We start from the raw sequence: 72,089 nt of genomic DNA, 5'->3' as shown, positions 1-72,089 counted from the left end.
CGGCAGGAATGCCACGTGGATGGGGAAAAGATCACAGGATGCTTGTATTCACATCGCCTGATGATAAAAGCATTGTTGGACCCGACCTAAATGAGTACCATACATCTATCAGGGTCATTGCACGCAACGGAGCTCGACTTCCTCTAAATTACCCCACATTTGCTGAAATACCGGAGACGAAGAGACAGGGTGCATGGATGGAGGTTCAGGTGATGCAATGTTCATATAAAATGAAATTTCTTTAATTTCAATATAGTTGTATACGTGGTCCTACTATCTTGTTTGTACCGGGCGATAACCATGTCAAATGTCTTTGCAGAGTAACAGCACTCAGCAGAGAAAGTGGTCATGGCTGACCTAAGGGAAGTTTGGAGGCATTGGAAATACAGCATCAAATCAACCTACTTTAATCCGATCGAGGACGATGAGGAAGCATTGAAGAAGGTTCCCTCAAGCAGGATCGTGCCCGATCAGTGGCCAAAGTTGGTTGAGTACTGGCGCGACGAAAAGGTGAAGGTATGCAATAGGGACCAACCAAATTAATATACATTATATCTGCACAGGCCTATGGTGAGAACTAAATAATTTGATTCCTACGTAGCTTCAATCCAAGAAAAATGCGTCAAATGTACAGAAAACAAGCTTTCCGCATCGTACTGGGCGAAAGTCCTTCACAACTCTCGCCGAGGAGGTACCTTTCATTATGTTTAAGTAATTAGTCATGCTATGCTCCATCCCTACATTCTTCAAAACATAGTTGCTTGTGTTTTGCAATAACATAAGGCCTTGTGTTGCTGCAGATCAAAGCGAAGGGGAAGGACCCCCGACAATTTGGAGATTTGGATATCCAGTCGGACATAAGGCAAGGGGAAGGACGACCAAGAAACCGAGGAGATTTTAGTATAATAAATTTATTGTACCAATTAAGTGACAATTCAGACATTATGTACCTCTCTGACAATAAAAGCAAGTTCGGCCTCACTTAAATCTTTTCTCGTGGACATATTTACAGAATGAGCTAAACAAGATTCCCCTTGAAGGGCGGACTCCTCTATTCGGGAGACTCTGTACCGACGGGCCCTTGGGGGGAAGATTAAGAAGCGGTCAAAGGTCGATAGTGCGGAAAGTTCAGCCCATCCCCGCAGCGAAGCAACTAGTTTAACAGATAGTGTAGCATTCGAGCAAGGGTGGGAACAAATACAGAATGGACTTGCAGAGTTGAAGGCAATGATGGTTGAGTTCAAAACTATCAAGTCTGATGTGTATGCATTCATGCACAGAAACTCCGGAGCAGTTACTGGCCATGAAGTAAGTATTCATAATATCTGTACATTTCGTATGAGTATCCCATGAGATTAGGGCTGGCAAAAATTAACCCGACCTGATAACCCGACCCGAACCTGACCTGAAATAGTTGGGTTTGGGTTGAGATTTTCGACCCAATTAATAATTGGGTCAAACCCGTTTAACCCATTTAATTAAATGGGTCAGGTTAAGGTCTACATTTTCGACCTGAAAATAACCCGTCTAACCTGTTTAATAATATTATTTTAAATTTAAATATATTTTTTAAATTTTATCAGTACAATTCAATATTTATGGCCAATTTTATAAAAAAAAAAACAATAAAAAATAAAGGATTATGTTGTGTACTATTATGTAGTGTTTGTTAATTCAATCCTTGAATATCGGTTTCATGATATGAATAAATAATTTTTTACTTTAATATGTATATATATTATCCATTTAAAAATTTTGTTAGTATAGACTTTATGTTTAAATTAAAATTTAAAATTTTTAGATTAAACGGGTTATACGAGTTAGATTCAGGTTGACCCGATTAATAAAAGGTCAGGTTAAGGTTGCAAATATCAACCCATTCAATTAAATGGGTCAGGTTCAGATCAAAGGTTTTGTAACCCGTTTAAGCTGACCCGAACCCGAACCCGACCCGACCTGATCTGTTTGCCAGCCCTACATGAGATTGGGATGGCTAATATGGGAATTTACCATGATATGCGCATAAATGACAGGGCACATCTCGTATTGATTTAGTCTCTGAGCTTCCCAGGCCTGTGTCCGAGCCAGGTATAACGGTATGATTCCGTCAAACCTTGAAGTTTCTTAGTAATCAGTGCAGTGCCTAATTTAGGCTACTCTTGATAGTCTACTACGTTTCCAACTCATCTGTAATGTTTTGTTGTAGGTCGGCACGCGTGTGCTTCTATTATCCTGCACCGGTGAGAAAAAAGTTGTTGCGAAGGGACTTCTGCTCTGCCCCCCTGCGCCAGGTTTGTGCCATTGTCTTTAAGGTTTTTTTTGGAACTTTTATTATGCCTCGGCGAGGGATCGTAGGTTTTTGTGACCGTTCGGGCCTCATATTGCTAATGATCATGGTTTTCTTGAGCCTAGACATATACAATGTTACGATATGTGGATTTGCTTGTGTTATGTACACTGTTTTTATAAGGGCAGTAAACTCAGTGGTATTATGCCGACTCCTATGCTGTTCTGGTTTTTTTTATCTTTTACATCACATTGTTTATGGCTACGCTGCTATTACACTATTTGGGTACACTATGACTTTCCCCAAAGATGTTGAAATTTGACTTTATTATTGAAATCCTATGTAGTCCCTTGCTGCCAAGGTGTATCTCTTGTTAAAATTTGATATATCAGTGGTCGGTACTCTAAACTTGGAACTGCATCTGCGGATGTCTGCTCGTATTTAGTGTATAAATGGTAGTTAATCTCATTGAGACATAGTACTACGAAACATACATGGAGCCCTCCCATTTGGGGGTTGCCATATGGATATAGAACTTTGAAATACTAATTTTTATTTGGATATTATACATGATATTGCTGGTTTACATTTTTTTATTGAAGAATGATTGGTTTATAGATCGAGCTGCAATCACATAGGAAATTAGGATATAATGTACTTTGGTACCTAATTCATGGATATAATACTATGTATTGTACGACATGTCTGAATATACATACTCGTACTGTTCTAGTTGCAAAGCTTTACACTTCTAATGTCTGTGTTGTGGCATGTTATACATACAGTTTGAACGTCTGTTGATATCTATGGCTCAATATACTCAAAAATTGCACTTGTGCATGCTGTAGGTGACACACTTTCCCTGGTCAAGGTCTTCGTGACATCCGCCTCAGTCCCGGATACACCCCTTATTTTGCCGATCATTGCTGAGGCGACTACCCTTCGCGATGTCGTGGGTGAAGATCCTATTGAGTGGAACTACACGGACGTACGGATCTACTTTCATACCTTTCTTGTATTTCCTTCCAAAATTTATAAGAGATACGACTTAAACTAATCTTTGTGTTGGCCATTGCAGCTCATGCGCCGCCCCTGAAGCGTATCTACCGATTCACCGTGTTAGTTGCCCCGTTTGTCTTATGGAATGTATGTCGTACCTGTTTTTCGCTGGATTGTGTGAACGATATGTGGAATGGATGCATAGACCATTGGAGTTTTAATTTCTGTGGTGAGCGATGTGGTTATCGATTGATGGATATCCGTACTTGCTTATTGTTAGGTTTGGTGTTTGAACTGTTAAGCCCGTTTTGCGGAACAGGATGTTGCTGTGTAGTGCTTGCTAGGCTTGTTTTATGGGTTGCTTTACTTCGTTGTTAGGTATGGAGATTGTTGAGTAAAAACTGTGGTTTCCATGTCCCTTAATGTCGGGATTCTTATGCATACTATGAATTAATGTTTGCAAGTATTGCCAATGATGATGTTTATAGCATTATGTGTATACGGAATTTCTTTCGGTATTGGGGAGATCACAGCAGGTCTTTTTGGTACGCACAATTTCAATTGCAGTGTAACACCTATTTTTCGTAGCATGATATTTCTGCGTAACAAAATGATGAAATACCGTGACAAAAAGTGGTCATTGAATGTTTGTTGTTTCAGGTTGTTCCGTGACTAATGAAAAGTATATTTTTTATTACGGGTTCAATGTCGTTACGAATATTCGTAACAAAAACCAAATATGACAAGCGATCACTGGAACGTTTTTGTAACGCGCCGACCTTTCGTAACAAATATCGTAACTAAAAGCTCTGACACACGTGCGGAATGATCGACATTTGGTTACGAGAGGAAATTCATAACAAACAGCGTAACAAAAACCCTGCATTAGGGAGCGTTGACCAACAGTAATAGTTACGAGAAACTACGTGGCAAAAAATATTTATTACGCGACTACACATTACGGAAAAAAGTCGTAACAAAGGCGTAGCAAATACGCAAATTGCACGAAAAATGGCCTGTTGTTACGATTTTTCGACCTAGTAGAAAACAGTTTTTTTAGTAGTGATGTCATATGTTATCCTCTATTATACTCTGATGAAAAGTTCAACAAATGTTGAAACACTTGCAATGTCATTATGGTTGACATTGTAAAGCTATTTATACATGTGTCCAATTTTATGGTTTGATATTTAGCTATTAGATATGGAAAATGTTAGACGCTAATGAATATAAAATTACAATCTTAGTAGCTATATATGTAAGATTAATAATAATTATAAAAAAAACAATATACAATACATTTTTATGAATAATATTATTATTATTATTTTAAATTTTGTTGAATGGGATTGAAATAAAAAACAAAAAAGGGTTTGACTGGAATCAATTTTAAATAATAAATTATATTTAATTGGACGATAATTAGTAATAAATAAAAATAATAACAACTTATTAAATTTTATTGTGATTTTTTAATAATACAAAAAATAAAAATATTAAAAATACAATTATATTACGTATATTTTAAAATAAATATATCATAGATGTATGAAACAAACAATTTAAAAGTATAGATACAATAATTATTACATATGACCCATAATTGGAATGCCCAATCATATGTTGCACCTAATCAAAATAGGAAAAAAAAAATATATAAAATTACTTAAAATTCTTGCTTTACATTTACATGAGACCCACAATGAGCTCTTATAATAAGATAAGATAAGATATCAACTAATTAATTAATTAATTACATAAATCAATTTTTTTTTAAACTACGTGCGAAAAAAAACTTGACAAATTTTGTTGGATGGAATGAGTATATATAATTAGAGTGTGCTTGAATTATTATTACTCATTTAGACTATTACTCTATTTCTTAAAAGGCATCAAACCTTTTATTTCCAATTCTCTATATTCCTACTAATAAAATAGTGACAATGGGAACAGAGAATATAAATAAAATTTAGATTTATATATTTTATTTTTTTTAAATATATTTCTATTACTTGTCAATTTATTTTTTAAAATAAATAAAAATAAAAATTATATCTAAACTTATGTTTTATTATATTACTTTAAAATTAAAAAATATTGAATTTTTTTATTTATATTGCAAACATAAAAATACAATTCGGTTTGCACAATACTAGTCGGATAAAAATATTTTTTATATGAAATATTATATTTAAATATTTATTCAATTAAAATTAAATTAATGTGATATTTTATAAAATGATAATATATTTTAATAAAATTTTAAAAAATAAAATAAAAAATTGAAGCAAAAAATATTCTTAATCAAAAATTAAATTCAGATATATATTTTGTTTGAAAATATCACTCTAAAAAATAAATTAAAATAGATAATCCAAAACATGTTATTGAAATATTAAAGACTATTTAAAATTAACTTTTTATATACTAATATTTAAGAATTTATTTATATATAGGTATTTAATACTTATGTGTGATATTTTATAAACAAAATAATATCTTATTAAAAATTACTTATAAAATAGCATAATAAAAAATTAAAATTTAATTTAGATATGAATATTAATTAAATAATAAAAATATAGTTAACTTTTACTCTCTTCAAATCATATATCTTAACTTTTATTTTCTTCAAAAAAAATTTTTAACAAATATGTAGTAGTTTCATTATTATATATTCTTTCTAATTTTTACTAATCAATTTTAATATTTATGCCGTGATGCAGAAAAAAAATATAAAATAATATTGCAAAAATAAAAAAGTAAAGAAAGAATATCATGTATGTATTTTTCAAAAATATATATTATAATTTTGAGTATTATATTAAATGTTTTTTGTAATTTGTATATTATATTCATATATTAAATATTTTTATTTGAAAAATATCAAGAGAAATTTATACAACAAAAATAAAAAAGTGCTTTAATATAAAAGATAATTTATTTTGAAATTTTAAACTTCTATTATGTAGAAAGAAAGAAAGTGAAGGAAAAAAAGAATGATAAAAATAAATAAATTATGTGGAGCTATCAGCTATGATGTTTTTTATTGTTTGTTTAATTAATGATAATAAATTTTATTTATTTATTTTTTTAATTATCTTATGTTAATTTTATTTTTTACTAATCATGTTTTTATTCTTATTGTATATATATATATACATTAGTACTCGTGTGAGCGCGGCTAAGCCGCGCAAGTTTTTGTTATGGTAGAATATTTTTTGTAATTTTTTTTATATAAATATGTTGTCTGAGTTCATTAGCGGTGCATATTTTACATTTTTAATTTCTTGAAAGAAAAGATAATATAAATATATTTTAGGAAAAAAAAAGAAAAAAAAATTGACCAATTTAGTTTTATGAAAGAGGAAGAGAATGAGAGAAAATGAGAAAAAAATAATATAAATATTGTTACGTACAAAAAATAATAATAATAATAATAATGATAATGGTAGCAGGTTCTTAGCGGATGTCAGATAAGATAAGGTCTGACGAAGAAAGATGAGATGGCAGATGCGGAGGTCGGACAAGATAAAGTCGGGCAAAAAAAAGGTCTGTTGGTTGGTCGCTTAATTAAGCGACATGTTAATCGTCTGATCGATTGGCCTGTCACTTGGTCAAAACAGTAGTTCAGTCGCTTGAAAGGGCGGTCAGTTGGTCGCTTGATGGGACGACCAATGAATCGTCTGAACGATTGGTTGTTCGGCCGTTTGAAGGGACCGGATGGTGGTCGCTTGATTGTCTCATCCTTCTTCGTCCGACCTTATCTTGTCCGACCTCCTTTAAGACTCTGCTACCATTATCATTATTATTATTATTATTATTATTTGTACGTAACAATTCTTAATTTGAGTGTTCAGCAGACCAAACATTCTTAAATAATGATGGTCAAAGAGTTAGGTGCAGAGTTTAGAAAATCTTGAAGAGTCGGACGCAGTATTGAAAATATGAAAATTTGGTGTAATTTTGTGAAATTTTATATAGTTTTGCTATATATATATCAAGTCGCATTTATACGTTTGCATAGTTTATCGTCCATTGTTAACCACATTTCAATTGGCTGCACAAATATAAAAATATATATTTATATAATTTATTATATTTCTTTCTCTCATCTTTCTATCCCAACCGACTACATACTGGACGGGTGGTTAGTCGGTTGTCCTTAGAGAGACCCAACCTCTGGACTGTCGGCTGCTGGTTAGTCGGTTGGCCATAGAGAACGCCGACCGCTGGATTTTTGGTCTCTGGTTAGTCGGTTGGCCTTAGAGAGACCCGACCGCTGGACTGTCGGCTGCTGTTAGTCAGTTGGCCATAGAGAGAGTCGGCCGCTGAATTATTAAAAAAATAATTATCTATAAAATGATATATATATATTAATGTGTTTTAAATTTTTAATTAAATTTTTAAAATTTAATTATATAAATATGAATATATAAATTTAAATAAATAAAGAATATTGTTGATGTATTTTTTCAATATAACAAAGTAAAATCCGAAAATAGAAAATATATTCGAATTTGATAAAATGAATGCATCATATTAGGAATCTCTAAACACTGTAGGGTACATAAGAAAACTAAGGAAAATAAAACTACAGACTGAAAAAGTAAAGTGGTGAACTCTGTATCAGCCGACCTCTGTATCAGCCGACCTCCGTATTAGCCGACCTCTGTATCAGTCGACCTCCGTATCAGCCGACCTCCCTTTCAGCCGACCTCTGTATCAGCCGACCTCCCTTTCAGCCGACCTCTGGATCAGCCGACCTCCCTTTCAGCCGACCTCCCTTTCAGCCGACCTTTGGATCAGCCGACCTCCGTATCAGCAGACTTCCGTATCAGCCGACCTCTGTATCAGCCGACCTCCGTATCAGCCGAACTCGGTATCAAGCTACCTCCCTTTCAACCGATCTCGGTATCAGCCGACCTCTGTATCAGTCTACCTCTGTATCAGCCGACCTCTGGATCAGCCGACCTCTGGATCAGCCGACCTCCCTTTCTGCCGACCTCGGTATCAGCCGACCTCCCTTTCAGCCGACCTCCGTATCAGCCGCCCTCTGTATCAGCCGACCTCTGGATCAGCCGACGTCTGTATCAGCCGACTTCCGTATCAGCCGACCTCTGTATCAGCCGACCTCCGGACCAGCCGACATCCATAAAAAATATATATATTTTTCTTTGGATAATTTTTTTCTATTATATTAATAAATTATTTTCTACAAAATGATATATATACTGAATTGGTCGGATGACAAAGAGAAGGAGAACCGTCCAGTAATTAGTCGGTTGGGATAGAAAGAGGAGGAGAACCGTCCAGTAAGTAGTCGGTTGGGATAGAAAGAGGAGAGAAAGAAATATAATAAATTATATAAATATATATTTTTTATATTCTCTATAAGAGCAGCCGTCTAGTCGGACCAAAATTTTTTTTGTTTTGCATGCCCAAAGAATTCAAAAACCCCTGCATTAGTTTCAAATGCATTTCTTTATATATCATACCATTAAAATATTGTAACTACGTTATTGTATTAAAGAAAACGTTGCGATCTACAAAATGATATCTATATCAATATTGTTATGCACAAAAAAAAAATAATAATAATAATAAAATAAGGATAGCAGAATCTTAAAAGAAGTTAGACACGAAGTCGGATGGAAAAGGAGAAAAATTTGCGCTCAGGTCGGTTGGTTTAGTCGGTTGGTCCTCGGTCGGATCGGCAGGTCGGAAGGTCTGCGGTCGGATAGGCAGGTCGGTTGGTCCTCGGTCGGTTGGTCCGGTTGGTTGGTTCGCAGGTCGGAAGGTCCGCATGTCAGAAGGTTCACATGTCGGAAGGTCCGTAGGTCGGATAGTCTGCGAGTCGGACGGTACGCAGGTCGGAAGGTCCGCAGATCGGAAGGTCCGCAGGTCGGATAGTCTGCGAGTCGGACGGTCTACAGATCGGACGGTCCGCAGGTCGGAAGGTCCGCAGGTCGGATAGTCAGCAAGTCGGATCAATAAGTCGGTTGGTTTGCAGTCGGATGGTCTGTAGTCGGTTGGTCCGTGGTCGGACCAATTAAAGCCGAGCGAAGTAAGTTCTGGTAATTGATTGCCCACTTAAGTGAACAATAGTTTGGTCGCTTGGTGGGGGCGGCCAAGGAATCTTTTGGTCTAGCGACCAGTTAGTCGCTGGATTAGTCGGTTGGGTTATGCAGTTGGCGAGACGGTTGCTGTAACTGACCAGACGACGTTTCAAAACGTTTCTTTTGAGCGGTTGACGGCGGTTGTTGTAACCAACCAGGCGACGGTTCCAAGCGTTTTCATCAAGGAATATTTAAGGATTTGGATTTTTCTGGAGAAATCTTCAATCAACTTCAACAAAAGCAAAGTCAGATTCGGGGATCACCACTTTAAAATTCCAGAGTTAATTTTCTTATGTACCATACAGTGTTTAGAGATTCCTAATCTCAGGCACTAATTAATCAAATTTGAGGATATTTCCATATCTTTGAATTTTACTTTTTGTTTGTTGAAAAAATACATCAACAAATTGGCGACTACAGTGGGAGAAAGCAAGATTGCTGATCCTACATTATCAGAAAATGTCATACAACTGAGGTCTGGCCGAATCATTAGAAAGATCACTATGGCAGGCTCACAACCTCAATCATCATTAGTACCGGTGGGAGAAAATATTTCACCACCTGGCATGTCAAATCCAGGGGAGATTCCCCAACCACCTACCGATTGGTTGTCTTATGTTCAACAATTGAACAATCAGCAAACTTTGGCTACGCAGAATATGTTGCGCGAGCAACAGAACATGTTGCGTGAACAACAAAATCTAATGCAGAACATGTTGGATCAGGCGTTCTCCAGATTCACCCTGTATCCAAACATGCTTCCAGCCGTGTCACCTTCTCGTTTTCAGACGAATTTTCCATTATCAACGTTTGCAGGGTCAATGTACGTTGATAGTACATTTCCAAGTGTCACAACTTCAACCAAACAGATATGGGTAAGACTCCTCTAATTTTCCCAGATAATGCTCCTTTGGGACCAAGATTGATAATACTCAGCCGAATATCGTAAGGGAAGAGAGTTTGGGAGGACAGGCTCATAATCCCATCCCAGACGAGCCAACCGTCCCCAGAGAAGAAAGATTGGGAGATCAGATTCATAATCCCATCCCAGCCGAGCCAGGCTTCTCTAGGGAAGTTTCTATTCCACCTAGGATAGATCCAGAGGATATCGCTCAAGTTTTGTGGGTGCATTTTGGAATAAACCCACAAACGGTGAACCGACCAGTGTATCAAAGGCCATTTCCAGAAAGAATCATCAATGAGTATCCTCTCCCGAGGAATTATCGACCGCCAGACCTTCATGTTTTCTCAGGAGAAGACGGATCCTCCACAATAGAGCATGTTGGTTGGTTCACAGCACAGTTACGAGAGATCGGTAACAACCCTTTTTATAAACTGCAACGATTTGGTTTGTCTCTTACCAGAACAGCTTTTTCGTGGTTTGTCGATCTACCACCTGGAAAAATACAAACCTGGGAAGGTTTGGAAGCGGCCTTTCATGCAAGGTTCTTTATTCCTCTTCCAACAGTCTCACTCACAGAACTTTGTGAGATCGAGCAGATGCCGGAGGAGACCGCCTCCCAGTTCATAGAACGGATGCGATTAATGAAGGGACGTTGCCCAACAATCATTGAAGAAAGCGACATGACCACTTTGGTGGTCAGGAAAATGCACACCAACCTTCTGGAGGCTTTGACAGCCCACGATGTTCGAAATCTGGCTAGTTTAGCATCCAAGGCAGGAAGGTTAGAATCATTTTTTAAAGAAAATGATCGCGGCTTCGGTCAGGGGGAGGTGTTGAAGAAATGGTAGTGCAAGGTCGACCAACGCGCAAGCTACCGCCAGTCTACGATAAATGGAGGTCGGGTCCAACGTAGCCTCGAGAGAAGGAGGTCGGATTTGAGGCTGATGTGGCCTCGGATGACGGCCTGCAAACTCCTAAAACATCACTGAAAGTGACGCTTAGGAGTCTTGAGGAGGAGGCTTATTGTTACGCACAAAAAATAATAATCATAATAAAATAAGGATAGCAGGATCTTAAAGGAAGTTAGACACGAAGTCGGGTGGAAAAGGAGAAAAATTTTCGCTTCGGTCGGTTGGTCCTCAGTCGGATCGGCAGGTTGGAAGGTCTGCGGTCGGATAGGCAGGTCGGTTGGTCCGGTCGGTTGGTTCACAGGTCGGAAGGTCCGCAGGTCGGAAGGTCCGCAGGTCGGATAGTCTGCGAGTCGGACGGTACGCAGGTCGGAAGGTCCGCAGGTCGAAAGGTCCACAGGTCAGATAGTCTGCGAGTCGGACGGTCTACAGGTCGGACGGTCCGCAGGTTGGAAGGTTTGCAGGTCGGATAGTCAGCAAGTCGGATCAATAAGTCGGTTGGTTTGCAGTCGGATGGTCTGTAGTCGGTTGGTCCATGGTCGGACCAATTAAAGTTGGGCGAAGTAAGGTCTGGTAATTGATTGCCCACTTAAGTGAACAGTAGTTTGGTCGCTTGGTGGAGGCAGCCAATGAGTCTTTTGGTCTAGCAACCAGTTAGTCGCTGGATTAGTCGGTTGGGTTATGCAGTTGGCGAGACGGTTGCTGTAACTGACTAGGCGACGTTTCAAAACGTTTCTTTAGAGCGGTTGACGGCGGTTGTTGTAACCAACCAGGTGACGGTTCCAAGCGTTTTCTTCAAGGAATATTTAAGGATTTGGATTTTTCTGGAGAAGACATCTTCAATCAACTTCAACAAAAGCAAAGTCAGATTCGGAGATCACCACTTTAAAATTCCAGTATTTTAATTTCCAGTTAATTTTCTTATGTACCGTACAGTGTTTAGAGATTCATAATCTCAAGCACTAATTAATCAAATTTGAGAATATTTCCGTATCTTTGAATTTTACTTTTTGTTTGTTGAAAAAATACATCAACAAATATATTTTGTACAAGTAAATCACTACAAAATAGCAAATGGAATTGGAAATACACAACGCTCAAGAACATCCAATATTTTCAGTATAACTGACAACGTGGGGTTTATTGACAAATTTAGTCCTACTTGCCCACAATATTACCCGTACGTACTACTGATGTAAAGATACATTGTTTCAGTATTAAGGATAATTTAGTAAAAATAGGTAGTCATCCAATTCCATTTGTTTGAATTTGGTGGGCACGCAAAACAAAAAAAAATTGGTGGGCACGATTGCTTTTGTTTGAATTTGGTGGGCACGCAAAACAAAAAAATTGCGGCCGACTGGACGGCTGTTGAATACATATATTTATATTATATTATATTATTTATTTATTGAAATTTTTATTTGAGTCCGACTGGACGGTTCACTTCCTTCTCATGCGACCAAATCAGCCGTCTACTCTTTGTCATCGGACCAATTCAGTATATATATCATTTTGTAGATAATTTTTTTTAATAAAATAGAAAAAAATTATCCAAAGAAAAAAATATAATCAATTATATAAATATATTTATATATTTGTACAACCAAACAATTTCTTTTTAAAAAAATATTTTACTGAATTGGTCGGATAAAAATGAGGAGAACCGTGCAGTCGGTTGGCATAGAAAGAGGAGAGAAAAAAATATAATCAATTATATAAATATATTTTTTTATATCTGTGCAACAAACCAATTTAAAAAAAAAAAAAATCTTTGGATTAGAAGGAGGAGAACCGTACAGTCGGCTGACATACAGACTCTCAGACGGTCTTTTGGTATAAGGACTCTCAAACGGTCTCTTGGTAGAAGAACTGTCAGACGGTCTCTTGGTAAATATATGTATTCAACAGCCGTCCGGTCGGCTGCAAATTTTTTTTGTTTTGCGTGCCCACCAAATTCAAAAATCCCTGCATTAGTTTCAAATGCATTTTTTTAATATATCATAGATTTAAAATATTATAACTAAATTATTGTATTAAAGTAAATTTTACGATCTACAAAATAATATACATATCAATATATTTTCTACAACAAAATCACTACAAATAAACTAATGAAATTGAAAAAACACAAACCTCAACAATACCCAATATCCTCACTATAACTGACAACGTGGGGGTAAATTGACAAATTTAGCCATACTAACTGATGTAAAGATACAAAGTAATTTAGTAGAAGGGGTGAAATAGTCATTTTATATAGCTATTTTCACATCTTGGTATATGTATGTATTAGGATATATATATATACGTGTTTTTTTACTAATCGATTTGTTTCGATTATTATATTTTAATATATTTTATATTTTAATTTTGTAGATTATGTTCAAATTTTAAGTCTTTAAATTTGAAAGAATATTTTGATAACTCACGTAGAAAATTATATTATATTTTAATATATAAAAAATTATTATTTTTATTTTATATTGTGTGTTTATTTTCTTTAATATTTATTACTCCTTCTGTCTCATATATTTTGGGTTTATTACTTTAGATATAAAAATATAGGTAAAGTATAATTAGTAAATAATTAAAAAGTGTATTAATAAAAATAATTATTATTTAATATAAGTAATTATAGATTAAGATAAGTATATAGTTTAATTAAAATTATAAAATATAAAATTTAAAGTGTAATTAAAGTGCATAATCATATTTCTATAAAAGAATATAGCAAATTATGTGCGACAGACGAAAATAGAAAATAAGAACAAATTATGTGGGACGAAGGGAGTACATTCTTTTATTTTCACTAATTAATTTTTTTAATTCTCATTGTATATATTTTTTATTAATTGATTTGGTTATGATATTATATTCTAATATATTTTTTAATTTTGTAAATTATGTCCAAAAATTTAAATATTTTGATTTAAAAAAACAATATTTAAAAAATTCATACGAAATTTATATTCAATATAGAAAAATTATATTTTTATTTTAGTGATTTCATTCTTATATTTTTTTTTAAATTGATTTGATTTTTAATACTATATTATAATATTCTCTATCAAAAAAAACAGTATGTCCATTTCTATTTAATTTATAAAGAAAATGAATACAATTTTAATGAATAAAGAATTTCTTTTTTTTTTTTCTCAAATTTTTTAGATTATGTTCAAATTTTAAGTCTTTACATTTTAAGGAATATTTGATAAACTCATACATAAAATTACAATAACTTTTAATATATATATATATATAAAATATATTTTTGATTTTGTTTTTATGTGTACTTTTATTATCTATTATATTATTTTTATTGTTTAATAAATCAATTAAAAAATAAAAATAATTATAATATTATAATATTATGTTAACAAATAAATCAATTAAAAAAATGCATGAGAAATAATTAGTAAACAAAAAATAATTTTTAATATATAATAAATTTTATTATTTTTATTTTAGTATATTTATTGTTATTATGTATTTTAAATTTTATTTATTATATTATTTTTACTAATCAAGTTTTTCATTTTTATTGTACATGTATTTTATTATTCTTATTTTTTACAAATTATTTTTTTTTAAAAAAAAATTATTGTATATATTTTTTTTAAAGTGATTTGATTTCAGTAATATATTTTATATATAAAAAAACTATAAATATTATTTATTAAAAAATTAAATGATTATATAATTTAATGTAAAAATAGGACGTTCATGACAGAAGTTACACAATAGTAATATAAATATATGTTTATTTAATATTTCAATACTAATATTAAATTTTAATACAATATAATAAATAAAAAAATTAATTTAATATTTTTTATAGAATAATTTGTAAGAATAATAAAAAAACCAATGAAATCTTACAATCAAACACAACTTAATATTTTTTCTTTTTATATAATAATATGTATATATATATTATTGTAAACGTAGTGTCTATATATATATATATTATGTAGTACACAGGTCGATGATTCGTGGATGCTGCTGTATCACCTTCATAGCAAATCTACACCTATAAATATATGTATGTGTGAAAGATCCATCAATAATAATCCTGATACTTTCTCTTTCCTGACTATTTCTCCCTCCCCACGTCTCTCTGCATCATATATATATATATATATACTTACATCATAATATTGTAATTACTAATTACTATTATAATACTTATATCATATATAAATATACGCACTACCGTGTACACACACATTGATATATATATTTACTTATATATATTATAATACAAAATATAAAATAGTGGTTAGCGGTAAAAGTAATTAATATTTTTATTGGCTAATTTTATAATAGAATTACAATACGTTATCAGCACGATTATTTATTTTATTTTTCGCAAGATAATATTTTATATTTTATCTGTTTATTATGTCTAACCTTGTCAAACAGTCCAAGAATATAATTATGCTATGTTTAAAGTAACATCACAGCTGCACCACTATGGCGAAAATATATTTGAATCTGATATGATGGAGAAAACTTTCTCCACTTTTCATGCCTCTAACATGGTTTTGCAGCAGTAGTAAAGAGGCTTCCAAAAATATTCTGAGCTGATCACCTGTCTTTTGCTGGCCGAACAAAATAATGAATTGCTATTAAAAAATCAGGAATCTAGGCCGACAGGTGCAAATCTATTTCCAGAGGCAATTGCAATATAACTGGCAAATCTGGTGCGTGGCCGTGGGCAGGTCAGAAATCAAAGAATTGATCGCGATCAATATCAAAATCGCGGACGGGGCCAGGCAAACGCATACAGTCACAATAATTATCAAAACAGGCCCCAATATGTACCAAATCGGCGTTATAATGACAAAAGGCCGTACAGACCTCAACAGAGATTCAACACCGGGAGAAACAGAAATAATGACGAGGAATGCACCCGGTGTGGAATCAAAGGCCATTGGGCCCATGTTTGTCGCACGGCCAGACACTTGGCTGAATTGTATCGGGCCTCAAAAGAAAGATAGGGAAGAATTTCCCCCGAAACAAATCACGCTACCCACAATGACACATTTGACGATGTGATGAATGAAAATATCACACACCTGGATGTCGATGATCTGCTTGACATAGCTGATGATGTTAAATGATAAAACATTGTTGTATCTCTTTTGTTATTTTGATGTTTTCTGCCCCCTTTTTTGTATTACCTTCTATAATAAAGTCTATTTTGATTATGTTACTAATACATATCTTTTATTATTTTTACCTTCTTACAAAGATATGGTTGTCAAATATTTTGGAGCCAATGACAATATCTGCCTTATAGACAGTGCTACGACTCACACCATTCTGAAAAAAAAAAAGTTATTTCTCCCATTTGAATATGGGAAAGACCACAATTGTTACTATCAGTGGTGCATCGAAAATGATTGAAGGCTCAGGAAAAGCTACTGTATATCTCCCAAAAGGGACAAAAATGACAATTGAAAATGTCTTGTTCTCGAGCAAAGCTCGAAGGAATTTTCTGAGCTTCAGTGATATTCGGAAAAATGGGTATCACATTGAAACATTAAATGAGGCAGAAAATAAGTATCTCCTGATTACTCAGATTGTGAATGGCGAAAGAATTGTGAAAGAAAAATTGCCATCATTTTCTTCCGGCTTATATTACTAAAAAATCAGTGCCGTTGAAACATATCACCTAGTAGACCAAATGGCTACTAGCGAATTTAAAACTTGGCACGATCGACTTGGACATCCTGGCAATGTAATGCTGAGGTGAATTGTTGAAAATTCAAATGGCTACTCATTGAAAAAGAAAAATATTTTGAGTCCGAATGAATTTGCTTGTGTTGTCTGCTCCCAAGAGAAGTTAATAACCAGACCATCTCCAACGAAGGTTGGATTTGAATCCCCAACTTTTCTGGAAAGAATTCAGGGTGATATTTGTGGACCAATAGATCCACCGTGTGGACCCTTCAAGTACTTTATGGTACTAATCGACGCGTCAACGCGATGGTCACATGTATGCCTGTTATCTACTCAGAATCTAGCTTTCGCTAACCTACTTGCACAAATAATTAAATTGCGAGCACAATTTTCAGATCATCCGATAAAGAAAATACGTTTAGATAATGTTGGAGAGTACTCATCACACACATTTGATAATTACTGCATGTCAATTGGGATTACTGTGGAACATCCTGTTCCCCATGTACATACGCAAAATGGCCTAGCTGAATCCCTTATCAAAAGATTGCAATTAATTGCTAGACCATTATTGATGAGGTCTAAACTTGTTGGCTATAGATGGGTGTTTGTGAGAAAAAAAATGAAAATAATGATATCACAAGATATAAAGTAAGGCTTGTAGCCCAGGATTTTTCCCAGAGACCAGGTATTGATTTTGAAGAAACATATTCGGTGGTCATGGATGGAATAACATTCAGGTATCTGGTGAGTCTGGCAGTACACAATAATCTCGATATGCGATTAATGGATGTGGTTACTATCTATCTTTATGGCTCCTTAGACAATGACGTCTACATGAAAATCCCAGAAGGGATTAACATACCTGAATCATTCAAATCAAAGCCAAAAGAATCATATTCCATCAAATTACAAAAATCTTTGTATGGGCTCAAGCAATCGGGCCGAATATGGTACAATCGTCTCAGCGAAAGCTTAACCAAAGAAGGTTATATAAATGACCCTATATGTCCATGTGTTTTCATAAAGAAAAATAGGTCTGAATTTGTAATCATTGCTGTATATGTCGATGATCTCAATTTAATTGGAACTCCTGGTGAAATCCATAAAGCTGTTGAATATCTGAAAAGGGAGTTTGAGATCAAAGATTTTGAAAAAACCAAATTTTGCCATGGTTTGCAAATTGAGCACTTGAAAAGTGAAATTTTTATCCACCAATCAAATTATACCAAAAGGGTACTGAGAAAATTTCTGATGGATAAGTCACATCCGCTAAGTACCCCAATGATCGTAAGGACACTCGATCTAATAAAGGATCCATTTAGACCAAAAGAGGAAAATGAAGAAACACTTGGCCCAGAAGTGCTATATATGAGTGCTATAGACGCATTGATGTATCTTGCTAACAGCACCCGACCTGACATATCATTTGTTGTAATTTTATTGGCAAGATTCAGTTCATCACCTACTCGACGACATTGGAATAGGATTAAGCACATTTTTTGCTATCTCCAAGGAACAATTGATCTCGGGTTATCTTACTTGAAAGATTCTCGACATGAATTGATTGGTTTTGCCGATGCAGGGTATTTATCGGATCCCCATAATGCCAAGTCGCAAACTAGCTATATATTTACTTGTGGCGAAACAGTGATCTCTTGGAGATCGATGAAACAAACTTTAACTGCCACTTCTTCAAATCATGCTGACATATTGACAACACATGAAGCTAGTCGAGAATGTGCTTGATTGAGGTCAATGACTCAACATATTCTGAAAAATTTGATCAGATAATAATTTGACAGATATATTAACCAAGGCATTGCCTACAACAATATTTGAAAAATTGGTGAAGAAAATTGAAATGCGTCGGTTTAGAGATCTCAAATAATGCTCAGATCAGGGGGAGAATCAATACAAGAATGATGTACTCTTTTTCTTTCACTATGATTTTTTCCCACAGGGTTTTTTCTAGTAAGGTTTTAACGAGGCACATTCTTCATATAAAAGCATCCAAGGGGGAGTATTGTAAACGTAGTGTCTACATAGATATTATATAGTACACACGTCGATGATTCGTGGATGCTGTTATATCACTTTCATAGCAAATCTACACCTATAAATATATGTATGTGTGAAGGATCCATCAATAATAATTATGATACTTTCTCTTTCTCTGACTATTTCTCCCTCCCCACATTTATCTCTCTACATCACATATATATATATATATATATACATACATCATAATATTGTAATGACTAATTACTATTATAATACTTATATCATATATAAATATACACACTACCGTGTACACACATCTCTATATATATATATATATTTACTTATATATATATTATAATACAAAATATAAAATAGTGGTTAACTGTACAAGTAATTAATATTTTTATTGGCTAATCCTATAATAATATTACAACATATATGTATTATTCCTTCATCAATGCTATTGTTAAAATTGATTAAAGATATATGTAATGTAGAAAAAAAATTATAATACAATAAATATAATTAAATTGAACTGTGCATAACATAGACACATGTTAGTATTTTTTTATATATATTTTCAAAATATTATTTCAAATTAAAGGAATCAAAATTTGAATATAATTTCTAAAATTGGAAAAAATATTAAGATATACTATTCAAAATTAAATCAATTAGAAAAAGAAAGACATTTAATAAGAATGAAAAGGAATGTATTCCTAAAAAAAATAAAAAATTAATGCAATATAGAATTAAAAGAATACATACACAAAAAGAATTAAACTAGTCAAATACAAATATACATATATATATATTAAATTAGAGGTAACAAAAATAGACACGGCACGCTAATAAACCGGGTTGTTTCTGAGCCCATGAAGTTTGGGTCGTGCTTGACCAGCCTGGTCTAATATAATTAATATTTAAAATTTAATATATATGTATATGTATTTGTATATTAACTAACAAAATAATAATACAAATTAAGTCATAGTTTGATGGTAAATTTCGTATTTCACTCAAATTTAGTAAAAATAAAAGTAATAAAAAATACTTGGGTGTGTTTGTTTTGTGTTTTGGTTTGGTTTGAAGGAAATTCTTATACGAAGTATAAAAAATTATGTAGATAATATAAAAATAATGAGTGTGTGTAGTATATTAATATTTTTTAAAAAAATACGTAGAGAAGTTCTTACAACAAAACAAACCATTTATAATTTTTTGTATTCAAACATACCATAACTTTTTGTATCAACTCTCAAAATATTCCTTTAAATAAAATAACTTCAAGTTTCAATATAATCTACAAAATAGAAACTTATTAAAATATAATATTATGAACCAAATAAATAAGAAATATACATATACAATAAAAATATAAAAGAATTGGTTAGTAAAAAATAAAATTAACATAATAAATAATTAAAAAAATGCATAAACAATATGAATGAAAGTATTAAAGTAAAAATATTTTTTTATATATTATATAGATTACCTAAACATTCCTTCAAAAAATAATTCAAAATTTGACAATAATTTACAAAAAAAAAAAAATACTATTAGAATCTCATATTTAAAACCAAATCAATTAGAAAAAAAAACACTTACTTAATATTAATAAAAAAAATATTCATTTTGTATTTTAAATGGCACAAGTCTCTATAAATATTATAAAAAAATTAGTATATACATATTAATACAAACATATACTATAATTTATAGATTTTATCAACTAAAAAAAATTAATAATTTAACACAAATTATTATTTTTATATTACCGATATAATTCTCTATACCGAATATAACAAATACATCCATCCAAAAATAGAAAATAAACAAAGTTAGAATTTTTTAATAAAAAATAAAAATAATACAATATATAATTTAAAAATACACAATAAGAATGAAATTAATAAAATAAAAATAATTTTTTATATATTAAAACATAACATATTTTTTTTCTATGGATGCTCCAAATATTTTTTCGAAATCAAAATATTTAAATTTTGAATATAATATAAAAAATTAAAAATATATTAGAATATAATACTCGAAACTAAAGTATTATCATGCTTTTTCAAGAAAATAGGATAAGTAATCAGTTCACATTTATTCATAACCCAAATAGGGGTTCAGACCCAGTCAAGGGTTCACTGACTACTCATCATCTGAGATACCGATGCAAAAATTATCATCTTTAGTTTCGGAGCCATCTCCACAACAATTCGGCAAGCGGTCGGGTTCTTCATCCAAAATGTCTTCAAGGTTACGAAGATATTATTCCTATTGTTTTTGCATTTCTATAAGATCTTGTTTAGTTCGTCATTTCATGTCAACAAGGAACCGACGCTCTTGGTCTATGAGAACACATAAGCAAGAGAAAAAGGCTCTCTTTGTTGTGAAAAAATATTGGTCCAGTTGAAATCAGACAAAATGGCCATGATATGATATTATATCAGATCCATGTGATAGTCTAGGTCTGAAATTCGGTTGAGGTTGTCCACGAGGGTTTCATAACTCTCTAGAATATGTTCCATTAAGCGGGTAACTCGGCGCAAGGTTTTTCGGCCCCATTGAAAAAACTTGAACATAAAATCAAGTTGTTTCAATATTTGAAGCAAGTCCTCGGCATGTACACCAATGGGATGCTGGCCAACCAAAAAGGATTGTAACAAATTTTTCCAATTTCTGCTAATGACACTGATGAGCGCGGAGGACATGTTTGATATTCCGTCTGATGAACAAGAGACGATGAGTTCACTTTTGAGGTTTGTGCTATTTATAAGTTTGAGAAATTGGGTGGTTTGTTTCCTATGCTAAAGAATTAAGATTTAAAGTTAGTTTTGAAATAACGAGATTAAAGAAGATCGAAATAAAGACCTAAATGTGAAATTTGACTAAAAACAGGCATATATATTAAGTGATTTACAATAGGGTGTCCAAAACAATCTGGACATCCAACCATATTTGGATTAGACAGTTAGTGCATTTTTTTGGTTAGGGCTAAGTCTTCTTTGGTCCTCTTTTGTGCTTGGAAAGAGGCCCTCAAATCCAGCTCTAATTCAGCCCGGGACCTTGTTGAGTGTGGATATTATGTTGCTCCGCCATCAGGCAATGTTCAGTTTTGTCCAATTCCTTGTATTGACCCTTCAGCCGCTGCTTGAGTCACTCTAGTTTCCTTTCTCCATTGGTAATATCTTCCATGAGCTTGTTCTTGAAGGGGAGAAAGAGGTCAAGTCGTGATTGGGACTGACTGATGGCCTCGTCGACCTTTGCAATTGCTTTCTGGATTAGGGTTGGTTCGAGAGCATATTCGAAGGGTCCTAAGGCAGAAAGGGTACAAAAAAACCAAACGATGTCGATGCTAAGCTCCATCACCCTTTCGTAAGCCCGATCCAATATCTGACTGACGTTGGCATCGACTTCAAGAGTTCCAACAACCTTAGCGAGAGCGTCGACCAAAACTTTAAGCTTGGATTCGCTTATGTCAGCCAGGCTTTTCACAGTGTAGGTAGATAGGACCCCCTTGAATATGATCGGGTAGAGCAACAAAGGACAGGGGTTCGAAATCTCCTTGGCATTGTAAAGGATAATCAGGTTAAGAGCCCAAGAAGGATTGATTAAAAGTCAAGTAGGGAAAGATGCTTACTTGACCCAGCATCAACGTCTGAGCAGAAGGAGCAAATAGTGTGGTGGTTTGGCGACCTGGATCCTCACGTGTCATTATGCTTGGTACTTCGGGTAATACAAGTGTGGCCAAAAGGGGGCAAACCTATGCTACGGTCATCTTAGGAATTAGTGGGTTGGATTCCTGAATAAGTGATCAAATTTAAGGAACTGAAGAGACAAAAAACAAAGTAAATATACTTACTACCACTTCTTATATGGGGCTGCTGTGCGTCAAGACAGATGGAGTGACCAAACTTGAAGAGACAACCGCGTGCTCCTCAAAGGTCTGCTTTGTGACCAGTGCCTCTTCATCCTGGTAGTTCATTGGTTGGTCCTTAATGGGAGCAAAAGCAGGTTGGTATTAGACTTACTGGTGTCGAAGTCCTGGTAGTAATCGATAATATATGGATGAAAAGTTAGAATAGTAGATTTGATATTCTAAAGGGGTAATAAGAAATTATCGGTGGATGGTCTGAAAGCATGGGTGTGGTTCTTTGCTCAGCATTAGTGGGTGACATGGAAGAAAGGACATTAGGGTTTTGAGCTGGTTCAGTCGGGAGATCAGTTAGAGTAGCAAGAATTTCGGCCTCTTCTTGAACAATATGCCTTGTGATCGGTGTTGTGTTATTTGGATTTCGCTCGAGGAGAGTCAGTCCGATAGCGAGATCAGTGACACCACCTATAAGGAAAATAACTATGTAATAAATGAGTTATATATACAAAACGATTTGAAAACAAAAGAAAAATACATTACCAAACACCGAATCCAACATTTGGCGCAAACTAGCTGGAAGCTAGGTCGTGTCTATCATAAGAGAAAGCAGGTACTCTTCGTGTGATTTAGGGCCTGTGGCTTCCAGGACGGTAGTGGGTTGTGAGGGCTTGTCTTGCCTTGTATTTTTCTTCCGAAGGGCAATAGAGCTAGTCCCTTGTCCTTTTGCAGCCTTCCGCTTCAGATGGGTAAACTCCAGCAGGTCGGCTGAGCATCCAGACTAAGACCCTAGGACGAAAATGGTTGAGAGAAAAAAATCCTCATATAATCTTCAAACGTTTGCCCTATGGCAGCCCATACGAAGCCCCACCATTCCCTGAAATCTTCAATTGACTCAGACGAGTGTTTGAAAGGGGTATAAAAGTAAGATGTAAGATAGTTTGAGAGGAGGTCGACATAGGATTTTATCTGAGAGAATCGGGCCACAGACCCTTTGGAGTAATAAAAATGAAGTGAGTGGGAGGGACATAACCAAGAAAACCTGACAACATCTAAATTGGCATGCCAAGAATTGAGGCTAGTAATGAAAGATAGCGTAAATCTTTTTGCTTTTCTTTAGGTTCTTACTTGGCAAAAAGCAACTTGTGTTTGAGAAGAAAATCCCAGGAATAGATGTAGGTCGGATACGGATGGCGTAGTTTTGATGAGGGTAGTATTGGATGACAGAAGAATCACATTTAAGGATAGACTGAATGATAGCAAGAGGAGGACAAAAATGGTTTTGGTTTGTGCAGAGTTGAATGAGCGAAAGGCCAAGCATTCAATAAAGGTCAGGAAAGAGAGATGGATGACCGAAAAAAATGGATTTGAAGTGAAGGCGGAACCAAAGCTCCAAGAACCAAAAAAAACCCAAATAAACGGTGTAGAGTTTTGCTTGGCTGGACTGGCCGATGCTGGCTTTAGACAAGTCCTAAAAAGGATAGCTAAAAATAAAGTGCCGACAGGCCAAAATCATCACATGGCCAAATGAATAGCTATGTCCAAGTGTGCGAAAGTTACACACTTTGAAGAAAGGCAAACAACACATCTACATAGCTAAAAGGAGAGGATGGCCATGTGCTCCTCTTTGGTCACTTCGGTATTCGGTTGGCCATAGTGCTCAGCCATATAGGGCCCCATATTGTGACTTTGGGCCTTTGTTTTCCTAAAGCCCAACTTGGATGGTCCGATGGGGTCTTTTCCTCGTCTACGGTCCCGACCATGGGGTCCTCGTCCACAATTGAGAGATGAGCAATCATGGTCATATCTAGAAAAGTTGGCCCAATCAGACCATAATATAGTAGGAAGACACTCACCTTTGGGTCCCAAAACGCTGTCATCCAAGGAGGATTGAATCTTAAGAGGTTGAAGACATGGGTAGAGAAAAGGATAACCTTGTCCAACCCTTGGCACTGCCACTGGTCGCCGTATTTATTCACCACACGCGCGTACCAAGTGCGGAATGTAGGCTTGGGGTCCGCAAAGTTGGTTTTAATGCCATCTAGGAGGCGTGCCGGGTTAAACTAGGATTCTGAATGGCGAGACGATGGCCATTCTCCAGAAACGTCACCACTAGAGTGGCATCATCTGTTGTCAATTAAAAAGAACAAACGGTATGAGTAAGGACTCTGGAGGACCTCAGAGCAGTTTAGGGGCGTGATCCATCAAAGGAAACAATAGGTACAAACTCCATGGCTGAATGAGAAAATTGGTGAAGGATTTTTTAAGAAGATTAACGAAATGAGTTTTTGATCATAAATGCTTCCTGAGAATGTTTTTTCGAAAAGAACGAGGGAGAGAAAAGTGATGTTTACGTTTAGCTGGTGCTTTTATAAAATTTGAAACGATAAATAATAGCATGATTACCCCTACGGCCTCAAAAGTGAAACAGTGGCATTTCAACAGTCATATTTCACGATAATCGAGATAATACTATTGAAATTTGAGCAAAAATGAAACAAGTTGTTGAGTCCTAATTTTGGAACCGAGGGTTCGGTCCAAAGTTTGAAATGTTTGGAAGAGGCCTATTAAAGGCCAAGCCCAGTGTAAAGGCGGCCCATGGTTGATCGGCCTATATTTTTTACCCTAGACAAAAATGTGAGTGGCCAAATTGAAAAAAAAAAAAAAAAGACCAAATTGCAGTAATCGGAGCAAAAACATATTTGAATTACAATGACCGAATTCAAGTAAATTCGGTCCGTTGAAGGACAGTTGATCAAAAGGTGTCTAAATGCCAGTAATTTTGATTTGTGATGCCCATTGTATCTGTCTATCCGAATACGTGGGCCAAGAAGCAAGAAACTACTAGCAATTGGTACACGATCAACTTAACAAAACGATGGAAATGAAAAGACAGTTTCAAGAAAGTGTATATGATTGTTAGTGACAAAAGCAAGTTATCTTCAATTCTCATCACAATTTCAGAGCAAATTCATTGGAGATCACCATTTTTATTTTTCTTGCATATTTTTACGTGTCTATTTAAGTAATTAAGTTTGGGTGCTTAGAAGTTCATCATCTCAAGTCCAATATGTAATACCCTGATTTTGGAGTGTATAAAATAATATTATTATAGCAAATAAATATTTTTATAATATTTTGGGATCAAGAAATTAATATTTTGGAATAAATCTTATTCCTATTTTATATATTGATTATGATTAAAAAGACTGTTAAATGGATAAATATCAATAAGGATAAATATAAATTATAATATATATAATAATAATATAATAATAAGTGATAATGATGATGATATAGATGAACGATGATAATAATATTAATAATAACTTTTATTATTAATTATAATAATATAATATAATATAATATACAATAATAATAATGATATAATTTTATATATAAATCAATCTTACCAAGGAAGGAAGCAGAAGAAACGCAAGGAAAGAAGAAGAGAAGAAGAAAAAAAAAAGAAAGGAAAGAAAGAAAAAGATTCAGCCGTCCGATTTCGATTCTGACTTCGGTATTGTATTTCTTGTTATACGTAGAATTTAATTATGGATTTTAATATGAATTTCGATATTGGGAATATTAAATTAGAAATTTTTCAAAAATTCATAACTGGCTATTTGGCTATTTAATCGGCGAATTTTTTTAGCTAATAGCCTATTCGTAGTCCTAGCATTATATTCTGAGAATTTCGTATCGATCCGAGCCGAATCGAAAACGGCAGTGTATTGCACCTGTCTGTTTGTTCATATCTTTAAGTATTTTTATTTAATAATCAGGCGATATTAATAGTAGGAGGTATAAGAGTTTTATAGCTAGAATATCGTAGTCTACTAAATATAAAAGTTTGAAACCCAACGAGCTAATTATAGAAATTAGCTTTTGAATAAGCATATAGTTCAGCTGATTTAAGTAAATAATGGGGCAGGTGTACGTTGGAGGAGATTCGGGTGAGATTGCAAAAGCTAAGGAGCGTTGATAAGAGATAAGTAGTAGGGAATTAAATCTAATTTTAAGAAATTAGGTATGCATGTTGCATGCGATTCTGATTAATATATTAACGTGATATTATGTGAATCATTTTGTCAGTGCATGTATATATTTATATATATATATATATGTGTGCGTATGCATGTGGGAGACTTCATGGTTTATGATATTTGATATACGTATTTGATCGCGTTGGTGAATTTATGAAAATGAGGATAGGTGAGCTGTCTCACCAGCCCTTTTCGGTAAATTCACTTATTTGGCATGTTGCACACATATTGCACGGTTTATCGGATATGTTTTATGGATCTATCGTTTAGTCGCCGTGTGCGGTAGTGCTCTGGGGTTAGGATATTCGACCCCGATGTACTGTAACACTTTGGCGATAGTGGACGATATTAGTCGGACAACTGGGTGACTTAGTCGCACGGTCATTCAGGGATTAGACCCATTGTAGTTGAGACGTATTCGGTCTAATCATTCGTGTTCGGTGTTGTTCCACTCATTGGAGTAGCTACTAGTGAGGTCTACCGGTAGTTTAGGATCATATGCCAAACTTCAAACGTGATCCCGTTAGGGCGCACGAGGAGGAGTAGAGTTTCTGGGTTTCCCTTGGGTGATTCCAGATTGCACGGATTCTACTACAGTACACGGGATAGGGCTAGTCTGGGGGTCCTATCTTCGCTATCACAGACTATGGGGCGTCTTGTGGTTAATGGCGACAACATTCGGCTATCGATGTATTGTTTGTGGGAGTCGTATCGTGGGTATATGGGAGTGACCGGATGACTGTTATATTATTATGGGTTTATCAGGTCCTTCCTTGAGCCGAGGATTTTCCGGCTATTTATTGATGATGGTCTATTGAGCTTGTTATTGCGGGGCCGAGGGTATTCCGGTTGCTCACTTAGACAGATGCAGTGAGCCTATTATTATGGAGCCGAGGTTATTCCGGCTGCTCACTTCGGCGGATGTATATATATGTGTATGTGCATTGTTAGTCGAGTTTGATATCTTTGTTGCATCATTTCACTATTGGCATGGCATGACACGTATTTTATGATTGACGGGAATTAGACTTTATTTTAAAAGGTATGAAATGACATATTTCACGTAGTTCTTAAATGGATTTAATTCTAGACTGCTTTTAAGAAAATATTTGTTTCAGGTATGCATGGCACATCCGAGACAGGGGACGTCTAGGGATATAGAAAGACGGGCTGAGTGAGTGAACTTACGTCTATTGTATTATATGTAAATTTTTAACCGGAAAAAAACCTCTTGTTAAGGAGTGTGTTCTGTAAATATTTATAAATCAGATTCTGTTATATAATAATTTGCTTTTATACTTAATTTTAGCCTTAACACTGTATTATGGGGCCCAATGTAGGAAATGACGACCTCATGATGCAGTGTGGCGGTAGCATTTCCAGTATGAGCCAACTAGGGGTGTTACAAGTTGGTATCAGTGCGTAGGTTTGGTAGATTTTGGCTCTTTGGATTAAAAAGGTTTTGAAATTAATGATGATATTGAATTGGTTTGGCGAGGTTTGGGTTTTTTGGGTGCATTCATGTTAATGTGGTTTATGCTTTTAATGTTATACCTGGTTTAGTTGTGTTGCTGAGTTGATATTGGATCAAGGAAGTCGGGGGGGCAGTAAGCCGAATTCTCGAGGTGATGGTTTACATAGGGCTATTCGAGGCCCAAAGTTAGAGATCCTTTTTCTAATGAGTCACAATATTTTGAGCTAGAGTATGTACTAATAGAAACACCTAGTCAAGATTTCTTCCAACAGCCATAAACTACGATGATGCCTCAACAGAGGAGTTTTATTGATGTTATGATCCGGCATAATCCACCAACATATTTTTGTTCCGTAGAGCCTGGATTTCTTGAGTTCTGGGTTCAGAAGATAGAAAAGATATTTCGTGTTGTTCAGGTTCCACCAGATCAACGAGCCAATATCAGAGCTTATTTCTTGGAAGGTCGAGCAAATCGGTGGTGGTTAGGTGAGGAAGCTGCGGGAGTGGACCAAGTGGATATGACTTGGGATGAGTTTATAGCAAAATTCAAAGCTAGGTTTATACCGTTTCATGTTCGAAAAGAAAAGAAGCAAGAGCTGTTGGACTTGAAGCAGGGTTTGATGTCAGTCGAGGACTATTTTGTAAAGTTCAATGAGCTAGAGATGTATGTTCCTGACTACTTTTCCTGTGAGCGAGATAGAGTTGATCATTTTGTAGATGGGTTGCAGCAGAGGATTCAAGAAGCTTTAGCTGTGTTGGATATCAGTTCGTTGTATGAGGCTTACGAGCGTGCTGCTCGATTCTATCAGAAGCAGGAAGTCAGGCAGAAGAACAGTGAGAAGGAAATGTGGTATCAACATCTGTTTTGAGATAAAGGAAAAGCTAAGGTGGAGGACGAACCAAAGGGTAAAAATAAATTTGTGGCAAATATTCAGGTCTGGGCCATCGTATAAAGGGGTTTCGATTAAAGAACCGAGTGAAGAGAGGTTTCAACAATCGGGGGTTGTTTTTCGACGTTGTGGAATAAGTCATTCAGGTACCCGTTGTGATAAAGTTCCATTGAAATGTTTTAAATGTGTCGGAGTGATAAGAACACCACATCAGATCGTACCATTGAGCTCGCTATGGTTAAGTTGTCATTTCATGAATCGTTAGACAATGGATACTTTTATCCAAGTATGTCACCTTGGATGTAAGCTTCAGTTTTATTTGTGAAAAAAAAGGATGGAAGCTTGAGGTTGTGTATTGACTACCATGGGCTGAATAAAGTAAAGGTAAAGAACAAATATCCTCTTCCGAGAATTGATGATCTATTTTATCAACTGAGAGGTGCAAGTATATTCTCCAAGATTGACTTGAGGTCTAGATATTATCAACTAAGGGTTGCAGAGCATGATATACCTAAGACAACTTTTCGCACTAGAACGATCATTATGAATCTACGGTTATGTCATTTGGCTTGACCAACGCCCCGGCTACATTTATGGAATTAATGAATCGAATTTTTCAACCATACATTGATAAGTTTGTGGTGATATTTATCGATGATATCTTGGTATATTCTCCAGATAAAAAGACACATGCAAAACATTTGTGTGTGACCCTAAATACACTGCGTGCGAGGAAGTTATATGCCAAGTTATCCAAATGTGAGTTTTGGTTGAAAAAGGTTGCTTTCTTGGGGCATGTAGTGTCTGGTAAGGGTATCTCAGTAGATCCTTCTAAAGTTGTGGCAATCTCGGATTGGCCAAGACCTACCAATCAATCAGAAGTAAGAAGCTTTTTGGTTTTGGCAGGGTATTACCGATGATTCGTTCTTGATTTTTCAAAGGTTGCGAAGCCATTAACTAATTTGATAAGAAGAACACAATGATTAATTGGGATCGTGAGTGTGAGTCCTCTTTCTTAGAATTGAAACACCAATTAACTTCAGCACCAGTCTTGGCTTTACCAGTAGAGGGTGAGGATTTTGAAGTTTATAGTGATGCTTCGAAAAGGGGATTGGGATGCGTCTTAATGGAGAATCAAAGAGTTATTGCTTATGCATCACGACAACTAAAATCTCACGAAGAGAATTATCCTACACATGACTTGGAGATGGCAGCAGTTGTGTTTGCTTTGATGATTTGGAGGCACTATCTTTATGGTGCCCATGGTAGAATGTTTACTGACCATCAAAGTCTGAAATATATCTTCACCCAAAGAGAATTAAATTTAAGACAAAGAAGATAGTTAGAATTGGTGAAGGATTATGATCTCGAAATTTTATATCATGAAGACAAAGCAAATGTTGTAGTTGATGCCTTGAGTCGAAAACCAAGGCATAAGTTGGGTTCTATGTCAGTTGCCGATGAACTGTGTCAAGATTTAGCACGGATGGAAATTGAAGTACTTGGACGGGGCATGCAGCGGGGATATTTGCAAATGATGCAAGTTGAGCCTGAAATTTATGATCATATTAGAGTGGCTCAAATGGAAGATAATAAGATGGTCAAGCTGGCTATAAAAGTTCAGTACGGTCAGACTCAAAACTTTAATATTGCTTTAGATGGGAGTCTTCGATTCCATGGGAGGTGGTGTATCCCAAAGGATCGAAGCGATTTGAAGGAAAAAATTTTGAGTGAGGCTCATAATACACCATATTCAGGGCATCGAGGGATTAAAATATATCAAGACTTACGTCAACATTTTTGGTGGAAGGGCATGAAGAAGGATGTAGCCAAATTTGTTGCATAATGTTTAAACTGCCAAAAGGTGAAAGCAGAACATCATAGACCGATGGGGTTGCTACAACCTTTAGAAGTTCCGCTCTGGAAATGAGATTCTATTGCAATGGATTTTGTAACAGGACTTCCAAGGGCGAAATCGGGAACAGATGCAATTTGGGTGATTATAGATAGATTGACTAAGTCAACAGTGTTCATCCCAGTACGTATGACTTGGAGTATGCAGAAGTTGGCCAAATTATATGTTCATCATGTGGTTAAACGACACAATATTCCTGAGGTAATCATATCGGACCGTGATCCACGTTTTCAATCTCGATTTTGGCGAAAATTGCAAGAAACCTTTGGTACTCAGTTGCATATGAGTACTGCATTCCATCCAATGACTGATGGTCAATCAGAGCGAACTATCCGTATTCTGGAAGATATACTAAGAGCTTGTGCAATAGAATTTCAAGGAAGTTGAGAGGACCACTTGGATTTAGTGGAATTCTCATATAATAATAGTTATCAAACGAGTATTGGAATGGCTCCTTTTGAAGCTCTTTATAGAAGAAAATGCAGAACTTCTTTAAGTTGGGATGACGTGAGTGATCGACTGATATTAGGTCCAGAAATGATCGAAGAATCAAAAAATAAGATTCGAGTTATCAGGGAGAAGATGAAAATAGCTCAAGATCGTCAAAAAAAGTTATGCCGATAAAGCCCGACGTGAAGGTCAATTTCAAAGTGGAGATTTCGTCCTGGTAAAAGTATCTTCAATGAAAGGTATTAGAAGATTTGGAATTAAAGGAAAATTGAGTCCGCGTTATGTTGGACTCTATGAAATCCTCGATCGAGTTGGAGATTGGGCTTATCGGTTAGCACTTCCTAATTGCATGGAACGAATTCATAATGTGTTCCATGTATCACAACTTCATAGGTATGTCGCAGATCCTTCTCATATTTTATCTCCCGATGAGTTAGAGCTAAATGAGGATCTTTCATATGAGGAAATACCTCTTTGGATCATGGACACAAAGGTTCGAACTACGATGAACCGAGATATTCGTATGGTGAAGGTAATGTGGTCCCGGCATGGAGCAGAAGAGGCCACGTGGGAAGTAGAACAAGAGATATTCAAAGCATACCCACATTTGTTTAATTAAGTAGTTTTGTTATGCATTTGATTTCAGATTTCGGGGACGAAATCTTTTTAAGGGGGAGTGAATTGTAATACCCCAATTTTGGAGTGTATAAAATAATATTATTATAGCAAATAAATATTTTTATAATATTTTGGGATCAAAAAATTAATATTTTGGAATAAATCTTATTCCTATTTTATATATTGATTATAATTAGAAAGACTGTTAAACGGATAAATCTCGATAAGGATAAATATAAATTATAATATATATATAATAATATAATAATAATAACTGATAATAATGATGATATGGATGGACAATGATAATAATATTAATAATAACTTTTAATAATAATAATATAATATAATATAATATAATATATAATAATAATAATAATATAATTATATATATAAATCAATCTTATCTGCAAAGGAAGGAAGCAGAAGAAACGCAAGGAAAGAAAAAGAAATGAAGAAAGAAAAAGATTTAGCCGTTCGATTTCGATTTGGACTTGTGGTTAATGGCGACAACGTTCGGCTATCCATGTATTGATTGTGGGAGTCGTATGGTGGGTACATGGGAGTGACCGGATGACCGTTATATTATTATGGGTTTATCAGGTCCTTCCTTGAGCCAATGATTTTCCGGCTATTTATTGATGATGGTCTATTGAGCTTGTTATTTCGGGCCGAGGGTGTTATTTCGGGCCGAGGGTATTCCGGCTGCTAACTTAGACAGATGCAGTGAGCCTATTATTATGGAGCCGAGGTTATTCCGGCTGCTCACTTCGGCGGATGTATATATATGTGCATGTGCATTGTTGTCGAGTTTGATATCTTTGTTGCATTATTTCACTATTGGCATAGCATGACACGTATTTTATAATTGACGGGAATTAGACTTTATTTTAAAAGGTAAGAAACGACATATTTCACGTAGTTCTTAAAATCGATTTAATTCTAAACTGCTTTTAAGAAAATATTTGTTTCAGGTATGCATGACACATCCGAGACAAGGGACGTCTCGGGATATAGAAAGACGGGCTGAGTGAGTGAACTTACGTCTATTGTATTATATGTAAATTTTTAACCGGAAAAAGACCTCTTGTTAAGGAGTGTGTTTTGTAAATATTTATAAATCAGATTTTGTTATATAATAATGTGCTTTTATAGTTAATTTTAGTCTTAACACTGTATTGTGGGGCCCGAAGTAGGAGATGACGACTTCATGATGCAGTGTGACGGTAGCATTTCCAGTATGAGCCAACTTGGAATGTTGCACAATAAATCAAGTTCGAAGTTATATTTCGAATTTTACTTTTATTTATTTATTTTTTATTGAAAAATCCAGCTCAACCGATGATGTTTATTAAAACTCATATCTAATCCAAATTAGATTAGTGTACAATTGATGGACAAATGAAATATATTAGTTAATGATGTTGTTTTTTCCGCATTCAATTTTACTATTCATCTACAATATACATAAATTTATCTTTCTAATGACATATCAATATATTTATTTTTTATTTAGTATAATATATAAAAAAAATTATTTAAAATATCATACTAAATACCTATCTATATTAAAATTAAAATTTAATTATTAAAATTAATTTTCTGTTTCAAAATACACCAAAATATTAAAACACACAACACAACCAAATAAACTTTGACATTATTTTTGTATTTTGTATAATATTAATAGAAATATAATAAAAAATATATGGTATTGTTGAGCACAAAAAAAATAATAATAATAGATAATGGCAGTAGGATTCTGGATGGGTCTGGATATAAGCCAAACGGCCCAAAAGTCGGGCAAAAAATAAGTCGGACAAGAAGGATGATCGACCGATACGTTGTCGGACAGGACAAGGTCGGGCACGGAGATCAGACGTGATAAAGTCAGACACGGAAGTCAAACAGGATAAAGGTCGGGCGAAGAAAAAGTATCGGCAGTCGCGGAGGTCTGTCAAGAGGAAGGTCGGGTGCGATAAGGTCGGACCTGGTCGGGCCAAGCTTAAAGGTCGGGCGCAAACAGGCCGAATTCGAGAGTCGGGTATGGTAAGGTCTGTTGTGGAGATGAGGCAGGATAAGGTCGGGCGTAATGAGGTCGGGCAGTGAAGTAACATGTGCAGGTCGGGTGAGAGAGCAGTTCTGGGGCGGTTAGAGGAAGTTGCAACTGGCGAACGGTTGGAGGAAGTTGCAACTGGCGAACGGTTTTTGAAGGTCGGACGTAGTAGAACGGTTGACACACGTATCAATAGAAGAGAACTTTTGGGGCGGTTAACAACGGTTATGGTAACTGACCAGATAGCGGTTCGAAACGTTTCTTCAACAGGGTTATTTAAGGATCCGGTGCTGTTCGAAAAAAGGCATCTTCAATCAACTTCAACAAAGCAAAGTCAGATTTGGGGATCACCACTTTAAATTTCAGTCTTTTATTTTCCAGTTTATTTTCTGTACCATACAGTGTTTAGAGATTCCTAATCTCAGGCACTAATTAATCAAATTTAAGGATATTTTCTATATCTTTGAATTTTACTTTATTTTTGTTGAAAAATTACATCAACAGGTATAATTGTTGAACGGATAAAATACTTCTGTTGCTAGAAGATAATGTCACAATTCAAAATAAATATTATAAAAATACAATAAAAATATACTAATACAGTATATAATATATATTTTATCCGTTTATAAAAAATAATTATGAAAAGCAATTGTTTATATATATATATATATATTATAAATACAAATTCACATATCTAACAAAAATAAACACATTCATACAAAAACACAAAATGAACAAATTCACTAAATGTAAAATTTTTTATTAGGGAGCTCATTTGAGTAAGTGAATATATATTTCACACCAATCAACTTCTAATTCGATATGTCCGAGTTTATTAATTTGGTCGATTAAGTATAAAGGTTATTGAAATTATGAGGATGTAAATATAAATATGTTTATATTATTTTCCAATATTCTGCAAAACTAAATTGAAAATGGTGTGTTTTTTTTTTTTTTCCAAAATTCTCCCAATTTTTACTATTTAAAATTTCCGGTCTTTATATAATTTTTCTATTATTATAAAAATATATTTTTATATCTCATCAAATATTATTTTAATAAAAAATTAAAATCAATTTTTTACGAATTAAAAATATTATTATTTTTTTTTTTTCCAAATCCAATCCAACGCCAATTTGACGCCAAAATTAGCATTGCACTGTAACAACGTCCAAATTTTGGTGCTTCCTTTATTTTATTTTATTTTTTAATTATTGTATATTAGTTTATTTATTTATTTTTTAAAATTTTCTATAGAGATAATATTAATTTTAGATATAAAATGTAGTTTAAAATAATATATAAAATAAAATATCCAAAAAATATTTTTTTTTGAAGTAAAAAATAAAATTGAGAATTGGAATAAAAATATTGTAGCAATTGTATTGAAAACCACATAAATAGAGTGTATGAATGAGAAATTACTTAATATTCCATTGATTTTCTTTAAAATATTTTTCTATATTTTTAAATTAAAAATATTACTACTTATTTTTTAATCTTATTTCACGTGTTGATACAATGTTAACTTTAAACTTTTTTTAATATTTTGAAAAAAATTGTATGAAAAATTTGATACTATTTTTCTATTATAAATTTAATGAAAATTTGTAAATGTCCTCGTAGACATTAAAAAAATAACATGCAAAAATAATTAAATGTCATATATTTATTTGAAAAATAACTTATGAAAATCAATTAAATGTCATATATATTTAAAAATATAATAAATAAATATGTGATAATTAATATTTTTCACATGCTAATTTTACATTATATATCAACTATTTATACAAAATTTAATCAAAATAAAAGTATATCATGACAATATATATATATATATATATTGCATAGATAGAGTTATTATAGTTTTTAGCAAAAAATATAAATGAATTTTATAAATAAAGAAAGCGGCATCAATAAAGATTTGACGAAAAAATATGTCCTCCGTCTCATATAATTTTTTTTTTATTTGTCCCACATAATTTATTATTTTTTAAAAAAATATGATTGTACACCTTAATTATATTTTAAATTTTATAATTTTAATTTTTTTTAATTTTAATTAAATTATTTAGTTATCTTAATTTTAATTTATAATTATTTTTATTATACAATAATTATTTTTACCGATAGACTTCTTAATTATTTAATGATAATACTTTACCTAAATTTTTATATTTATAGAAAATAGACATATTATTTAGGACGTACAGAGTAATATATAGTTGTTGATAAATGAACCGATATCTAATTCTTATTCATAAAAAAAATATAATGATTCACGTCAAGAAATACATTTGCATCCAATCAAAAGAAAATGATACAAAAATATTTTCACTGGTGCACCAATTGACATTCTTAAAAAAAGGAAAAAAAATTTAATCATCAATGTCCTATAAATATGAGTCTTGACCAAATAAGTAAAGACGGTGAAAATCATATCGAAGACAAAAAAATGATAAAACTCACTTTTTACAATATTCTTTTGTATCATTTAAAACGTTTATTTTTTAAAGTCATCAATTTAAAAAAAAAAAAAATCTAATTATCGATTGATAAATTAATTGATTAATATATATTTGTGTATGTTGAAGTTCTTAGGTCAAGCCTTAGGTCTCACTTTAAGCGGACGAAACGTTTTTCAAAAGGTTGTGGTCTTTGTGAATTTTATTACCGATTTTTTCTTATAAAAAATATCAAATGAAATAATTACTAATTTTTTTTTACTATATTAATTTATGCTTATTAAAATACAAAGTGTGCTTACTTTATGCATATCATATGTTGAGATGAGATTATATATTATGTTTTTGTTACTGTTACGCACAAAAAATAATAATAATAAGGATAGCAGGATTTTAAAGGAAGTTAAGACACGAAGTCGGACGGAAAAGGAGAAAATATGCATTCAGGTCGGTTGGTCTACGGTCGGTTGGTCCGCAGTCGGATAAGCAGGTCAGTTAGTCCGGTCGGTTGGTCCACAGTTGGATAAGCAGGTCGGTTGGTCCACGGTCGGTTGGTCTGCAATCGGATAAGCAGGTCGGTTGGTCCTCGGTCGGATAGACAGGTCGGAAGGTCTGCAGTCGGATGGGATGGTTTGCAGTCGGTTGGTTCGCAGTCGGTTGGTCCGCCATCAGTTGAGTCGGCCAATACGGAGTTTGGACCAAGCGAAGGTCTGTTAATTAGTCGTCTAATTAAGTGAACAATAGTTCAGTCGCTTAGTTGGGGCGACCATTGAATCGTCTGGAAAGACCAGAGGGTGGTCGCTTGATGGGGCGACCAATGAGTTGTTTGGTCTAGCGACCAGTTAGTCTCTGGAATGGTCGGTCGGGCCAGTTGAGTTCTGGAACTGGTGGAAGCGTTTGGTGAGACGGTTAAAGACACGTGTCAATAAAGGAGGAATTAATGAGCGGTTGCTGTAACCAACCAGGCGACGGTTCTGAAACGCTTTCTTGAAGGAGTATTTAAGGATGTGGATTTTTTATCTTCAATCATCTTCAATCGACATCAAATTCAAGAGAATTGTTTTTTGGGATCACCACTTTATTTTTCAGTATGTAATTTTATTTTCCAGTTTATTTTTTGTACCGTACAATGTTTAGAAATTTCTAATTTCAGGCACTAAATATATCAAATTCGAAAATAATTTTCTATTTTCGGATTTTACTTTTTTATTATTGAAAAAATACAAGAACAGTTACCATATTTGAAATTGTAGAATGTTATTTACGTTTTTACATACATTTTGAGGTGCTGATTATGTGTATTCAATGTGCTATGTAAGTGTCAACCATGTGCTACTCCTGGTCAGTCCTATGCTTTAGTCGATTTTCAATAATTTCTGTATATAATATAATTGATTTATTGTGCACAATATTTTATATGCTTGAAAAGTTTCAACTATCTTTACTTTTATTGATGAATTAACAGGGTAAGAGGAACTCGATGCTTGATTTTTTTATTTTTTTATTTTTTTATTTTTTTCCCATGAAGTTGGGTTTTTTTTGCTAAAATTGATTAACCATACTAATTAGTATCATTAATTTCCCTATATAAAAACATAATTATAAAGTATGAAATTTATAATTAAGTTAAAAAGCCCAAGTCAGAAGAAAAAATATGGGCTTATAATTGGGTTTATTGGACTGATCAAGGGGTGTTTCGAGAAAATCGGGTGAAATAGACGTATTTCTAAGGAAATAGCGGGTCGGAAGGTCCGCAGGTCGGAAAGTCCGCAGGTCGGACAGTTTATAGGTCGGAAGGTCCGCGGGTCGGAAGGTCCAGGTCGGAAAGTCCGTAGGTCGGACAGTTTACAGGTCGGAAGGTCCGCAAGTTGGAAAGTCCGCAGGTCGGACAGTTTATAGGTCGGGAGGTTTGCAGGTCGAATGGTCCATAAGGCGGAAAGTCTGCGAGTCGGACAGTCTACAAGTCGGATGGTTTGCAGGTTGGTTGGTCAGTGGGTCAAACGATATGTAAGTCGGAAGGTCTGTGGTCGGGCCAACAAGTTGGGTGGTCTGCAAGTCGGAAGGTTTGCGGCTGGATCAACGAGTCGGATGATCTGTAAGTCGGGAGGTTTGCGGCTGGACCAATAAGTCGGAAGGTTTGTGGTCGGGTCAACAAGTCAGTTGGTTTGTGGTCGGATAGACAAGTCGGTTGATTCACAGTTGGATAAGCGAATTGTTGATTGTTGTGGAGTGCCGCGGAAGGCAAGTAAGAATAATAGCTTGGTCGGTTGAAAACACGTATCAGCAAAAGAGGGGTTAGCGAACGGTTGAGAAGAGGCGCTGTAACCGTTCGGGCGACGGTTTCAAGTACCATTTCTGAAGAGTATTTAAGGATTGGGATTTGCAACTGACAAGGCATCTTCAATCATCTTCAAACGACAGCAAAGTCAGTGATTCGGGGATCATCATTTAAATTTTCAGTCTTTTATTTTTCAGTTTATTTTCTGTATCATACAGTGTTTAGAGATTCATAATCTAAGACGTTAAATATATCAAATTCGAAGATAAATTCCTATTTTTGGATTTTACTTTTTTATTTTTGAAAAAATACATCAAAAAATTGGCGACCACAGTGGGAGAAAGGCAAGATTGCTAATTCTACATCAACAGAGAATTTCATACGACTAAGGTTTGGCCGAATCATTAGAAAAATCAGTATGGCAGGCTCACAACCTCAATCATCATCAGCACCGGTAGGAGAAAATATTTCACCACCTGTTATGCCAAATCCATGGGAGATTCCCTAACCACCCACCGATTGGTGTCTTATGTTCAACAATTGAACAATCAGCAAACTTCGGCAATGCAAAATATGTTGCGCGAGCAACAGAACATCATGTTGCGCGAGCAACAAAATCTCATGCAGAACATGTTAGATCAAGCTTTATCAAGGGTTACTCTTCAACCCACTCAGACGCCGCCAGGAATATCACCATCAAGAATGCAAACAAATTTCGCAGGGCCATCATACGTCGACAGCACACTTCCAAGCGCCACAACGTTCAACCGAACAGATAGGGGAAAGACTCCTCTAACTTTCCCTAATAATGTTCCTTTGGGACCAAGAGTTGACAATCTGCAACCAAACGTAGTCAGGGAAGAGAGGCAAGGAGCACATGTACAAGATCCCATCTTCATCCCTGATCATCAACACCCTCGTGTGGATCCTGAAGAGATTGCGCAAATGTTGAGAGTGCATTTCGGCCTGAATCCTCAGATGGCCAACCGCCCTGCTTATCAAAGGCCTTTCCCCGAAAGGATCATTAATGACTATCCACTTCCAAGGAATTATCGACCACCTGATTTCCATGCGTTTTCAGGGGAAGATGGATCCTCCACCATATAGCATGTGGGTCGTTTTACAACAGAGTTAGGGGAAGTTGGAAATAATCCTTTTTATAAACTGCAATTATTTGGGTTATCCCTCACCAGAACAGCTTTCTCATGGTTTGTAAACTTGCCACTTGGGCACATACAAACTTGAGAAGATTTGGAAATGGTGTTCCATGCTAGATTCTTCAATACTTTACCAACTGTTTCTCTTACCGATTTATTGGAATTGAAGCAATATCCAGAAGAGTCAGCCTCACAGTTTATTAAAAAGGTGTGCTTGATGAAAGGACGTTGTCCTACTATAATCAATGAAAAAGAAATGATCAACTTAGTGGTCAGGAATATGCATGGCCGCCTAAGAGAGGCACTCACTGCTCATGATGTGGAAGATTTGGCAAGTCTTGCTTCCAAGGCTGGATGTTTAGAGTCTCTTTTCAGAGAAAAGGATCAGAACTTTAGGTGTAATAAAGTTCAGCATATGGCGAGTATGGAAACAAAAGCGTATGACTTTGATTATGATCAGACAGAAGAAATGGCGGCCGAAATCATTTCAGGAAAGCCTTATGTGTGCTCTAAGTTAAAGCCAGTGCCAGGAACTGAAGGGAGCAACATACATTTGACAATTCAAAGGCTGATGAAATTTTTGATATTTTGCTAACTGACGGCCAGATCCGAATTCCAAAGGGGCAAAGGCTGGCTACTAAGGAAGAGATCAAAGGAAGGCCATACTGTAAGTGGCATAACTCTTTCACACATAATACAAGTCAATGCACTCATTTTCGAAATGAGATCCAGAAGGCTATTAAGGCAGGTCGGCTCAAATATATTACTTTGGGTGTAGATCAACAACCTTTTCCAAAAGTAACCACAACAATGGTTAATATACAAGCAAGTTCTAGATCGGAAAAAAAGGGAACTCATCAAACAGTGGCCGACCAGAAGAAAAACTCAAGGTGTGTGAAAAAACAGTGGCTGAAAAATGGGATAACCAATATGGTTCTTTTAATGTGGAATTAAAGGAGCAAGCTTTAGTTCGGGACCACCCGACTAGAAGGACGGATTCGATCGGAAGCAAATGGAGTCAAAATAAAAAACCTTTACCAATTGATGTGGATCCTCGCTTTCCAGGCATAAATCGTACTCAGATCCGGAATGCCAAGCGCAGGTATGCTGCGAGATACAGGAATAAGGTCTCTTCATCGAAGCAGCCGAACAATATGCAAGGTGCTATTAATTCTCCGGAATGAGGTCGGTCCATACGGGTCGCCTCATCGAAGCAACCGAACGATATCCGAGGCGCTGGTAAGTATACTGAAAGAGGTCGGTCCATCAGGGTCGTCTCGTTTGAGCAGCCGAATGATGTGCAAGGCGCTATTGATTCTCTGGAAGGAGGTCGGCCCATAGGGGTCGCCTCGTCAAAGCAGCCGACCAGCATACGAGGTGCTGCTAAGTGTAATGAGGAGGTCGGTCCATACAAAAAAGGGGTTAAGGCGTATCAGATGAAAGAGTTGAAGGTTTCAGATGTCAGTAGTGCAAAAGGATTAACATTAATCCATCTCTGGAGGAATTTCGTTTGGACTCTTTGACAGTTCAACCTGAAACTGAACTAGGGACGAAATTCCGGAAACTAGTTCAAGGTCTGTCAAATCTCGACTAGGGCCACGTGTCCCCTGCCAAATGACAGGAATTAACTGGATTGAAGAAGAACCCTTGTGGGCAAGTCTGGTGGATGATTTTATAGAAGAGCCAGAATGGGCAAAGATTTCAGATCCTGATTTTCAGTCAGAGGTTCGTCCAATAGTCTTCCCTCCCATTTCAGAAGGCACGGCGTCTCATTTAAAGTCTCTGTATGTTAATGCTCATATTTGCGGGAAACCAATCACCAAAGTTTTTATAGACAACGGAGCCGTCTTTAATGTGATGCCACTAAAGACTCTCAAGAAGTTGGGGAAGGGAATTCACGATTTATCTCCTGTGGATTTTGAGATGACCAGCTTTACAGGGCAGCCGACCAGACTAGAAGGCATGATGGTCGCCTCAATTGAAGTCGGTCCTAAAAAGATTTCTTCTGTTTTCTTTGTGGTGGATGCGGATACTACATACTCAATCCTACTGGGACGAGACTGGATTCATGCGTCTAAATGTGTGCCATCAACACTGCATCAACAATTAATGTTCTGGGAAGGCAATCATGTCTTCAAAATGAAAGCAAATGACAACCCTTTTGGAGCATCAGAACAAGTTGAAGAATCGGTTTTTTATTCCGGTCATGTACTTCCAATGTCTCAGTTTTTTATGGCTAATGAATACCTAAAGAAGGTTTTTAAATTCATCAGCCAGAACTCAATGTTCTTTTGAAAGAACAGTGTTACTGTATGGCTTTTGAGAAAGCCAAATCTACTTTTTATAATATATCTTTTATGGAAGGTTCAAATTTATAAGATTGTAGTGTATTTATTAATCATTTTTATTTAGATCAGCTTTTAAAAAAAATAGAAAAAATCAAAAAGACTCATGATGTTCATTTCCAAGAAGATGAGCAATTTCGTTGGCCTGATTTATTAGAAAAAACAGAGCCAGCTTTTTCAGCACAAAATCCTTTGTTGGAGTTTAACTTCGGAACCGACCTGGTTCCAAAAATAGTCAGGATGAGTGGTTATTTATCTGAAGAGCAACAAATATTGATGCTCGAAGTTATAATAAACAATATTGATTGTTTAGCTTGGGACTATTCGGAAATGCCTGGTTTAGAGCGAAATCTGATAGAGCATCGGTTGCCTATTAAAAAAGGTTTTAAGCCTTACAAGCAACCTCCAAGGCGTATGAGTCCTGATTTAATGCCTCAAATCAAAGAGGAAATTCAGAAGCTTCTTAACGTAGGTTTCATCCGACCTTGCCGTTATGCATATTGGTTGGCCAATATTGTGCCAGTGGTTAAAAAGAATGGTAAGATCAGGATATGCATTGATTTCAGAGATCTTAATATGACCACTCCTAAAGATGAATATGTGATACCTATGGCTGATATGCTAATTCACTCAGCAGCAGGACACAAAATTCTCAGTTTAATGGATGGTTATGTAGGATATAACCAAATCTTTTTTGCAAAAGAAGACATTCATAAGACAACATTCAGATGTCCAGGAACCTTAGGTATTTATGAGTGGACGGTTATGCCTTTTGGTTTGAAGAATGCAGGGGCGACTTATCAGAGGGCCATGAATTCGATTTTTCATGATCTCATTGGTAAATCTATGGAGGTATATATAGATGATGTCATCGTCAAATCTTCCAGTTTTGAGGAACATTTGAGGGATCTTAAAGATGCCTTCTGTCGGATGAAGAAGTACAAGTTGAAGATGAATCCGACTAAATGTGCTTTCGGTATTTCAGCTGGGAGCTTCTTGGGATTTTTGGTTCATGAGAGGGGAATTGAGATCGATGCTCATAAAGCTAAAGCAATTCTTACCAGCCGACCACCCAAGACGGTTAAGGAAATACAAAGTCTTTTGGGAAAAGTAAATTATCTCAGACGGTTTATTTCCAATGCTGCTGGCAAGGTCAGACCAATCACTAAATTATTGAAGGCAGGAGGAAGTGCTTTGAGTGGGGACCAGACCAACAGACATCTTTAGAAGCTATAAAGCAAGCATTGGCTCAACCACCTGTGCTGATGCCTCCTAAAGAAGGTCGGCCCCTCAAACTTTATTTTGCAAATACGTATAAAGTGGTCAGTTGCTTATTAGCACAAAATGGAGATGATGGAAAGGAAAAGGCAGTTTACGATTTGAGCAAGACCCTCACAGGACCAGAATTAAATTATACTATGCTAGAAAAAATGTGTTATTCATTGGTGTTTGCATGCACCAAACTTGAACATTATATGTTGCCCAGAAGAATTGAGGTTATTTCAAAGATTGATCTCACTCATTATCAGATGTTGAGTCGTGCAGAGGATTACTTTCTTCTGAATCAAAATCTTCATTCCAGTGATTAGGGATTAGTTGTGGTTCTTCATCAATAAGGTCCTCCAAGTCAGGTCGGTACTTCTCCCATTGGTCTTGCATCTTCTCTAGATCATAGTCGGTGCGAGCTTTCATGTCTGTCACGGCTTGGCGCTCACGATCAACAAGAGTGCATAATCTCGAAAAGACTGCGCGCTGATTGGAGAATGTATGATCCCAGCCAAGGTCTGGGAGTATGGTTGTCACATGGTGTTCAATCAAATCCATATGATCGTCAATATCGGGAAGGCGATTTTGTATATCCCGAAGGGTCTCGTATCCTTCTAACACATTTTCCATCAGGTGAATAACACGATGAATAGTTTTTCTGCCTCATTGGAAAAATCTGAATTTGAAATCCAATTGTTTAAGTATGCATAACAGGTCCTCAGCATGACCTCCAACTGGATGATTACCCACGAAGAAGGGTTGAATAACACCTTACCAATTGTTTACAGGAACATGAGGACGATTGTATGGCATTTTAATATTTATTTGCAGGCGTGCTCAAGGTTCAATTTGTGGTTAAACGTTTGTTTGTTGATTTGCAAGGACTGCAAGTGTTTATAAGGGAGACGAATTGGTTTGGTTCCCTGGAGGGTCGAAGTTTTGGAAAGTGATCCTTAATAATAGGATAAAAAATTTATTTACCAAGTCAAAGTTTCCAAATGTTTACAGAAGAGATCCTAAAGCAATTTTAATCTAGGACCATTTATCTTCTATCCTGGAGAGTCGCCTGTTATTGGCAGCCGACTGGTACTGCCTTATAAGTTGGGATCGGGCGTGAATCTTTAATTCTTGGTCCAGGTCGGCTACATTTTTTTGTACCGATCAATCAGGCGTTGCTCGTCACTTATGTTGCCTTCCAGGACAGACTTTTCCTGATGAAGTGCTCTCAGTTCTGCCTCCTTTTGTTGGATTGATTCTTCTATTTGTGCTTTGGCGTTAGAGAGGCCTTCTAGTCTTCCAGTCGCTTGTTGAATGGATTCCTTGGTTTTAGTCAAGGGAGCCTCCAGACTTATTTGATCCAAGTCGGGTAAGGGCGTTTCAGTGGTCAGAAGTTGAGCGAACAAGACTTCATTTCGGAGTTCGAATAGTAGCTCCATCAGCTGGTGAAGAATGGAGTTAGCAGCCGATTCCGGAGGAACTTGAAATAGGAGGCCACCAATTGCTTGAAGAAGGCTGTCAAGCAAGTCTGATCTCAGGTCGGGAAAAGATTGATTAACAGCCTGTGCAATTGTAGTTCGGACGTCCGTCGGGATTAGGACAGCCGACAAAGAGGCTAAATCAGAACATCCCTGAAAGAATGAATGTTTATTTCAGATTACATGAGGTACAAATATCAAGAATTAGTTTTGAAAATTGTGTTTACCTCTGGACGGATTGTGGTTGTTGAAGGTGCCAGGATTGCTATAGGTCTGGAAGGATGGGCGACTGGTATCTCAATGGCCGACTCATCGGCTGCTTCAAATGGGCGCTGCGGGATTGATCTGGGTCCCTGAGTGATGGAGATATAGTATGTTTAGTATCATGTAAACACCAATTCACAATTTGGAAAAAGGAGTTTCAAGTGTCTACCAAGTTAACGGAGGTCTCTGAATCAGATGAGGGAATTTCTTGTAACTCTTGTAAAAGACCCCTCGGTTGAACAGGTGCAGGTTCTTCTTCCTGTCTGTTTGCTTCTGGAGGAGAGTTTGCTGCCCTCGGGTCGGCAGCTCTCAGGTCGGCTGCCCCTAGGTCGGCTGCTCCTTGGTCCGGTGCGTCTAAGGCGGTTACAGCTGGTTCGTCGGGAGCAATATGGACGGCCGCATCAGAGACATTTCTGTCTTTTGAGGCGACTGCAGCAGAGGCGATTGCACCAGGGGCGACTGCAGCAGAGGCGGATGCTGGCGTGGCCATTGGTGCCATATTAGGCAGAGATGGGTTTGAAGCGACATAAGGCAACCTACCCATCTCCGAAACAGTCGCCTCACTGTGGGATGAGGCCCCTCTTATTGCCAGTTTGGCTGGTGAAGGCGCTCTCATTGAGACCCGTCGTTTGGTCGGGGGTTCAGGTTCGTGAAGTTGGTCGGTTGGTGGCTCTGCTGATTTGTTCGGGTTTGAAGCAGGTTGGACGGTCGTCCTGTCTGAAGTCGGACCTGAATATAAAAATAAGGATTATTAAAATGGTAAGGAAAGAATCAGATTAAATTAGGACTATGGGAATATACCTAGATGAGGTCGGGTCTTTACGGGGGTCTGACCTGATGGGCGGTCTATCAATGTCGGTTGATTGTCTCCAGAGAAGGGAATAGCTTGAGTCTGAGAAGCTCTTCTTTTCCTCTGTGGAGTGCCCGATCCAGTGCCCTGAGTGACTAATTTCCTTCGGGTGTTAGTTAATGGGGTCGTCCCTAATATCAACGCAGGCTGGGGAAGGAGAGTGCCCAGCAGGCGATCCTTGTCAGGAGCAATTATGGCCCAAGTGACCGACCACCATTCGCGAAAGGATTCGTCTGAAGCTGGAGAGGTTCGGAAAGTAATGTAGGAATTGGAAGTTATGTAATAGGTAAGTTGGGACACATAAGGAGCGATCAATTCAGGAATGACTCTCCCATCTGGACTTTGAATTATTAAATGTGGATAGGCGATGGGACCAGGCAAGCCTTGTTGATATCCGAATTGGCGTGCCAAAAAATGAGGCTGATAGCTGAAGGTATAAAATGCTTTGGGGCATTTCTTATCAATTTTCTTGCTAATAAATAAAGACCTGTGTTTAAGAGTAGCATCCCAGGAGAAAGAGTAAGTTGGATGCGGAAATGGGTCTGGTTCGGATAAAGGCGAAGATACAGGGAATGGCCAAAATAGGCCGGATGCATAACCGACGTACTTTCAGTACATATAGAATCGGGAGTTACTACGGCCGTTGGCTAGGATAGCAGCGATGATAGGGTCGGATGCCTAGAAGTTATTACGCCCTAAGCAGAGTCGGTTGAGGGCTATTCCCAGAGATTTATCAGGTGCTGGAGCAACAGGGGGTTGACCAAGTTGGAACGCATTGGGAAAGTAGAGACGGAACCATAGTTCCAGGAACCAAAAAGATTGGCAAGGAAAGGGTACCCAGGGAAAAGAAGCGGCTAGAAGCTATGTGTTTGGCCAAGTCAAGATGAGAGGGAAGGACGCATTTCGAACGAGAAACGATAACATACCTATAGAGGCAGAAGAGCAAAAAGGCAGTATGCTCACGATCGGTCATAGGGGTCCCGTCTGCTCCTTGCTGGTCATTTAAAAATTTGGTTCAGCCCCATTCATTCACATCAGCCAGAGACCAGCCCAAATGGTCTGCATTGGGCTCTTGCCCATCTAGGGCACCCATTACAGGGTCTTCTCCCACAATCAGCAAATGTGCGATCATAGCCACATCCATGAGTGTGGGGCCAATGAGGGCTGTAGGAAGAAGGAAGACGCACATTTCAGGGTGCCAGAACGCCGACAGTGCTAGAAGAACTTTCTTATGTAAATGACATGGGAGAGTAGATAGAAGTATGGCCTGGTCGATTTGTTGGTTTTTCCATTGATCTTGAAAGTGTTCTGCTACCCTTTTGTACCAAGTGCGGTAAGGATCTTTGGGTTCCGTCAGATGAGTTTTGATGCTATCGTGGAGGCGGATAGCGTTGTAGTTGGGATTGTTGATAGCTAGTAAATTTCCCGCCTCCAGGACCTCTCTCATTCGATTGGAGTCTTCAGGGGTAGTGCAGTATGGGCGAATGGTTGGAGTGAGCATTTTCGTCGCCATAAAAGATGTTTCAGGAATGGATCCATCGAAGGGAAGCGTGGGTATGTATTGATTTGTCATGGTTGGGAATTGCAGAGAGTGAGAAAGGCAGAGGCTAGTAGTGGAGATGGAGAGTTTTGTGGCTAACAATGTGTTCAAGTAACTGGTTGCAGTTGCAGAGGCAAATCTTTGGAAGGGGTGGTTATATATATATATGTTGCGAACTTCCAAACGGCGATTGAGGAATGACGTTTGAAAGTCCGATGGCGGCGGGCAAGTTGTTACGTATGAAATTTATAATTAGGTTGAAAATTCCAAGTCAGAAGAAAATATGGGCCTATAATTGGGTTTGTTGGACTGATCAAGGGGTGTTTCGAGAAAATCGGGTGAAATAGACGTATTTCTAAGGAAATAGCGGGTCGGAAGGTCCAGGTCAGAAGATCCGCAGGTCGGAAAGTCCGCAGGTCGGACAGTTTATAGGTCGGAAGGTCCGCAGGTCAGAAGGTCCGCGGGTCGGAAGGTCCGCAGGTCGGAAAGTCCGTAGGTCGGACAATTTACAGGTCGGAAGGTCAGCAGGTCGGAAAGTCCGCAGGTCGGACAGTTTATAGGTCGGGAGGTCTGCAGGTCGGATGGTCCATAAGGCGGAAAGTACGCGAGTTGGACAGTCTACAAGTCGGATGGTTTGTAGGTCGGTTGGTCAGTGGGTCAGACGATATATAAGTCGGAAGGTCTGTGGTCGGGCCAACAAGTCGGGTGGTCTGCAAGTCGGAAGGTTTGCGGCTGGATCAACGAGTCGGATGATCTGTAAGTCGGGAGGTTTGCAGCTGGACCAATAAGTCGGAAGGTTTGTGGTCGGGTCAACAAGTCGGTTGGTTTGTGGTCAGATAGACAAGTCGGTTGATTCACAGTTGGACAAACGAATTGTTGGTTGTTGTGGAGGTCGGATGCCGCGGAAGGCAAGTGAGAATAATAGCTTGGTCGGCTGAGAACACATGTCAGCAAAATAGGGGTTAGCGAATGTTTGAGAAGAGGCGCTGTAACCGTTCGGGCGACAGTTTCAATTGCCGTTTCTGAAGAGTATTTAAGGATTGAGATTTGCAACTGACAAGACATCTTCAATCATCTTCAAACGATAGCAAAGTCAGTGATTTGGGGATCATCATTTAAATTTTCAGTCTTTTATTTTCAAGTTTATTTTCTGTACCGTACACTGTTTAGAGATTCCTAATCTCAGATGCTAAATATATCAAATTCGAAGATAAATTCCTATTTTCGGATTTTACTTTTTTATTATTAAAAAAATACATTAACAAAAATATCGGAGAATGCATGAGAGGGATGAATAAAGCACAAGTAGAGATGAGAAGAAGAATACAAGGCACTCACAAAATGAGAGGAAGAATGAAATAATATAGTTTTAAGTTAATTAAGTAAAATGGTGTTTTTATTCCCTAAAATATAACACTAGTTGGATTATGTTATAAAATATAATAATAATATAGTATCTAATATATATATATATAAATATAGCCTCGTATATATTTACAATAGATTAGAAAGACAAACAAATAGTTATAATAAATATATATATATATTATTGAGAGAGAGAGTGAAAGATAGAGGGAGACAAACAGAAAAAAAAAAAATGGAGACAAAAAGTCATATCATTTATTTCATTAGATGGCATATTTATAGGGAATTATAATAACATTAGTCATTAATATGCCACATGGCATCAAAATATATCAACAAGTATATGACACCTACATATATTGATGTATATGTGTTACAACACTCCCCCTTATGTATCATTTAGTGCAATGAATACATTTTGTTAAAATCTTAATAGGAAAAAATCCAATGAGACAAAAATTCTAATGAAAGAAAAAGAGTACAATATTCATACATTAAAAATACTCCTCTTGATGTGGGCATCATTTAAAATATCGCTCTTCTTAATGTGGACATCATTTGAAATCTCGCAACCGATGCATCCCGATGTTATTTATCAATTTCTCAAACGTTGCAGCCGGTAAAACTTTGGTCAGTAATCTGCTAAATTATTATTGGATCGAATCTACAATACATCTATTTCACCATTTTTCTGAAGATCATGAGTAAAAAAAAAATCGGTGAAATATGTTTCGTTCTATCTCCCTTGATATATTATCCTTTCAGTTGAGCTATACAAGTTGCATTATCTTCGTATAAAATAGTAGGAGGATTATCTTTTTCAGATTTCAAGCCAAAATTTTGTAAAATATGGTGTATCATTGATCATAGCCAAACACACTCTCGACTAGCCTCACGAATTGCTATTATTTCTGCATGATTTGAAATGTAGCGATTAATGTTTATTTAGTAGATCTCTAGGATACGCTATACCGCCGCAAGTAAATATATAGTCAGTCTGAGACTTAGCTCTATACGGGTCAAAAAGATACCTTGTATTTGCATATCCAATCAATTCGTGTCGAAAATTCTTTGAATATAATAAACCAAGATTAATCGTTCCTTGGAGATAACGAAAATTATGTTTAATGCCTCTCCAATGTTGTTGTGTTGGCATTGCACTAAATCTTACTAATAAATTTACAACAAATACTATGTCTGGTCTAGTACTATTAGCCAGATAGATTAGTGCGCCAATAGCACTTAAATATGGTACTTCAGGACCAAGTGCTTCATCACTCTCTTCTTTTGGTCTAAAAGGATCATTAATAGGATCGAGAGTTTAAATGACCATTGGAGTACTTAATGAATATTCTTTATCCATTGCAAATCGTTTCAATACCTTCTGAGTATATGCAGATTAATGTATCAAAATTTCATTTTTCAAATATTCAATTTGTAGACCAAGGCAGAATTTCGTTTTCCCAAAATTTTAATTTTCAAATTTCATTTTCAAATATTCAATAGTTTCTTGGACCTCTTCAGAAGTTCCAATTAAATTCAAGTCATCCACATAAACAACTATTATCAAAAATATTTCTCTTATTTTTCTTTATAAAAACACACAGACAAGTAAAATCATTGGAATATCCCTATTTCAATAATGATTCACTGAGACGATTATACCACGTGCGACCAGATTGCTTGAGCCCATATAAAGACTTTTGTAATTTAATAGAATAATATTCTTTTGGCTTTGTTTTGTATGCATCAGACATACTAAATCCTTCAAGGATTCTCACGTAAATATCACTATCCAATTAGCCATATAAATAGGCACTTACGACGTCCATCAGACGCATATCCAAATTTTCATATACTGCCTAACTGACAAGATATCGAAATTTTATTACATCTATTACTGGAGAATATGTTTCATTAAAATATACTCCAGGTATTTGTGAGAAACCTTGGGCAACTAGTCTTGCTTTATATCTGGCAATTTCATTATTCTCATTTCGCTTTCGAACAAATACCCATTTATAGCCAACAGGTTTAACACCTTCAGATGTTTGAACAATGGGTCCAAAGACTTTCCGTTTTGCCAGTGAATTTAATTCAGTCTGGATCGGATCTTTCTATTTTGGTCAATCTATTCTTTTCCGACATTCATCAACTGATCTAGGTTCTGGATCCTCGTCAGTTTCCATTAGATCAAGTGCTACATTATATGCAAAAGAATTATCCATAATTGTATCATTTCGGTTCTAATACTTTCCAGTAGTAACATAATTTATTGAATTTTCAATAATTTCATTCTCTTCAGGAGAAATTCTATTAGGATTAACATCCCCAGTAAGTTTATCAGGATCAATTTCTTCAGAAATTTGATTCATGTTACTACCTGTTTCTTGAGGATTTTGATTAACATTAAAATCCTCAATCATTTCATTTTTTCATCTTTTCTTTTGAGAATTTTTATCTTTGATACCTACAGGTCTGCCATGCTTTAGGCGTGCATTTGATTAATTAGCACTTTGTATTTTGTCTCCATGAATAAAATTTTTTTGCAGGTACATTTTCAACAGTTATATAAGATCTAGTGACCCTGCTGGCGTCACAAAAAGCATCAGATAATTGATTTTCTATTAGTTGCAAATGTAAAATTCTTTGCACCTCTAATTTATTTTGACTTGTACGAGGATCAAGAAAACTGAATGGTATTTTTCAAGTAATTTTCTTTTTTAGTTGATCAGTTTCTCCCTCTAATGTCGGGAAATATGACTCATCAAAATCACAATCCGCAAAAGGAGCCGTAAACGAATCACCAGACAATGGTTCAAGATATTTAATGATAGACGTTGATTCGTATCCGACATATATTCTCAATCTCCGTTGGGGCCCATTTTTGTATGTTGGGGTGGTGCAATTGGCACAATAAACTGCGCACCCAAAAATTCTCAAATGTGAAATATTGGGCTTCTGATTGTACACTAATTATATTGGGGAGTAACTATGATAGCTTGTCGATCTTAATTTTATTAGTGTTGTTGCACGCATAATTGCATATCCCCAAGCAGATACAGGGAGTTTGGATTTCATTAACATAGGTCTTGCAATTAATTGTAATTTTTTTTATAAGTGATTCAGCTAGACCATTTTGAGTATGTACATGACGTACAGGATGTTCAATGTCAATTCTAATAGACATGCAATAATCATCAAAATTTCTTCAATGAAAATTCACCAGCATTATTAAGACGAATTTTCTTTATTGGGTGATCTGAAAATTGAGCTTGTAATTTTATTATTTGAGCAAGTAACCTCGTAAATGCCAAATTGCGGTGGATAATAAACATACATGCGACCATCGAGTGGATGCATCAATAAGTATCATAAAATATCGAAATGTTATGCATGGTAGATCTACAGGCCCACATATATCACCCTAAATTTGTTTTGAAAGTGCAGGGGATTCAGTTTTCACTTTTGCTAGTGATAGTCTAGTTATTAATTTTTCTTTTGAGCAAGCAATACATTTAAGCTCATTTGTATTTAATACTCTTTGATCTTTCAAGTTATGGCTATGGGTATTTTCAATAATTCGTCTCATCATAGTATTACCAGAATGCTCAAACCGGTCATGCCAAATTATAAAATCTGTAGACTTCTGGTCTACCAAATATATTTCAACTGCATTAATCTTTGTGTAATATAATTCGGAAGACAATGAAGACAATTTTTCTAATATATATTTATGCCCATCAATGAATTTTGTAATCAACAAAAATTCATTATTTGTCTCACTTGATGTTTCAATATGATGTCCATTTTTGCAAATATCATTAAAACTCAAAAAATGTCTTTGGGATTTACTAGAATATAGTACATATTAGATATCAAATGTAACTCATTCGAGGAGAAATATTATCGCTCTTCCGGAGCCCTTAATCAATTTCACACAATCACTTATAGTATTCACATTAATTTTTCTCAACTTTAGGTTGGGGAAATATTTCTTATATTTCATAATGGTGTGTGTTGATGTACTATCAACGAGACGTAAATTATTTTCCATATTATTTATTATAACGTGCTCATCATTCATATTTCTTCTTCAAGGGTGTTCAAAATATGTATCATCGGGAATTTCAAATATATATTATCTCATTGCACTTTCAGGATGCTTAATATACATCTCAATATACACCATCAGGGGTTTTAAAATATAAACCTTCAGGGTTCTCAATATACACCTTCAGGGTATTCAATATACATCATCGGAAATTTTAAAAATATAAACCTTCATGGTTATCATGTACCGTCTGGGTACATAAAATATCACACATATCATTGTGTACTAATAAAAGTATCACCATCACTTACATTATATTCATATAAATTCATTTATTGAATATTGCCATCTTCGGGTGTCGTTTTCTCTATAATAGCTGGTGGAAAAATTGCAAATGTATGTTAGCAATAATGTATTGAAAAAGTTGATTGAATATATACCTCAAAATTTTGGCAGAGTTTCGGCAGCACTTTGATATTTTTTTATTATACCTAGGTAGAACTTCGCGATATTTTTTTTCTTTTTTTTCAAATGCAAATTTTGCAACCTGTTTAAATAAATTTTTTTTAAAAAAAATATAAAAAATACGCTATCTTTACATTAGTTCTTCATTGACAAAGTCGCGTTCTCATAACGTGTCATAAAATATAATAATAATACAGTATCTAATATATATAAATATGGGATGGTGTATATTTACAATAGAAAGACAAACAAATAATTATAATAAATATATATATTAGTGAGAGAGAGACATAGAGGGAGACGAACATATATTAGTGAGAGAGAGACATAGAGGGAGACGAACATAAAAGAAATTGGCATGTTTATAGGTAATTATTACAACATTAGTCATTAAAATATATTAATACGTATATACACCCACATATATTATTGATGTATATGTGTTACAACAGATTAAATATTAATTTAACATATTAGTACTTAAAACTAGTTGAGTCGAGTCTAAGATGTTAGATTATCAAACTAGGTGGGGTTTATTTATTTAAATAGTAATTTGAATTTGACATTTCATGAAAGAAAACATTATGTGTGCTCTTTGGTTAGCAGTTGAATTATTTTAATAATTATATTTTAATAAAATATATAATATGAACAATAAAATTTTATATAATATAAATAAATAAAAAAATATAAATTTTTATTTATAATTAACATAAATTAATTTGCAAATAAATAGAGAGTTGTGAATAAATATAAATACCCCTCCGTCCTATATCTATCTATCCGTTTGTTTAAAGAGTTTTAGAAATATTAGTATTATATTGAAATGTAATAGAAATAAAGATAAAAAGATTAAACTATGTGTAATGACATTTGTGTAATAAATTGTAAATTGCAATAGTATTTATAATGATAGATAAATAGTAAAATTATTAAAAAATAATAAAATAAAATGAATAATAGGGACTAAAATAAATAAATAAATAAATTATTAAAGAAAAGTGAGAGTATATTTGTTTATTGAGGAGAAATATAAAAGTAAAAAATTATGAATAAATTTTTCGAGTGAGTCTCATATATGTAATATTTTAAAAAATAAACAATTGGGAGCGTAGTCCCACCGGGGTTCGGAAGCCAACCAAACATACCCATAAAAAAAATTGTGCGAATTGCATGATAAAATAAATAAAATCAAATATAGCTAAGTTATTTATTTTTAAAGATCTGATAGTGTTAATCCACTCCATTTGATAAATAAATATTTACTTTTATATATTTTTGAGATATTGTTTAATTGAAAAAAGATGCATTAACAAATCACAAATTATGATAAAGATTTGAATTTACATATAAACTTGGCGGCAGTGAAGCAATTATAAAGGCAATAAATCGTTGTAAAACTTGGGGGCAAATTCTTTAAACCAAATAATTGCATACAAGGTTGGTTAACGGCTTAACGTTATAATTTGAAATTCAAAAATTAGAGGACGTCATCAAAAGAAAGGGAAATTAAAACCAAAAATTTGTAGTGAGAAAAAACAATACCAAAGGAGGGAAGTTACTTTTCGGGGATTTCGCTAGGTTTCTAAATTATACTTTTGCCCCTTTAACTTTTTCAAACTATAAATAAACCCATAATAAATTAGGAGCCCTTTTCTCCAGTCCAGACGCCTAAAAGCTATGCTGAATAATTAAACAAAGCCCTCCTTCTTGAGTCTCGTCTGGTCTCGTCTTTCGACATTCCCTCTATTCGCTCGCTCGCTGTGTAGAAGACCGTGAGATGTAGTGTAGAAGCAGCTGGTTGCTACGACATCTTAGCGGTTGCCTTACTGTTTTCGTCGAGTTGGGCCGCGCCATTGGTAAATTTCTTCTCGCCGATGTCGTCTTTCTGTGATTTTCTCGACTCCCTTTCGTAAGCGCGTGTGACGGTTGGATTTCCTATTTATACTTGCACCAGGGTTTTTGCTTCTCTGTGGGAGTGCGGGTTTTCGTTTCTCCTGAAAGGAATCGGTGTTTATGTTGGTTGAGATGGGAGAAGGGAGCGTCGAATTCGAAGACGAGTTGATTGATCTGAACAAAGAGCCCGTCGAGAAGAAGAGAAAAAGGGTTGATCAGACATCGAGCGACGGAAGGAATGAGGGAACTAATGGATTACCTAAAGGTGGGCGAGTTTTGAGATCGAGGACATTGGCTATGAGTGATGGTGAAAAGCAAGTGATAACTATGGAGATTGTGAAAATGGATGATAATAAGGTTAGCAGTGGGGCGTCCGTGTTGGAGAATAAGGATGAAAGTAATGAGGCTGTTTTGCATGAAAAGGAAACTACGAAACGTAAGCGGGGAAGGCCCCCCAGAACCGAAGGTATATGTAAGGTTTCCTCTTTGGGTGTTAGGAAGAGTGGTCGGCGGGGTAGGCCCCCAAAAGCAGAAAGTAAATTTGATGTTCCCATCACGAGGAAAACAAAGAAGAAGGGGAGGCGTGGTAGACCGCCAAAAATGGAATGGAATGGGAATGGTGAGGTTTCGACGCTGAGTGGTAGGAAGGTTAGTGGGATTTGTAATGGTAATGGTAATGGTAATGGGGCAAAGCGAAAGCCAGGAAGGCCACGGAAAATAGATCTTGAAGATGTCGGCTTGTTGCCTGACAAGGAAGTTGCTAAAACAAGTATGGATGATGAACAAGTATCTGAAAATGTTGTTTCTGTCAAGAAGTTCAAAGTTGGTGAGAGCAGTTTGGGGAGTGGTGGTGTAGTAAAACAGACCAGGAGGATTGCTACTACCGGCGACAAGGAATTGGGGCTTAGGGAACAGAAACAATTGGTGAGGGATCAGATACTTGCAATGCTTATGAAGGCTGGGTGGACTGTTGAACACAGGCAGAGGCAATCCAAGGAGTACAAGGATGCTGTTTATGTCGACCGAGCGGGTAAAACTCACTGGTCGATAACCTTGGCTTACAAAAAATTTAAGGACAGGATTGATAAGGGACAAGCAGACAGTGTGGATATTGCAGCATTTAATCTTATTCCAGTGGAAACTCTAAGCATGTTGTTCAGAATTACTGAGAAAGGCAAGAAAGCAGGTAAGAAGAATGGTGTGGGTGGAAAGACTATTCACCGAAAGACGAAGAATGATGTACTTAAAATAAAATCATTTGACGGTAATAGTAAATCAAAACTTAATCAGGGCAAGCGGCGGACCCTAGTGGCTCGTGGACCTACCGGCTCCGACAGTGGTGGGGATGAATTATACAAGGGAAGTCGCAGTTTGCTATCATGGATGATAGATTTGGGAACTGTTTCTCTTGGGGATAAGGTGAATTATAGGAGAGGGAAGGATAAAAAGATATTGCTTGAGGGAAGGGTTTTGAGGGAAGGAATCTGTTGTGACTGCTGTGAGGCAATGCACACAGTTTGGGACTTTGAACTACATGCTAGGAGTTCACTTGGTAAACCATATCAGAATATATTTCTGGAGTCAGGGGATTCTCTTTTCCGGTGCTTGTTAGGTTCCTGGCAAAAACATGTCAAAGTGGATAATATTGGATTTGTTTCTGTGGATTTGGAAGGTGATGATCCCAATGACGACACATGCAATGTGTGTGGTGATGGTGGGGACTTGATCTGTTGTGATAGTTGTCCCTCGACTTTCCATCATGGCTGTTTACATGCTGAAGTATTAATGCTTCACTCTCTTTTCTTGTTCTTTTGTTATTTCCACTATATTTCTTCGCATGATTTTATTTTCTTGAGTTCCACATGGCTAAGTGCAATGACATTCAGACTTCTTTATAGCCCATTTCTTTGATGCTGCTGCTATTTATATGTTTGCTCTGTTTTCACTCTTTGAGATTCTGTAAAATAAAAACTGCAGCTGACATTCCTGCCAAACATGCTGCGGCGTGAGCACTCACATGTCTTATATTGTATATAATTTTCCCCAAAAATTTTATTTACCTTGTCCATTCTTCGGAGTCCTAGTTTGAAGATGAAATAACAGTACTACTGTGTCATATAACAGATATTATAACTGTCCATAAGTGATGCTTTTGTAAATTCATTGCTGCAGGTTCCCCCTGGAGACTGGTACTGTGCTTTCTGTTCATGCAAAGTCTGTGGAATGGCCTGTAAAATTTCGTCTGTTTGTGATGATGAGGATGAGGATGATCTCATGTTCTCTGATTTTTTCACATGCCGTTTGTGCGAGGAAAAATGTAGGCTTTATTTTCCTCCCTCCATTTTTAGATGATTATTAAGTTTACTACTTTATATAAAAGTTTTGCACCAAATATTCACAATCTTTAGGTTTTCTCAGTTCATGTGAATTGCATAAAAGGAGCGAGTGTTGAAGGCCTTGATGAAGAAAACCAGCCTTTCTGTGGGGAGGAGTGCTCGGAGGTACATCCAATATCTACGCATGTGGTTAATTTTGTTCTTATAGAATTTGTTAGAATGCAACACACTGTTGAATCCATCACAGAGTACGTGCCCACCCCCCCCCCCTCCCCCCCTTTCTTTGTTTTTAATACTGTGGTATAACTTTGTGTCTCGTATAAGGAGAACTCTTATAAGAGATATTTCATAGATTCATTTGGTTATTGAAAATTTCGATACATAATGGAGAATTTGGAAGGTGGAGTAACATCTTTCCACTTTTAAGCTTGAAACCTTTCGTTTTTTCCACCTTATTTTCCTCCTTGTACCTCTAAATAACTCTAATGTTATCAATAATCAGCTTTTAATGTTATTATTGATACGAAGTTATATCCCGCTTGGCAGTTGATGACATTATTGGTGAAATTCATTTTCTAATTCCCTGTAATCTAGTGTTAATTATACGATAGTCACATGGGCCATTTGTGTCTTATCAATGGGCATTATTATAATTTATTTACGTTGTATTTTTGCATCATTGAGTGTTCGATATCCATAAATATTTTACCAGTCTGGAGATATATTCATTTCAATTTTTGACATGAATCACAGTTCTAATTTTTCTGTGACCTTTGATTACAGATTTTTGAGCAGATACAGGTTATTCTTGGGGTTAGACATGAACTTGAAGATGGATATTCTTATACCATTCTTCAGCATTGTCCTGTTAGTGGAAATGCATCCTGTGATGATGATTCCTCAAAGGTAGAATGCAATTCAAAGTTAGCCATTGCCTTTAGAGTTATGGATGAATGTTTTGAGCCAATCATCGATGAACGAAGTGGAACCAATATGATTCACAATGTTATCTACAGCTGTGGGTGAGTGCATCCTATCTCCTTCTGTTATATGTATTCTATACACTTGTACCCAATTCAATTATGAGGATATGCCATGCTGAGCATTCTTTGATGTCTTACTGGGTAAAATATCTTTGTTTGCTCATCTTATTGAGAGTATGTTTCTTGTTCATAGGTCAAATGTTAGACGGTTGAACTTTGTTGGATTTTATACGATTATCCTGGAGAAGGGGGAAGAGCTTGTCTCAGTGGCTTCCATAAGGTTGTCTAATTTTATTTATGAAATCAAGTTTGCCGGAAAGTAAATAGATCATGATTTGCCAATAATATATACATCTGTTGGTTGGTTTTTCTTTTCCGGCACTATTTTTGAATACAGAATCCATGGAAGTCAGTTAGCTGAAATGCCCTTTATTGGAACTCGGTTTCTTTACCGGCGCCAAGGGATGTGCAGTCGGCTTTTAGCAGCAATTGAAACGGTATGCGGTGCTGGGTGTGTGGGGTTATAATAAAAAAGAAATTGATGTGATGTGGTTTTATTGGATTCCTATTTATTTACATATGGTATGGTATGGTATGGTGTCATCCAGGTGCTGCGATCAGTTGGCGTTGAGAAACTTGTAATCCCTGCAATATCGGAGCTTAATGAAACATGGACAAAAGTATTTGGTTTTGAGGGCCTTGAAGAATTGGAGAGGCAGAAAATGAAGCACATGAGCATGATTGTGTTCCCCGGGGTAGCCATGTTGAAGAAACCCCTCGCCCTCGCCCTCGCCCTCCCCCACTCAGGAAATGTCGAAATGAAATCTGCTGCAGGTATTACTATTATTGATTTTTTCTTGTGTTGTGTACAGCAGAAATCCCAATGAATACACAGCAGCAGCAGCCATCATCTATCCCTGTTGACTGATTGATTGTTTCTTTTTTGTATTCAAACAAATGCAGAATGTAGTGAAGATGGAGGGCAGATGCATCAGCAGCATATGCAAGAAAGTCCTCCTCCTCCTCCTACTGGCCCCATCACCACTCAAGTGAAAGCACAGAATCAGGTGGTGGATGATGATGATGCTCAAGACGAAGACAAAAACAAAGACAGCAGCAAATACAATGCTGCTGCTGAGGCTTTAGAGAGAGGCTAGGCTAGGCTAGGCTAGCGGCCAAGGCCAAGACTAAAAAAGTCTGTCTTGAAAATATATTTTCGAATGAATGGGGGTTGGGTGGGTGGATATATTTGGACGGACAAGACATCAAATCTATAAATCTCAAGCGCTGTCCAGTCCAATTTTTGTTAGAAAATGGGGTGGGAGCAGCAGCAGCAGCAGCAGCAGTAGTAGTAATATGTTTTCGTCAGTCAGGAAATGGGAACTGTGTAATTTCTGAAAAGAGCCACTGCCCAACGCCCACGTAGAGATACATGATAAATGCACATATGTATGCATGTGTATTTTGATGATATGACAAATCACAATTCCCGACCCACTGCACTCATCTTCTCATTACTTGCTTGTTGGGCATACTATTTAAATATCTTATACAAATTTTAATAAAAATAAATAATAATAATAATAATTTTTTATTTTATATAATAAAAAATATTTTTGTTCCACCACGCGTGACTCTTTTTTTTATTTTTGTCTTTTATAAAAGATACTTTTTTTATTTTTAATAAATTTATTATTGTTAAACAAATATAAATTAATTTACCTCAAAAAATTTTTATTTCTTTTTCTTTTTTCAATAAATAAATATTTTTATATATATTTAAAATTTCTCTTTTTTTATAAAATTAGTTTTAAATTAATTATAAATAAATAAATATTTATTTTTATTTATTTGTATTATATAAAATTTTATTATCATATTCATATTGCATATATTTGATTGAGATATAATCTAAAAATATTTAAAATACTGACGTGACGGAGGAAGTATAAAAATATTTTATGAAAATAGAAATTTGTTATTAATTGATTAATTAACCTACTAACATAAAATATATAACCAAGAAAATATTTATTCTCTTAAAAGCAAATTAATTCCATATATATTTAATGTAAATTACATTGAGTAGATGAAACTATAATAAACTAATGGGCAGGCAGTCTCGGACTTTTACACGACTCTGAGCAAAAGCTAAATTGTAAGTTCTATAAATATACGATAAATATATTTTTTTTAAATAATATTACTAATAAATATAATAATAAATCCCAAAAAAATTAAAATTATTTTAAATATATATTCAATAAACGGTCATACTTACAAAATATATTATCGTAAAAAATAAATAAAAATATTTACCATTATAAAATAATAATTCAATAATAATAACAATACAAGTAATAATAATAATAATAATAATAATAACTATGAACTCTAAATATATCATTATGGGTGGGTAGACGAACGATTAGATTTGCAATTTAGAAAGATGGGTAGATATGATTAAAAAGAAAATATAAGAGTTTGAAATAATATTTGATTAGGATTTAAAGTTTAATTTTAGAATAAAAATTGAATTGAATAATTATGAAATATATACATTGTCGGAAACTAATGACCGTCTCACCTAAAAGCTCGAACTTGTTAGGGAAACTAAGCCACTAGTTACATATCCCGCAAACGGGAGTCCTCAACACGCCCCCTCAGGTGCAAGTGGGTCTGCGAAACTTGCACATGCATATGCCACAAATGGGGACGGGCGGGACTCGAACTCGAGACCTAGCCTAGGCTCTGATACCATGTCGAAAACTAATGACCGTCTCACCTAAAAGCTCGAACTTGTTAGGGAAACTAAGACATTAGTTACATATCCCGCAAACGGGAGTCCTCAACACGCCCCCTCAGGTGCAAGTGGGTCTGCGAAACTTGCACATGCATATGCCACAAATGGGGACGGGCGGGACTCGAACTCGAGACCTAGCCTAGGCTCTGATACCATGTCGAAAGCTAATGACCGTCTCACCTAAAAGCTCGAACTTTTAGGTGAGACGGTCATTAGTTTCCGACATACATAATAAAATTTAAAACATAATATATCTAATAATAAATTAAAATTTTCAAATATGAGCCATCTTAAATTTTGGCCCTGAGCAATTGCTCATTCAGCTCCTACTAAGAGCCGCCCATGCTAATGGGGTGGGTCTATTTATTCTAGACTTTGTAGGATTTTATTGGATGTTAAAAAATTGGGTGTATTTAAAAAGTATGGATTGAATACTCCTACTTTTAAAAGTCTTTTAAAATTTGGAGTATTCAATCCATACTTTTTAAAGTGTTTTAAAATATTGAAGTATTCAATAATACATATATGATTTTAATGAAAAATTGTAAAAATTTTTGTATAGGATAGAATCTCTTATGATCAGCAGAGATTGATGGATTCTTTAAATTATTATTATTATTATTATTATTATTATTATTATTATTATTATTATTATTATTATTATGATAAATAATATGATAATATTTATTAATATTATTATACTTTTTTAGTAAAAATAATAATTTAAAACTAAAATATATTGCAAATTATTATGAATTTTTTTTAAAATATAATTTTTTATATTATAAATATAATTTAAAAAAAATATTATTATCGTAATAAATATGTATTACTGTCGTCTTTACTTTTCAATTATTGAATATAATATATTGTCCTTTCGGTGTAATTCTTCTTTTTCAATTATCGAATATACTATATTATCATTCTGATGACGGTGAAATAGATATTTAATATTTTTTTTGTTGAACAGTTAATTTATATTTATTTATATATTTATATTAACATTTTTTTCAAAAATCGTAAATTATACACCCTTCGTCCACTTACAATGTTTACGTATTTCTATTTTGGGATGTCCAATTACAAAGTTAACATTTCATTAAATACCTTACTTTTTTCCGTAAATACACTTACTTTACATCATATCATTACTTTTATACAAAAAAAAAAAAAAAAAAAGTAAAGTTAACTATTTAATATTATTATTTGTTAAACACCACGCCAAAAGTAAATGTAAACCTTGTAAGTGGACAGAGGGAGTATTTTTTATTTGATTTATATACATATTTATTTTTTATGTAAAAAAGTTATATAAATATAATAATAATAATAACTAATAAAGAAATGTAAAATTAATTTGATATATTGAATGATAATATAACACTAAAATTATAAAATTAAATTAATAATCTATAATATATTAGTGTTACAGATGTTATAATATTTCTACATTATTTATAATTATATATTATTTATTAATACTTATATATTATATTTATAAAATTTGTGTTGGATATAAATTTATATAATTGATATATATTTATAAAAACACTATTTTACAATCCTACAAAATCCATATAAATCCTTAAAGAATTCAATAAAATCCGTAAAAATCCATCTAAATCAATTACTAAAATCCATCAATTACTAAAATCCGTCCGTTGATTTTCTAAATCTACATAAATCCATAAACTTTTTAAAATCCAAAAAAATCCATTAAAATCTCAATTGAATACGCCCCTCAATATTGTATGGATATCCATACCATATATTATACTCATTCCATCTACTATTCATCTATTAATATTATCATTTTGGTTCTATCTACTATCTATATATTTATTTTATCATTTTAGTCTGTTAACAATCAATTTATTCAATTTTTTAACAATTATATTTTTCACTTAAATAAAAAAAAAAATTCATATAATTTATACAATATTATAAAGAATGTTATTCTATCAATCATCTAAAAGTAGATTCATTTGGTTTGTATATGATTTTTAATATGACGTGTATTTTGGCTTTTTATAATAAAAAAAATAGTTAAAAAAGAAAACCAATAAATAATTTTTTTTACATAAAAAAAAACTTATTTTTGTGACATATAAATAAAGAAATTGAGTATATATATATATTATGACGATGGACTATCAAATATAACAAATAGGTCGAGGAGCAAACAAATGAATAAATAGAGTGGACTAAACCTATATAATTTATATAAAAGAAGATATATACTCTGTTCCTTCGAATTATATATAATTATTTTTTCTTTTTTCAGTTTTCGTTTTTTCAATTCAAATGTATTTATATTTTTTTTAGTAAAAATATTTTATACTTTAATAAAAAAAATACATCTATATTTTACACAATATTATATACAATACCATAAAAAAATAAATGAACTTAAAGGCAAAATTATATTTTATGTTTCTTTTATACTATTAAGGGTAAATTATTTTTTTAGTCCCGCAACTGGACCCCCTTATCATTTTAGTCTCGTAAGTGGAGCCTGTCGCAAACTAGTCCCAAGTGAAAAAATTTCGTTGTTTTAGTCTTCCGGCGCCGGAGATGCCTGCGTGGCTCGCCGGAGGTAACGTGTCCGCCAGGTGTCGCTGACCTGGCGGACACGTGGATTTTTTTTTTCATTTTTTTTTAATTTTTTTTAAAACTTATTTTTAATTTATTTTTAATTTTATTTGTATTTTTTTATTTGGTACAATTAAAAAAATTTAAAAAATGAAAAAAATAAAAATAAATCCACGTGTTCGCCAGATGTCGCTGACCTGGCGGGACACCTGGCGGACACGTCACCTCTGGCGAGCCACGCGGGCGTCTCCGGCGCCGGAGGATTAAAACAGCGAAAATTTTTTACTTATGGAACTAGTTTGCGCCAAACTCCACTTACGAGACTAAACTGATAAAGGGGTCTAATTACGGAACTAAAAAACAGTTTACCCTACTATTAACTATAAAATACTAATATATTAAAGTTTACTCTATAAAAAAAAATGACATATATGACACGGTCATGTCCGTCCACCAAATTCATATTCATTTAGGGTGAATACAAATTTTAATAAATATAATATTTTATTAATTGATTTTGATATAAAATAAAAATATTTTAAAATATCTAAGAGCATTTGCAATCGACCGCATCTCTGCTTGAGATGGAAATGCTCCACCTCAACAATTATAAAAAAAAAAAAAAAAAAAAAAAAAGGTGCTTGAGATGGAAATGCTCCACCTCAACAATTATAAAAAAAAAAAAGAAAAAAAAGGTTTTTCTCAAATATCTATAAATATTGACTTTTGCCATATTTTTCAATTTAATTAATATACATGATACATATATATGATGTATATTATTTATGTATTATATATATTTATAAATTATTTTTTTAATTTAAGTAAAATTTGTTTATCATATTTTAATTTTGTAATATTTTTATAAATTATAAAAAATTATATTTTACAAAATTGATATCAATATTAATATACTTTATTAATTTAAAATTTAAAATTTAAAATATATAAATATAAATATTATTTTATTTTATTAAACAAATCAACAATAAAAAATTGAGAATAAAATTTAAAAATTAATTAATAAATAAAACTCAACTTAATTAAATAATAAATAACACAAATTGTTCTATATATTATATATGTATATAAATTGGTTTGTCAGTTTGTATTAATTATATTATTAAAATTTTTAAATATATAAATATAAATATTATCTGATTTCATTAAAAAAATAATTAAATTTATTGAATAAAAGATAATTACAAATTTTAACACAATTACGTAAATCAAAAAAATTATCTTTAGATATAAAAGTACAAATTTATTCAATTTCAGTTACAAGTCAAAGAACAATCAATTACAATGTTTATTTACAGCATGTAAAAACATTAAAATATAATTAAATTATAAATTAAGTAATCAATAAGTCTATTATAAAAAATAATTATGATATAATAAAATTAAATTATAAATTAAGATTAAAATAATTAAATAGTTTAATTACAATAAAAATTATAAATTATGAATTTTAAAATATGATTAAAATGTATAATTATATTTTCAAAAAAAGAAAAGAATAATTTATATGAGACAGAAAGATACAGAAATAATGAATTTGTACACCTTACTGATATACTAATTATTGGATTTGTACACCTTACTGATATATATGTAATAAAATGCTATTAGGATTTGAAGTACAAAACGGAGTAGGAAAGATCAAGTACAACATTTGTCTATCTTATCGTAGATACTAGGTATAACGATAAACTTACATAAGTGTAGTTTGCTCGATCTTGTCACAGGTACAATTATCCGGGACTTAATTTTCGATGCAAATATTTTACTAATTGTTAGATTTGTGCCCTTTAATGATATATATGTATATGTTAAATACTACTGAAATAAACCAATAAAACTATTTGAATTAAAAGTACAAATCTCTTTAACTTCATATACATGTCTAAGTATAACATTAAACTTGCATATGTATAATTTATTTTACTTTTTATAGATACAACAATCCGAAACTTAATTTTTTCTTTTTATGAAAACAGTAAAAATGCAATGCTCAAAAAATATTTCAATAATAAAAATTATAAAAAACTAATTTTCCAAATAATATGAAAAATATTAATAATTGTTTTACGGCTATAATATTAGTATAAAATTAATCAATAGAAATATTAATTTCTCTACCACTAACCACTATTTTATATATTCTATATAATATATAATATATTTGTAATATATATATATGTATGCAGCCGTGTTATAGATTAATATATATGTTGTGCGTTATATATATATATATAAAATAAGTATATGGATGTATCTATATGTATTAAATAATGAGATGTATGTGTAATTAATTAAGAGAGAGGAAATGGAGTGTAATTAATTAAGAGAGAGGAAATGGAGTGGTGAGACGAGAAAGTGGAATAATTGTGTGATTTATTTACCTTGTGCACATACATATAGAAGTACAGGAGTGAAAATACATGGCAGGTAATAAGCCATCAATGTATACGCACAACGCATACGTATTAGCTAGTGAGGTATCCACATATTTTCTACATGTTGTATACGTAGCTACATAACACTTCTCCTTGATGCCATTATACAAAAAATGTGTCTCGTTCAAACTTTTTTTGGAAAATAACTCAGTGGGAAAAAAAAAAAATCCTAGTGAAGGAAAAAAAGTACAACATTCTTTTATTAATTTGCTCCCCCTCAACTTAGCATTATTTGAGATCTCTTAACTGACACATCCCAATTTTATTTACCAATTTTTCAAATGTCGCAGTCGGTAATGCCTTGGTTAATATATATGCCAAATTATTATCTGATCGAATTTTCTGCACATTAATTTCAAAATTCTGTTGAAGATCATGAGTGAGAAAGTATTTTGATGAAATATGTTTCGTTCTATCTCCTTTAATGTAACATCCTTTCAATTGGGCTATTCAAGCCGTATTATCTTCATACAATATAGTCGGGGGAATTTTATTGTCGGATATTAACCCACAATTTTTCAGAATATGTTGAGTCATTGACTTCAACAAAACACATTCTTGACTAACTTCATGTATTGCCAATATTTCAGCATGATCTGAAGAAGTGGCAGTTAACATTTGTTTCATCGATCTACAAGAGATCACTATTTCGCCACAAGTGAATATGTAGCCAGTTTGAGACTTGGCTTTGTGAGGGTCAGATAAATATCTTGTATCGGCAAAACTAATCAATTCATGTCGATAATCTTTCGAGTAAAATAACCCAAGATCAATTGTTTCTTGGAGATAGCGAAAAATGTGCTTAATCCCATTCCAATGTCGTCGAGTAGGCGATGAGCTAAATCTTGCCAATAAATTTACAACAAATGATATGTCAGGTCGGGTGTTGTTAGCAAGATACATCAATGCGCCTATAGCACTCATATATGACATTTCTGGGCCAAGTATTTCTTCGTTTTCCTCTTTTGGTCTAAATGGATCATTTTATGGAACGAGTGCTCTGACGATCATTAGGGTACTTAGCGGATGTGATTTATCCATCAGAAATTGTTTTAGTACCATTTTGGTATAATTTAATTGGTGGGTAAAGGTTTCACTTTCCAAGTGCTCAATTTGTAGAACAAGGAAAAATTTGATTTTTCCAAAATCTTTGATCTCAAACTCTATTTTCAGATATTCAACAACTTTTTGGATTTCATCAAGACTTCCAATTAAATCGAGATCATCGGCATACACAACGATAATTACAAATTCTGACCCATTTTTCTTGAAAATACATGGACAGATAGCGTCATTTATGTAACCTTCTTTTGTTAGGCTTTCGCTGAGACTATTGTACCACATTTGGCCTGATTGCTTGAGCCCATATAAAGGTTTTTTCATGATAGAATATGATTCTTTTGACTTTTTTTTGAATGATTCAGGTATGCTAATCCCTTCTGGGATTTTCATGTCGACATCATTATCTAAGGAGCCATAAAGATAGACAGTAACCACATCCATTAATCGCATATCGAGATTTTCGCGTACTGCCAGACTCACCAAATACCTGAATGTTATTCCATCCATGACGGGTGAATATGTTTCTTCAAAATCAATGCCCGCTCTCTGGGAAAAAACCTGGGCTACAAGTCTTGCTTTGTATCTTTTGATATCATTATTTTCATTTTTTTTTCTCACAAACACCCACCTGTAGCCAACAGGTTTTACATTTACAGGTGTTTGGACTATGGGGCCGAATACTTGTCGTTTTTTCAATGAGTCTAATTCAGACTGAATTGCGTCTTTCCATTTCGCCCAATCATTTCTTTGCCGACATTCATTAGCTGATTTTGGTTCATAATCCTCGTCATCTTTCATTATGTCGAGTGCCACAGAATATGCAAATGCATTATCAATATTTGTTTTCTTTCTGTTCCAATATTTTCCACTGGTGGTATAGTTGACAGAAGTTTGAATAACTTCATCATCACTTTCATCAGAATTTTTAGTATCAACCTCTTCAAGGGTTGCATTGACCTTTTTCAGGTATCTGATCATTGTTGATATCTTCACCAGTATTTACAATTTTCTTCTTTCGTGGATTCTTATTTTTGGAACCCAACGGTCTGCCATATTTTACGCGGACAGTATGCTCATTAGCACTCGGTGGCACCTTCCCTTTTAGGATATTTATTTTAGTTGGTGTATTTGCTGCTGAAATATATGATTTCGTAACTCTGGCAACATCATTAAAAACATCAGGCAATTGATTTGTAATTTTTTGCAAATGCTCATTTCTTTGAACTTCAAGTTCACTATGTTTCGTACGATGATCAAATTCAAGTGGTATTTTCCACGATTTTTTTTTTTTCAGTTGACTACTGTCTCCCCCTAATATCAGGAAATGAGATTCATCAAAGTGACAGTTTGCAAACCTTGCAGTAAATAAATCACCCGTTGTTGGTTCAAGATATTTTGCAATCGAGGGTGATTCATACCCGACATATATACCCAACCTTATTTGAGGTCCCATTTTCGTGCGTTGAGGTGACGCAATTGGCACATAAACAGCACGACCAAAAATTCACATGTGATATATATTTGGTACTTTTCCATATACTAATTGAGTTGGGGGATAACAGTGATAATTTTTCGGCCTTATTTTCACGAGGGCTGCTGCATGTAATATAGCATGTCCCCAAGCTGATACGGGAAGTTTAGACCTCATTAACAATGGTTTAGCAATTAATTACAATATTTTGATAAGGGATTCAGCGAGGCCATTTTTTGTATGTACATGGGGAACAAGATGTTCCACAGTAATCCCAATTGACATGCAGTAATCAAATGTATGTGATGGATACTCTCCAGCATTATCTAAACGTATTTTCTTTATCGGGTGATCTGGAAATTGTGCTCGCAATTTAATTATTTGTGCAAGTAGTCAAGCGAAAGCTAGATTGCGAGTAGATAACAGACATACGTGTGACCATCGCGTTGACGCGTCAATTAGTACCATAAATTACTTGAAGGGTCCACACGGTGGATCTATTGGTCCACAAATATCACCCTGAATTCTTTCCAAAAAAGTTGGGGATTTAAATCCAACCTTTGTTGGAGCTGGCATGATTATTAACTTCCCTTGGGAACAGGCAACACAAGCAAATTCATTCAAACTCAAAATATTTATCTTTTTCAATGGGTGGCCATTTGAATTTTCAACAATTCGCCTCATCATTACATTGCCAGGATACCCAAGTCGATCGTGCCAAGTTTTAAATTCGCTAGCAGCCATTTGGTCTACTAGGTGATATATTTCAACGGCACTGACTTTTAAATAATATAAGCCATAAGAAAATGATGACAATTTTTCTTTTACAATTCTTTTGCCATTCACAATTTGAGTTATCATGAGATACTTATTTTCTGCCTCATTCAATGTTTCAATGCGATACCCATTTTTCCGAATATCACTGAAGCTCAGTAAATTACTTCGTGCTTTGCTCGAGAACAGGGCATTTTCAATTGCCATCTTTGTCCCTTTAGGGAGAAACACAATAGTTTTTCCTGAGCTTTCAATCATTTTTTATGCACCACTGATAGTAACAATAGTGGTCTTTCCCATATTCAAATGAGATAAATGACTTTATTATTTAAGAATTTTGTGAGTCGTAGCAGTGTCGATAAGACAAATATTGTCATCGGCTCCAAATATTTGACATCCATATCTTTGCGAGAAGGTAAAAATAGTAAAAATACTGGTATTAGTAACATAATCAAAATAGACTTATATTATAGGGGTAATACAAAAAGGGGGACAAAAAACATCAAAATAACAAAACAAATACAACATTTCGTCATTTAACATCATAAGCTATGTCAAGCAGATCATCGGCATCCAGGTGCCTGATATTTTCATTAATCACATCATCGAATGTATCATCGTGGGTAGCGTGATTTGTTTCGGGGCGATTCTTCCTTGCCTTTTTTTCGAGGCCCAATACAGTTCAACCAAGTGACTGGTTGTGCGACAAACATGGGCCCAGGGCCTTTGATTCCACACCGGGTGCACACTCGTCATTGTTTCTGTTTCTCCCGGTGTTGAACCTTTGTTGAGATTTATACGGCCTTTTATCATTATAACGCCGATTTGGAACATATCGGGATCTGTTCTGATAATTATTGTGACCGTATGCGTTTGTCCGGCCCCGGCTGCGATTCTAATTTCAATCGCGATCAATTCGTTGATTTTCTGACCTGCCCACGAGCACGCATCAGATTTTCTGGTTGTATTGCATTTGCCTCGGGAAATAGATTTGTACCTGTCGGCCGAGATTCATGATTTTCTAACAACAATTCATTTGTTTTGTTCGGCTACCAAAAGACAGGTAATCAGCTCTGAATATTTCTGGAAACCTCTTTTGCGATACTGCTGCTGCAAAACCATGTTAGAAGCATGAAAAATGGAGAAATTTTTCTCCATCATATCAGATTCAGATATATTCTCGCCACAGTGGCGCAACTGTGATGTTATTTTAACCATTGCAGAATTATATTCTTGAACTGTTTTAATGTCCTGAAGCCGTAGGTGATAACTTGTCATTAGTTAGTTTTAATTTGTACAAATCCACAGGGAATTTATATACGAAAATCAGTGAGTGATGTATATAGAAAATGATCAGATATAGTAGATTTTGTAGTTGTAGACCCTGAGTAGTTATCACAATTATTTATACTCTTTTTACTGGTGAGTTTCCAGGTCGAACACAAGGATTTTAGGTCATAAATTTCAAATGGTGAAGATCTTGAAAAAGCGATGAGAATTGCTGGAAAGGATCCACTTGCGGCGGATCAAAACTTCTAGTCTATTTGAAAGCGGTAAATAAGCGGTAAAAGAGGTGAGCGGAAGCGAGCGAAGCGAAGGTGTAAAGTGAAGTGCCAGCGGTAGCCAGATGATCGGGACATGAGCGAAAGCGGGGACCGAGTGAACGGGACATGGATGAATGGCGGTTACCAAGTGAACGGGATATGAGTGGGTGGCACATTATTATATATATATATGCATATAGGTGAGCGACAGAGAGTGAAGGAGAGGTGTTGTGTCTGACTTGTACGTTACTAAATGGATAGATTCTCCTGGATGTAATGAGCGAATTGTGTAAGTGTGTTAACGAAAATATATGTATATTACGGAAACGGTTAGAAAGAGATGATGTAATTATATAAATTGAAATGTAAAGAATTCATAACATTGGAATTTGACCTTAAGG

The 72,089-nt window shown here is 34.7% G+C and overlaps 1 protein-coding gene across 2 annotated transcripts; it reads left to right on the top strand.

The window, feature by feature from the left end:
• Positions 1 to 55,445: 55,445 nt before the first annotated feature.
• On the top strand, positions 55,446 to 60,503 carry LOC127248786 (increased DNA methylation 1-like). 2 transcript variants are annotated; one of them, XM_051271311.1, is made up of 9 exons: positions 55,446 to 55,627; positions 55,726 to 57,443; positions 57,837 to 57,981; positions 58,083 to 58,165; positions 58,784 to 59,022; positions 59,177 to 59,263; positions 59,381 to 59,480; positions 59,592 to 59,817; positions 59,947 to 60,503. In XM_051271311.1, the coding sequence occupies exons 2-9, from the start codon at positions 55,785 to 55,787 to the stop codon at positions 60,138 to 60,140; spliced, it is 2,733 nt and encodes a 910-aa protein (XP_051127268.1). In that variant the 5' UTR covers positions 55,446 to 55,627; positions 55,726 to 55,784; the 3' UTR covers positions 60,141 to 60,503. The 2 variants fall into 2 exon arrangements, with proteins under 2 accessions (XP_051127268.1, XP_051127267.1); XM_051271310.1 differs by having other exon boundaries at positions 55,446 to 57,443.
• The last annotated feature ends 11,586 nt before the right edge of the window (positions 60,504 to 72,089 follow it).

Source organism: Andrographis paniculata, unplaced genomic scaffold (assembly GCF_009805555.1).
Source record: "Andrographis paniculata isolate CXL003 unplaced genomic scaffold, ASM980555v1 Contig34END, whole genome shotgun sequence".
Lineage (NCBI taxonomy): Eukaryota > Viridiplantae > Streptophyta > Magnoliopsida > Lamiales > Acanthaceae > Andrographis > Andrographis paniculata.
The sequence above is the reverse complement of the archived record's forward strand: the minus strand, read 5'-3'. Positions and strand labels throughout refer to the sequence as shown.

Excerpts from the sequence above, each read along its gene's own strand:
- LOC127248786 (XM_051271311.1), top strand. The coding sequence starts at position 55,785 with ATGTTGGTTGAGATGGGAGAAGGGAGCGTCGAATTCGAAGACGAGTTG. Across the intron at positions 57,982-58,082 it reads CCGTTTGTGCGAGGAAAAAT|TTCATGTGAATTGCATAAAA; the intron begins GTAGGCTTTATT and ends AGGTTTTCTCAG. Across the intron at positions 59,818-59,946 it reads CGAAATGAAATCTGCTGCAG|AATGTAGTGAAGATGGAGGG; the intron begins GTATTACTATTA and ends AAACAAATGCAG.